Below are 52,828 nucleotides of genomic sequence, written 5' to 3'. Positions count from 1 at the left end.
TCCCCATAAGGTTAACAGCTGATCTTTCAGCAGAAACTCCAAGCCAGAAGGGACTGGCAGGACATATTTAAAGTGATGAAAGAGAAAAACCTGCAACCAAGGTTACTCTACCCAGCAAGGATCTCATTCAGATTTGATGGAGAAATTAAAACCTTTACAGACAAGCAAAAGCTGAGAGTTCAGCCCCACCAAACCAGCTTTACAACAAATGCTAAAGGAACTTCTCTAGGCAAGAAACACAAGAGAAGGAAAAGACCTACAATAACGAACCCAAAACAATTAAGAAAATGGGAATAGGAACATACATATCGATAATTACCTTAAATGTAAATGGACTAAATGCTCCCACCAAAAGACACAGATTGGCTGAATGGATACAAAAACAAGACCCATCTATATGCTGTCTACAAGAGACCCACTTCAGACCTAGAGACACATACAGACTGAAAGTAAGGGGATGGAAAAAGATATTCCATGTAAATGGAAACCAAAAGAAAGCTGGAGTAGCAATTCTCATATCAGACAAAATAGACTTTAAAATAAAGACTATTAGAAGAGACAAAGAAGGACACTACATAATGATCAAGGGATCGATCCAAGAAGAAGATATAACAATTGTAAAGATTTATGCACCCAACATAGGAGCACCTCAGTACATGAGGAAAATACTAACAGCCATAAAAAGGGAAATCGACAGTAACACATTCATAGTAGGGGACTTCAACACCCCACTTTCACCAATGGACAGATCATCCAAAATGAAAATAAATAAGGAAACACAAGCTTTAAATGATACATTAAACAAGATGGACTTAATTGATATTTATAGGACATTCCATCCAAAAACAACAGAATACACATCTTTCTCAAGTTCTCATGGAACATTCTCCAGGATAGATCATATCTTGGGTCACAAATCAAGCCTTGGTAAATTTAAGAACATTGAAATTCTATCAAGTATCTTTTCCGACCACAACGCTATGAGACTAGATATCAATTACGGGAAAAGATCTGTAAAAAATACAAACACATGGAGGCTAAACAATACACTATTTAATAACTAAGTGATCACTGAAGAAATCAAAGAGGAAATAAAAAAAATACCTAGAAACAATGACAATGGAGACACAACGACCCAAAACCTATGGGATGCAGCAAAAGCAGTTCTAAGAGGGAAGTTTATAGCAATACAATCCTACCTTAAGAAGCAGGAAACATCTCGAATAAACAACCTAACCTTGCACCTAAAGCAATTAGAGAAAGAAGAACAAAAAAACCCCAAAGCTAGCAGAAGGAAAGAAATCATAAAAATCAGATCAGAAATAAATGAAAAGGAAATGAAGGAAACGGTAGCAAAGATCAGTAAAACTAAAAGCTGGTTCTTTGAGAAAATAAACAAAATTGATAAACCATTAGCCAGACTCATCAAGAAAAAAAGGGAGAAGACTCAAATCAATAGAATTAGAAATGAAAAAGAAGTAACAACTGACACTGCAGAAATACAAAAGATCATGAGAGATTACTACAAGCAACTCTATGCCAATAAAATGGACAACCTGGAAGGAATTCTTAGAAATGCACAACCTGCCAAGACTGAATCAGGAAGAAGTAGAAAATATGAACAGACCAATCACAAGCACTGAAGTTGAAACTGTGATTAAAAATCTTCCAACAAACAAAAGCCCAGGACCAGATGGCTTCACAGGCGAATTCTATCAAACATTTAGAGAAGAGCTAACAGCTATCCTTCTCAAACTCTTCCAAAATATAGCAGAGGGAGGAACACTCCCAAACTCATTCTACGAGGCCACCATCACCCTGATACCAAAACCAGACAAGGATGTCACAAAGAAAGAAAACTACAGGCCAATATCACTGATGAACATAGATACAAAAATCCTTAACAAAATAGTAGCAAACAGAATCCAACAGCACATTAAAAGGATCATACACCATGATCAAGTGGGGTTTATTCCAGGAATGCAAGGATTCTTCAATATATGCAAATCAATCAACGTGATACACCATATTAACAAACTGAAGGAGAAAAACCATATGATCATCTCAATAGATGCAGAGAAAGCTTTTGACAAAATTCAACACCCATTTATGATAAAAACCCTGCAGAAAGTAGGCATAGAAGGAACTTTCCTCAACGTAATAAAGGCCATATATGACAAACCCACAGCCAACATTGTCCTCAATGGTGAAAAACTGAAAGCATTTCCACTAAGATCAGGAACAAGACAAGGTTGCCCACTCTTACCACTCTTATTCAACATAGTTTTGGAAGTTTTAGCCACAATAATCAGAGAAGAAAAGGAAATAAAAGGAATCCAAATCGGAAAAGAAGTAAAGCTGTCACTGTTTGCAGATGACATGACACTATACATAGAGAATCTTAAAGATGCTACCAGAAAACTACTAGAGGTAATCAATGAATTTGGTAAAGCAGCAGGATACAAAATTAATGCACAGAAATCTCTGGCATTCCTATACACTAATGATGAAAAATCTGAAAGTGAAATCAAGAAAACATTCCCATTTACCATTGCAACAAAAAGAATAAAATATCTACGAATAAACCTACCTAAGGAGACAAAAGACCTGTATGCAGAAAATTATAAGACACTGATGAAAGAAATTAAAGATGATACAAATAGATGGAGAGATATACCATGTTCTTGGATTGGAAGAATCAACATTGTGAAAATGACTCTACTACCCAAAGCAATCTACACATTCAATGCAATCCCTATCAAACTACCACTGGCATTTTTCACAAAACTAGAACAAAAAATTTCATAATTTGTATGGAAACACAAAAGACCCCGAATAGCCAAAGCAATCTTGAGAACGAAAAACGGAGCTGGAGGAATCAGGCTCCCTGACTTCAGACTATACTACAAAGCTACAGTAATCAAGACAGTATGGGACTGGCACAAAAACAGAAAGATAGATCAATGGAACAGGATAGAAAGCCCAGAAATAAACCCATGTACATATGGTCACCTTATCTTTGATAAAGGAGGCAGGAATGTACAGTGGAGAAAGGACAGCCTCTTCAATAAGTGGTGCTGGGAAAACTGGACAGGTACATATAAAAGTATGAGATTAGATCACTCCTTAACACCATACACAAAAATAAGCTCAAAATGGATTAAAGACCTAAATGTAAGGCCAGAAACTATCAAACTCTTAGAGGAAAACATAGGCAGAACACTCTATGACATAAATCACAGCAAGATCCTTTTTGACCCACCTCCTAGAGAAATGGAAATAAAAACAAAAATAAACCAATGGGACCTAATGAAACTTCAAAGCTTTTGCACATCAAAGGAAACCATAAACAAGACCAAAAGACAACCCTCAGAATGGGAGAAAATATTTGCCAACGAAGCAACTGACAAAGGATTAATCTCCAAAATTTATAAGCAGCTCATGCAGCTCAATACCAAAAAAACAAACAACCCAATCCAAAAATGGGCAGAAGACCTAAATAGACATTTCTCCAAAGAAGATATACAGATTGCCAACAAACACATGAACGAATGCTCAACATCAGTAATCATTAGAGAAATGCAAATCAAAACTACAATGAGATATCATCTCACACCAGTCAGAATGGCCATCATCAAAAAATCTACAAACAATAAATGCTGGAGAGGGTGTGGAGAAAAGGGAACCCTCTTGCACTGTTGGTGGGAATGTAAATTGATACAGCCACTGTGGAGAACAGTATGGAGGTTCCTTAAAAAACTACAAATAGAACTACTATATGACCCAGCAATCCCACTACTGGGCATATACCCTGAGAAAACCATAATTCAAAAAGAGTCATGTACCAAAATGTTCATTGCAGCTCTATTTACAACAGCACGGAGGTGGAAACAACCTAAGTGTCCATCATCGGATGAATGGATAAAGAAGATGTGGCACATATATACAATGGAATATTACTCAGCCATAAAAAGAAACGAAATTGAGCTATTTGTAATGAGGTGGATGGACCTAGAGTCTGTCATACAGAGTGAAGTAAGTCAGAAAGAGAAAGACAAATACTGTATGCTAACACATATATACGGAATTTAAGGGAAAAAAATGTCATGAAGAACCTAGGGGTAAGAGAGGAATAAAGACACAGACCTACTAGAGAATGGACTTGAGGATATGGGGAGGGGGAAGGGTAAGCTGGGACAAAGCGAGAGAGTGGCATGGACATATATACACTACCAAATGTAAATAGATGGCTAGTCGGAAGCAGCCACATAGCACAGGGAGATCAGCTCGGTGCTTTGTGACCACCTAGAGGGGTGGGATAGGGAGGGTGGGAGGGAGGGAGATGCAAGAGGGAAGGGATATGGGAACATATGTATATGTATAACTGATTCACTTTGTTATAAAGCAGAAACTAACACACCATTATAAAGCAATTATACTCCAATAAAGATGTAAAAAATAAAAAATAAAAATATTGAATCACTGTGTTTTATACCTGAAGCTAACATAATATTGTATGTCAACTATACTTCAATAAATAAAACACTTGACCTCTGGTGGTCCCTCTGGAGAGCCTTCCTCATCCCTGACCCCACCTCCTTGGGAGGGTTAGGTGCCCCAGCTATGTGCTCCCACTGCAATTGTGTTTACCTATCCTGGTGTACATCCCATCATTTTACAGTTGCCTTTTTACCTATCTTCCTGCCAGGCTGTGAGCTCCTTAAGTGTAGGCCTACACCTGGCCCTCTGGACCTTCCTGGGGAAGCACTACTAATACCGATGTCTTTCCCCAAAGGTCCTCCCTGTTTCAAAAGAGACTCTAAACCTGAATGTCCAAACAGATACTGAAAAAGGGGCCAAAGCCCCAGGGGCCAGTCAGTTCTAAAGGGTGCCTTGTTGGCCTTCCCTCCCCTTCCTGTTTGCCACTGCCTGGTTCATGCTGAGTTTGGGGTGGGGTGGGGTCCTGTGTGCTGAAGCTGGAGCCTCCTCATACAGTGCTTCAGGATATCTTAGGGTGGACTATGGCTATGATGGTGAGAGCCCAGGACTCTGGGATGGGGGACCAGAAGGCAGGAGGCAGGGCAGGGCAAAGACATGGCTCAAACTTGTGTGAGAGTGTATTAGTTAAGGCTCTTCAGAGAAACATAACCAATAGGATGTGTATACAGAAAAGTATAGATAATATATAGATAGTCTGTATACACCCACACACATAAACACACACGCGCGCACACACACACACACACACAGATTTACTATAAGGAGTTGGTTCATGTCATTATGGAGGGCGACAATACGTGGAGGGTGTTGGCAAGCTGGAGACCTGGGAGTCTGATGGTGTGCTTCCAGTCTGAATGCCAGCAGGCTCAAGGCCCAGGAAGAGTCCATGTTTCAGTTCAAGGTCTAAGACAGGAAAAAGTAAATTTTTCAATTTGAAGACAGACAGGAGGATTCTCTCTTACTTGAGGGAGTGTCAGGCTTTTTCCTCTATTCAGAGCTTCAATGGATTGGATGAGGCCTACCCACATTAGGGAGGGCAATCTGCTTTACTCAGCTGATTTAAATGTTAATCTCATCCCAAAATACACTCATAGAAACACCCAGAATGTTTGGCCAGATAGCTGGGCACCCCATGGCCCGCCCAGTCAAGTTGACACATAAAATTAACCATCACAGAGGGCAACAGTGTGAGCAGAAAACTCCTAACTCTAGCTTTTGGAAGATTCCCCCACAACAACATATACCCCTGCCCTGTTATTTAGACTTCCCAGAGAGGGTGGTTCCACCTGTTAAGAAGCATTTCTGGAAATTTATGGAGGCATTCGTCACAATGATGGGGGCGGGGGGCGGGTGGTGCCACTGATACTTAGTGGACATGGGCAGAAATGTCAGATGTTCTACAGTGGTCAGGACAGTCCACACCACAAAGGACTATGTTGCTGGACTTTCAAACATCCCACTGGATGTTCATGTCTGTGAAAGTCTTGTTCATAATTATCTGGGTCTAGCATCCAATTTCATTTTATATATAAACACAAAGGATTTTTTTTTACAGTTTTAACATACATTGAATTTCTCAGGAGTGCAAGATTGGATGAAGGTGGTAAACTTTGTTCAGAATTTTTACTGAGGGTTGTTCACCATTCTGGAAAATAATATGAATGGCAATGCCAATCACAGTAGTTGAGTGGCCCTTAAAACACGTGTGTATCTGTGTGCATTTATATCTACTGCATTCATGGTCATTCTGCATGTAGGTGCAGACATCCAGCTACTCACTAGATCTTCCAGTTGTAGCTGTGTACACACTTTTTTCAGGTACTGACATACTTATTATTTTACTTTAAAACTGCTTTTCTTTGTTTCTTGAATATAATGTAGTGAATGTATTAATTTTTCTGAAATTATGCATTTTAGAAGGGAAATTCTTTGTATAGGCAGATTGTTTTACCTCTGGTTTTCATTTGAGCATAACAAAGGGAGAGTTACAAACGATTTGTTATAAAAAGAGCACTGGGTTTAATGTGACTGAGAGCCACTATTCCAAGTGAGCCAGTGTCCTGAAGAAATGCTCATCTGTCTGTCAGTCCCAAGCCTGGTCCCAGGGGGCCTGTGTACAGTGAGGAGACTGGGTCCCCAATAACTTTTTCTTCCACTTTGGGGTAACTTCAGAAATTAACAGATCCCTAGGCAAGTGGCTGATGTGTCCTGCTCCTTAGTGTCACTGAGACTTTACTTTGTTTAACCTAGGGGTGGAAGGATCAAGAGGCTCCCTGCTTAGTTCCTCCCAGGAGCTTATAGGCTCCGCCTCCTCCATGAAGGCTGCCTGGATCAGTTCCTCCTCAAGGAACCTCTCTCTCGCCTCTCCTGATCTTCCTACGCTTGCTCCATCTTAACTTCTTTCCATGAGTTCATTTCCTATCATCTCCTCAAATGGATTGTAAATTTCTTGAGGGGAGAGGTTGATGTGTCCTGTGTCCTAAGGTGCTCATTAAGAATGTTGAATGAATGAATGAATGAATGAATGGATATATCATGTGGAGGAAATATTGGATTGCTTTACTAATTTAATCCCAGTGTCTGTGGAAATCAAATAGAAGGGACTGTTTTGTGCTTTATAAACAGCCCCAGCTCACCAGCTAGCCCCCTAGTGGTGCCTTGGGCTTTAATCTGCAATTTAATTAGCGCTGGCACCTGATTCTAGAAGAAATGGAGAACAGCCATGAGCTTAAGCAGGAGAGAGCTGGGCTATCACCAGCGTGACATATGGCACCATGTAACACCTGCCAGCTTCCATTTAGGTTACTTTACTTCTAAATGTTAGAAGTGTTCATTATTTTGAGGTGCTAGATAATTAAGACCTTTTATTGACTGCCTGAAACCAAGAATCTGAGCTACTTTTGGATGATTAGGAGTGTGTACAAAGTAGCTGGAGGTGTAGTGGGTGTAGGGAACACAGTTCTGGATTTGGATTCAAAAGACTGGCTTGATCCCTGACTTTTCCACCAGCTAGTTGTATGGCCATGGACAAGCCAGTTCATATTCCCAGGTTAAAAGTCTATGAGTCAATGAAATGCAGTAAACAACTGTTTAAAGGAACTACACAGTGATGCATTGGCAGAGATAGATGTGCCATGAAGCAAAAGATGCTTAAGCTTTAAAGCCCCTCATTACACTGACCCTTCCCAAGGCCCTGTGCCTTTGAGTTTGAATGCTGTCATATGTACATTGTTCCTTTCTTTAGGTACTTCACATAACAGACAATTCTGATCAAAAAAAATATGAGTGAAAGTCTGGATACCTGGGATTTACTAGTTTTAATATTAAACTTGAGCCACATTGTACATTTTTTTGTAGTTAAGAATTGTCCCAGCAAGAATTTTCTCCTGTAAGGTCCATGTCATGTTCCTATTAGTTTTGCTATAGTCTTATTCCTCGTTGTCCAGGAGTTCTGGACATTCGACTTAAATACTGCAGATGCACTTCTCTTCCTTTGTTTTCCTAGAAGAGCTTTGCCTGTGGCCTCTTGGAAGGCATGGCTGGGTTAGGTAAATTATGCATTGAGTTGACAGCGTTCAGTAGAACAGATCCTTATTCCATAGCAACCTGATTTGGACACCTGCCTTAATCAAACTGAGAGAATTTGGGGGTACTCAGGAATTCTCTTAATTGTTGGGTAAGCATGAGAGACAAGCTCCATGGTTTAGCATCATACTGTTAGCCCAAGAAGGCAGAGCAGAGAAAGCAGATGGTGAAGGAGGTGAACATCTTTAGGCTGAAATTTCTTACAAGCACCCACAAGGCATCTCTCCTCAGCTTGCTTTTCAGAACCACTATAAGGGCCTTGCAGCCTGGTTTGCATACCCACCCCGATCAAAGTGGGGACTGTTTATCTGGGCTTAGGAATTCTCTTTATTAGTTTTTCTTGTTTACTGGTATTTTATTCCCTTTTGCCTGAAGGAGAGAAAGAAATGTTTTCTTTCTTTGTTTATTCTTCCTGGTCATTTTCACCAAAAATGAGGTTACATCTCCACTTCTGACTTCAATTTGTGTTGAAGACGAGCCCCAGCATTTTGTTATTGTTTTGCCTATGACCTCTGTTTTCCCAGTATAATCACTTCCTCCTCAGAATTACGACCCACTAGGATCCGTATGGCTGACAGTAAAAACTCCAGATCGGTGGACAGCTGAAATGGGTTTACAGTTAACATTTACTTTGCCTGTCTGAAACCTGCATTATCCATTTATGCTTTTTCTCATTTAAGTTTAATTTCCACATGTTTGTTAGTTGGATTTAAAATCGCATTTAGTTTTAAAACAGCTTTGAATTTGCCTTTTATCTTTTTGGCTCAGATTTACCTTTTAGTTTATATTATTTTTGTTTCATCCTCAACTAGCCATGAACTGGATTAGAAGAACTGGGTTATACCCCAGCTCTGATCAGTGTGACCTTGTCACCTAGCATGCATTACTTAATTTCATCAGACTGGGGCTTAATAAACATGATGGTCCCTCTCTTTACAGTGTTTGAGTGTCCTATGAATTGGCTTTGTTTTATTCACTCTTGTTTCTGTTAGCATTTTTAGAACAATTTTCAAATTTATATGGGAGCACATTGTCATCATATGAGCCTAATGATAATTAGGAATGGCTAGAATAAGTGCCAGCATAGTATTTATGATTTATAAATACTGATCTTGGGAAATGCTGAGAAATGTTTACATTTGAATAAGAAGAGTGTCTATCGTGTTGGGGGGTTGGAGGGCTGTTCTCTGAGAGGAGAATGTGGGAATAGCCCAATTTTATGGGCTGCCTGGTTTTACAATAGCACTAAGCTTGTCATTGTGCCGCCCAGTCTTCAAGCGGGCTGAGAGATGCTGTGAACAGTGTCAGAAGGGCCACATTTTTGTATAGGTTAAAAAAAAAAAAAAGCAAGACCTCTATGTCTCCTGGTTTTATGCATGACACAGACCCTCCTCCCTTCTGCCCTGCATGCCAGTCTCCTGCTGTCCTGTTACGGTTGGTGTCAGAAACCTTGCCTGTGGTGAAGTTCAGCCTGTGAGCTTCAGAGACTTGGAGTGTTTTCTTGTGGGGGGGAGGAATCCCTGCAGTGATTAGGAGGTGGAGAAGGGACAAAGCGTGGGGCAGCCTAGAAGGGAAAGCACTGGCATCCTTCTCTCCCTCCCGCGTCTTCTCCGCAGGCCTTGTGAATGGCAGAGCTGAAACAGAGCTGACTTAGGGAGTGGGCTGCTTTCAGACACACCGGCAGAGGAGGTGGTGCAGGGTGCGGACATGTAGGTCTGTGCTGAACTTTACAGTGTGCAAGTGCTCTCACATCATCTTGTGGGGGTAGGTCAGAGGCTCCTGAATCATTTTATAGTCATAAAAATTGGATTTCAGAGCGGTTAAGTGAATTTCCCAAGAGCACACAGTTTTTAAAGAAAGGGTAGGGCCAAACCCAAATCCAGAAATCTGGCATTGGAAGCCTCCCATACCACAAAACATCTCCCTCTCTTGGTTCATCTTTGGTGCCTCAAGTTCAACTCTTCAAAATTAATTTCTGTGGGAATGTAATGGACTTTTTTCTCCTATGAGACATCCGTATTTCAATTCTTGAGGAAACATTAAGCCTGAGCGTGAGTTAGTCAGATGGCTCCTTCCCACTTGAGTGCAGACACTATAGAAGGAGTTTCTCGTCAGGCGGGAAGGAGAGGGCTGGAAAAGCCAGGCGTGGCTGGCAACTGCAGGCCACCCAAGGGCCTGGACTCTTGGGGTGGTGGGGCTGTGAGAATGAGTACAAAGAAGGCAGCCCAGGAGGCCACTGGAAGAGGAAGCTTGGGAGGAGGGCAGAAGGTCAACTGCCTTCTTTTTACTGGGCCAGCTAAGGCCTGTCCAGGGCCCTTGTGGTTCCAGCAGTCATTTGGTACAGCAGAAAACACTGAATTCCTTGGAGCCATTGAAAGGCTTTCATTCAAGCCTCAATGGCTTTCATTGGAGGCTTGAAAGTTTGGAAGCTCTGTGTAAGAAGCAGTTTAGGAACAGTTCAGCCAGAAGTGGGTTGTGTTCCCTGCAGACCTATAATTCTAGGAACTGCACTGTTTCCTAATGGGATCACTGGTTATGGACTCATGGAACTGAAAAAGACTCCAGAGCCAGAGCAGAAGAGAAACTTAGAGGTCCTGCTGTCAGGGACTTGCCCAAGGCCACACGGTAAGTTAGTTTCACCCCAAACTGTTGCAATCAAATGTACTCACAAAGACCTCACAAGGGAGTTTGGGGAGGGAAGGTGGAAAACATGTTGTTAAACATTAGAGTATGACAAGTTCTCCTCAGAAAGTTCTCTATTCTACCAGGAATTTTAAAAGTGACAACTGAATGGGGCCTATGATATATTTTTAAGCGGTTTGGTGGTGTTACTGACATCTGAGTATTTCCAGTTTGTTTTTACAGCTTGGGTGGTGAACAGTAGCAGCAGCAACAAACTCTTACATCACACTTCTCTCTAAAAGCCAAAGCAGTTCCCTTCTGTAAATACAGTGTACAAAATGAGAGAGCCATTTGCATGTAGTAGCTCTCTGTATTAATTTTCCCCTTGTGCTTCCAAATCAGGCTAGGGGCTGCACAGTTCAGAGAAAGCCTCCATCTGTTCTCAGCAGGAGATCAGGGGAAGAACACTGCCTGGCAAACAGGCTGCCTTCCTCCAAAGAGGCCAGGGCCCTTAAAACTCATAGATGAGCTACCCCCACCCCCGCCAGCAAGGAGGCAGGAAAGTGCTCGCACCTGTGCACTCAGTCCACCTCAAGTACAGGAAGCAGCCCTGGCAGCCAGCGGCGGGAAGGCCGCACGTACAGGGGCATGGGGATGGAGTTGCGTCTCTACCTTCTCACCTCTGGCACAAGGCAGGAGCGTGCTCCCTGGCTTAGCTGCTGCTGTCAGGAATTTCAGTTATCAGGCTTCTTTTCTAAACAGCGTTTCTCTCAGTGTAGTTCATAGGATGTTGTTGAATTCTTTCTTTTCAGGGAGCTCCTCTCCGTGAGGGCCTAGGCCTCCCCTTTCTCAGGACAGGGTCCTTCCTGCCTGCACACTCTCTCATGGGCCTCCAGGGCTAGAGGATGAGTCCCTAGTGCTGTCCATCTGCTCTGTTTCCGCCTGCTCAATCCAGCAGATGTTCACTGAGGACAGACTCTGGGTCAGGCCTGGCGTGTGTGGCAATGGAACTGTCTGTTGTCTGACCTTGTGGAGCCTACAGGCCAGTGAGGGAGACAGCTATGGGGTCATGAAGGGAGAGGGCTGAGAGGGACCTCAGGAGTGGGGTTGATGATGCAGATTCCATGTCTCCCCAGACTGAGGTATCTCTTGTCTTGTTGGGGTCACAGAGAACTTCAAGAATTGCCAGTGTCCGTAAACAGAGACTCTGGGAATGTCCTTCTGTCTTCCCCACTCACTTGGCACCTGACCGTGTACTGTTTTTTACTGGACTGTTACTTAGCTGTGTCTCTGAGTTCTTGCCTCAGCCAGATGACAAGCCTCTTCAGGTGGTGCCGCCGAATCCCATCTGCTTTCCCTAGCACTTCCTCAGCCCAGGGCCCGGGGTGGAGGCAAGTGCTCCCTCCACAGGTGTTTGGCAACCACACTTGTGCTAGGGGAAGTCAGGCAGCTGGGACCTGGGGTAGGGCTCATGGCCAGTGGAGGTCTCAGGGGCTTGGCTGGCTTCCTTTGGCCCCCTTCTCCCCGGAGTGTGGCTCTTGACACAACCTGATTTGCTCCCAGACTTAAGGCCAATGGCTCATGATATAGTGGTGAGCAAGGAACCAGGCCACAGGGTGTGCCATCGCACAGAGGGGAAAGAGCATTTGACACGGGGATCTAGGTTTGGACCTCAGGCCCTCCAGTGCTTGTTAACTTGGGTCTCCATGTCTGTAAAATGGGATGATGATGTCTAGCTCCTAGCCTTGCGAAGATTGAAAGCAAATGTGTGTGAAAAAATGACGAATGTTTGATTGTTGCTTCATGGCTTATAAGGGATTTCTCAACCCTGATCTCATTTCAACCTCATAGTAGAGCAGGCATTATTATCATTTCCATTTTACAGATGGAAAACCTGAGGTTCAGAGAATGTTGACCTACTAGAGATCACACGCTATTAGGAGGTAAACTGGGCCTGGAGCCTAGCCTGATTTTGGCCAACCTCTGTTGCTACCTGTCTAAAAGGACAGCTAGTACGTGTGCAGTGTGGTACAGGGTTTTAAAGTCCTTTTGTGCCCACCAGCTGCTTATTTTTCCTAGAGGAATGTATAAATGCAACATATTGCTATATATAAAATACTTAGGGCATGATTTTCATGAAACTGCTGCAGCCAATGAAGCAATGAACCTTTGGTAATCATGTGGATACCACTGCTTAACTGGCTATCACTTATTGGTGACAATGACAGGTTATGAGGATTGTATAAAAACTGTAAGAATGTCTACAAGGTTTAATTATTATCCCTGGTGAGATATTTTGACTATGCTACAACATGTGAAAGTGTTTGTAAGAACTGTATGTGCTTCTGCATCTGACACAATCTGCTTATATCTTCAGAAAACTTTGTTATGAACAAATTCAAAACAGAAATATAGATCAATGGAACAGGATAGAAAGCCCAGAAATAAACCCATGCACCTATGTCAATTAATCTATAACAAAGGAGGCAAGACTACACAATGGAGAAAAGACAGTCTCTTCAATAAATGGTTCTGGGAAAACTGGACAGCTACATATAAAAAAATGAAATTAGAACATTCTTTAACACGATATACAAAATAAACTCAAAGTGGATTAAAGACCTAAATGTAAGACTGGATACTATAAAACTCTTAGAGGAAAACATAGGCAGAACATTCTTTGACATAAATTACAGCAATATCTTTTTCGATCCACCTCCTAGTGTAATGGAAATAAAAACAAAAATAAACAAATGGGACCTAATTAAACTCAAAAGCTTTTGCACAGCAAAGAAAACCATAAACAAAACAAAAAGACAACCCACAGGATGGGAGAAAGTATTTGCAAATGAAGTGACTGACAAGGGATTAATCTCCAAAATTTACAAACAGCTCATGTAGTTCAACATCAAAAAAACCCCCAAACAACCCAATCAAAAAATGGGCAGAAGACCAAAATAAACATTTCTCCAAAGAAGACATACACATGGTCAAGAGGCACATGAAAAGATGCTCAACATTGCTAATTATTAGAGAAATGCAAATCAAAACTACAATGAGATATCACCTCACACCAGTCAGAATGGCCATTATCAAAAATCTACAAACAATAAATGCTGGAGAGGGTATGGAGAAAAGTGACCCCCTCCTACACTGTTGGTGGGAATGTAAGCTGGTGCAGCCACTATGGAAAACTATGGATGCTTTTTTAAGAAACTAAAAATAGAGCTACCATATGATCCAGCCATCCCACTCCTGGGCATATATCTGGAGAAAATCATGATTCAAAAGGACACATGCACCCCAATGTTCATTGCAGCACTGTTTACAATAGCCAAGACATGGAAGCAACCTAAATGTCCATCAACAGATGAATGCATAAAGAAGATGTGGTACATACATACAATGGAATATTACTCAGCCACTAAAAAGAATGAAATAATGCCATTTGCAGCAACATGGATGGACCTGGAAGTTATCATACTAAGTGAAGTTAAGTCAGACAGAGAAAGACAAATATCATATGATATCACTCATATGTGGAATCTAATTAAAAATGATACAAATGAAACAGACTCACTGAACTTAGAGAATGAACTTATGGTTACCAGGAAGGAATGGTAGTGGGAGAGGGACAGATTGGGAGTTTGGGATTGACATATACACACTGCTATATTTAAAATAGATAACCAACAAGGACCTACTGTATAGCACAGGGACCTCTGCCCAATGCTCTGTAATAACCTAAATGGGAAAAGAATAAATACATGTACATGTATAACTGAATCACTCTGCTATACAACTGACACTAACACAACATTGTTAATCAACTATACTGCAATATAAAATAAAAATTTTTTAAAATAAAAAAGAGAAAACTTTGTTATGAACAAATTTAAATTACTCTTTCATGTCTGATTTCAGATATTTTAAGTGGTGCATCAGAGAATAGGAATGTTGATTATAGTGTTTATAAGGAAATGGATGAATATTCTACTCATAACTATTAAAATCTGCTAGACTTAGGCTAAACCTGATATATCAAGTTATAATAAAATAAGGTGAACATATTCCATCTTTAGCATGATTAGGGGAGAGGGTATAGGGATGAGAATCCTAGGCTGAGCTTGGAAAGAAACAGTGACTGTTTGGCCAAAGGAAAGGGAGGTTGTGCAAGACAACAATGGGGTGGACAGGTGATGGCCCAGGGCAAAGTCTGGCAAAGTGCTTGGCCCCTCGTACTTGGGCAGTGAATGCAGAGGGACCAAGATCCACGCATTGCCTTCAGCTCTGCAGGCTACTTCTCAGGGTGTTTCCTGTGGAATTTCCAGAAGAGAGCCGGGGTGGTCAGCTTAGAGGAATATGTGGTTCATGTTGGAACACTGGACATACTACATTACTGGAAAGATACACACTGGATGACCTGCACAGTGAAACTCAACTTTCCAAATGCTGGCAATGATAGGAGATTCAGTTCCAATGACCAGTTGTTTATTGAATGGATGCCAGTGCAAATCAGAACAAATGCATTCTAACCGTGACAGTCACAGGAAGGACACAAAGAATGGAGTGTCCCTGATCCCATGAAACAGCTCACTGGAATCTGTGAACTCTAGAACCTAGAATGGGAGGACTCTTATATCCCTGCCCCATGACCAGCCAAGATTAAGAGCCCTGGGAGGCCTGAGGTCACAGAGGTCTGGGTATCTGTGGGCCCACTCTCTCCCCAGAAGATCCCTCACCCACATGGGGCCATGTGCAGAGCATGGGTGGTGTGACTACTGGATGGGAGTCTGGCTCCTGACTGCAGGTGGAGTGAGCACAACTGGAATCTGGCAGGAGATCCTTGGCACTGGTCAACCCATCAAACGAGGTAAGTCCTTGGAGTCTGAGCAGGAACAGGAGACTATTCCATGCTTTGGCAGGGATTGGGAAGATGTTAGAATGTGGGGCTCAGAACAGGTCTATGGAGTTGAAAAAACATGGCTTTTTACCTCAACTTTTCAATCAACTGAGCAACACTGGGTAGGTGGCTTCATTTCTTTGAGCCTCTGTTTCTTCATCTTCATCTGTAAAATAGGGATGGGCATTATAACTTACTTGTTAGGCCGTTGAGGGCAGTAAATTAGATAATGTATGTAGAGCACGCAGCACTGTGCCTGACGCTTGGAGCCGTACTACACAGTAAAGGAGCACCCTGGCCACAGCAGCCTCATGGGGGTGGTGAAGCAGGGGCCCCAGAAAGGGTCCTCTGACTTAAAGGTAGGTCTGGATCCTAGACTTCTGGCAATTCCCAAAGCTTCCTCTTGCAGGTTTGGGGGTGATTGGAGGGGTGCACAGTCCAGTTACCTGGCTATTTCAAAGTATAAAATCTCCATTCTTACACTTTCTGCCCCAGATCCTTTCAAAGGCAGAACAGAACTGTGGGATGACTCTGGACTAAGTGTCAAGAGAATTGAAACTGATTCTGTCACTCCCTGGCTGGGTGACCTTGGACAAGTCCTGTAACCTAGGCATGGATTTCTTCATTTCAAAATTGGGGGAAAGGTCATCTGCTCTATTTGTCTGTCATAGGATCAAATCCAACCTCTTTAGCCTGGCATTCAACCTCCTTTCATTATATTCCCTGATCTCAGCTCCTGTAAATCCTCTTCATACTCACATGGACCTGCGAAGCTAAACCTTTCCTAGCCTTTCCTTCATACCCAGACAGAACCTTCTTGCCCAAATCTTGTGTGTCTAAACACCTTTGCATTCCCTACAGCACTTAGCACAGGGTCTTGCATAAAACAGATGATTATTTTATCGATTAGGATTAGGTTTGCTTACATGTGACAGGAAAATGAAAATAGTACCTTAAACAAGATAGAAGTTATTTCTCTCTCATAGAAAAGAGGTCCAACAGAAGTAGCCCAGGGCTGGGATGATGGCTCCAGGTATCAGGGACCAATGCTCCTTCTGTCTTCCTGTTCCACCATTCTTAGCACATCATCTCATGGTACACTATGGCTGCCAAGTTCCAGACATCTCATTCTCATTCTCATTCAGCCAGCATAAAGGAGAGAAGAGCGAGCACAAAAGTTGTCTTCTCTCCCTTTAGGGAGACTTCCTGGATGCTACATGTGACTTCTGCTCATATCACCTTATTGGCTAGAACTTAGTGACATGGTCATTCTAGCCGTAAGGGAGGCTGGGGAATATACTTTTTAACTGAGCATATTCCTATTTCTAATAAAATTGATAGGGAAGAGGGAGAGGATACTGACATACCCATATGGTTACCTCTGCTGCAGTTATTAAAAGAATAAAAATTACGAAAACGCACTATGAAGTTTAAAGCCTCATACAATGGATGAGATTATGATTACAAAATACTTACCTTGTTCGAAATGGTACTGGTGTCCTGATCTTTAGGTTGGAAACAGCCCAATTCTTCTTCACCTCTGGTGGGAATGTGGTGACATGTTTTTTTCATAGAATGACAATTCAGAGCTATAAGTGAAGATATATTTTGGCCCTTCTCCCTTACCACATTTTACGAATGAGGAAACTGAACTCCAGAGAGGCTAAGTAATTTGCCCATTGTCCCATGACTAATGAAGGAGCTAGGACTAATACTTGAGTTTCTGGACTCTATCAAGGGTTTTTCTGCTCCTCTGCGATGAGTGGCCCATTCAGGTTCTGGAGGCCTTGAATTCTGTGGGTCTCCCAATACTGGCTTGGGATGCTGCTAGTCCAGCTCCCCTGTAGGCAGATCTAGGTCACCATGTTGTCAGCTGCAACCCTTCTGGCGTGCAGCTCAAAAAGCCTTCCCTGTGGAGAGAGGGAAACATCAAGAAATAGAGGAGCATGCTATTTAAATAATGAGGCTTTTTTGCTCACAGCAAATAATTACCTCCTTTCCTTTGTACCTAGAATGCACAGGGTCCTGAAAAGAAGCACAAGAAATGGCTGCTGCCCTTGAAGATGTGGATGTACAGATTCATTCTTCTTTTCATTCATTCATTAAAACATTATTTATTGAGCATCTACTAAATGTAGACACTGGTTGCAGCACTGAGGATACAACAGTAAACTGTGCAGACATGCTTCTTGCTCTGAAATTGCTTATAGTCCAGTGGAGGACAGAGACCAGTAAACAGGCAACTACAATATGGAATTAAAAGTGCCCTGATGGGAGGGGACAAGGTACTCCAAGTATGTCAACTGGACTAGGCTGTTGGGGGTAAGGTCAAGGCTTAGTGGGTGAGATAACGTTGAAGTGGAGACCTGAAGACTGAGGATGTGTAGGCCAAGAAAGTGCTGTGTGAGGGGCACGGAGGGTGGAAAGGAAGAGTACTCCAGATAGAATGTCCAAAGGAGGGTGTGTGTGAGAAGCTGAGAGGGCTTTATCATGACCAGAGTGGGACAGGCCTCGGTGACCACGGTGGAAGAGAGGCGTGGGGAATGTTGAGAAATGTGACTGGAAAGGTGGGCAGGACTTTGAAAGGCCTGTTGGAGAGTTTATATTTTATCTTGAGGCTAGTGGGATAAAATGCTTGAGGCATATTTGTATTTTAGAAAGAGTCCTCTAGCCTCACGGCAGAGAATGGATTGGAGGGGCAGGTCAAGATGTGGGGAGACCACTTAGGAGGCTGTTGCAGTGCTGGTGGCCTGAACCAGAAAAAGGCCCTGAGAGGTAGACAGAAGTTGACGGATTTGAGATATTGCTGAGAGGTACAACCGACAGTCTTTGGTGACTAGTTGGAAGTAAGAAACTAGAAAGACAGAGGAAACTAACATTCATAAAGAAAAATGTTAAAATAACAAAGACAGATGTTAACAAACAAAGCCATGGAATAAGAGCTATCCAGAAAGAAAATGGCGGCATGATCTGTGTGTTTTAAGGAAGGGATAATTGTTGTGGGCTGGAAGGATATTAGAGGGCTTCCTGGAAGAGTTGAGATTGGAGCTGGGCCTTGTGTATGGGTAGGATTTTGGTGAATGGTGAGGACATTACAGACTGAATAATGATGCAAGTAGGAGTACTGAGGCAGAACGGTGTGTGATTTTTTTAGCAGATGGTTTGGTTGTGGTTTTCTTGGGAAAGCCACAAAGAGCTGGTTCTCCAGGGGGTGCAACTAAAACTTTTGCTGAAAGGTGGGACTGGGGAGATGAATCTCATTGCTCTTTCAGAGTGGTAGAGAGTTCTTCGTGTATCCCAAGGCCATTTGTGTTGGAACCTCAAGGGGTCTGTGGGCCACTAGACAGCCCAGCATGACCAAAACCCCACATATCTCAGCTTCTACCAGGAAAAAGATAAAAGGTCCTCCTTCCCCCAAAGGAATGCTTTTATGCTTGTGGGTCTTTTGCAGTGACCCAGGTCCCCATGTTTAGAGCTGCTATACCAGGGTGCTGCTTTACAATTTCTAGACCCCTGCAGAACCCTGCCTGGAAGCCTGCATTGTGAGTGAGGCCTGTGGACCCAGCAGAAAGACTTCTTGAGCCCAAGACTGTGGAAGACACAGCTGCGTAACCGGGCGTGTGGAGCACCCTCTCTGGCCCTAGGGGGCAAGTGTCCTGCCAGGCATCATGCCCTGTCTGATCACCCTGCCCCACACCTCTGGGTACTGGCTCCAGCTGATGGCCCCCTGATCCCATGTTCTCTGGCTCAAAACCTGCTGGCGTCTTCTGTCTTGGTCCACCCTCCAGTCTCTGACATTGCCTCTGATCTAAGGACTGCTGCAATCTTCCCAGGGACCCCTTTCTAGGGGCATTGGCCCCTGACAGCTACTTATAAGGTAAATAATTATAACCTCCAATTGACCAGCAGCACCACTTAAGGAGCCACAGTGCCCTGGAGCTGTGCTGGACTCTTCATGCCTTCATTTCTAATGCTCACAATCCTTTTGCGAAGCACATGTTATCCCATCTTACCGAAGAAGAAACTGAGGGAGATTAAATGGCTATCCAAGGCCAACAAGCCAACCTGTCCACTGCCCTACACATCCTGTATGTGAGCCAAGGAAGTCTAGGAGATAATTTCAGGAGCATTGTGCTAGGCACTTCGAAAATGTTACATTTTATCCTCACAAGAACTTAACAAGGTAAGTACTATTATTCTCTTTTTACAAAGAGAAAACTGAGACTCAGAGAGGTTAAGTACTTATTCCAAGGTCACATAGCCAGGAAGTGGCAGAGGTGGGATCCAGACCCAAGTGTGTCACCAAAGCCTCCTCTCTCCACCTCTCCAGGTGCCTAAACAGGTGAGGGTCAAACCTCCTGTCCTGAATCAAGACTCCTATGCCCCGGTAGGAAAGCACAGTGATTCAGGGAAATAGTTACAGTGGAGTCATGTGCCCTGTCCTTTCCCAACCCACTCATGTGAGCCTTTTGAAGTTTTTATAGAGGGAAGAACGCGGACCAGAGATGAGGGAGGGCTTTGCATGGCACCATCCTACCACTCTGTTTTCTCAGTCCCTTCTGCCCTCTTCATGCCTCATGGACATGGTTCCTGGGGTTTGGGCCCAAGGCCCCAGCTTACAGGATGCCTACCCTCTGCTTCTCCTACCCCCACCCTCCTGTTCCAAGGCCAAGACAACTCAGCTTTGATTCAGGTTGAATGAGTCATTAAGGGTAAAACAAAGAAGAGAAGGCCTATTCCCTTGCCAGGGAATGAACCCACCCACATTTTGACTTCTTTTTGTTTTGCAATGATGACACTATGCAATGACTCAGAGTTATCACACTCAAAGAGACTACTTTGTATTCTTCTTGAAAATGAAGGCAATGTGTGAATAAATGTGCTGAAAATGGCTCATGCAGGGAGGAAAAGAAGACCTCTGGGCACATCAATGCAGCATGAAGGCTGAATGAATGTGCAGGAATGTGAGCGGACAGAATTCCTTGGTGGAGAGGAGAGCCGAGTGGAAGCAGATGTGAGGGCCATGCAGCAAAGCCCTTCAAAGCTCCTCAATGGCAAAACCTGAAGAAACAACCACCAGTCCCCAAGCCTAATTGACTTAAAGCCAAGCACATTCACAGGCACTGGAGGGATGGAAGAGAAGACTTTTTCAAAAGAGCCTTCATACACAGGGTGTGGGGATGGAGAACTTTTCTGTGACTAATACCAGAAAGCCTCTCCAGCCAAGCAGCCCGGCTGGAGGGCAAATGAGGGAATGCGAAAGGGACAGAGCATCTTGGAGCTGACTCTCAACACTGTATTCTTCTCGGGAGGAATGAAATGAGAGGATCTAATCTACTACATCCTGCCCTTCTAAAGTGGGGTAACTGGCCCTGCGCCCAGTAGCTGTAGCTCACAGCTTGGCTCTGGCATTGCCCAGGGCCTCTGGTTCTTGGTGGTGGGAAAAGAGGACAGAATTGGATGCCAGAACAGTTGGCGCTTTCTCCACCTTAGTGCTGGATGGTCTGGGGCAAAATTCTCAACCTCTCTCAGACTATTTTCTCTGAGAAAACAGGAGGTGATTGCTCTCATCTACCTGAGAAGATAGCGGTTGGGAGGATGAAATGAGAAAATGCATGAAATGAGAACTACTCTATTAACTGTAAGATGCTACACAAGTGGTAGTTATTATCGTGTTTACAGACATAGGGAATTAATGTATTCTGACAGATGACATTACACTAGGAATCCAAGGCAATGAGGGCATTCCATTCCATTCCTTAGCATCTGAAAAATATGATGACATTTGAAACGAGTTTACTGGGAGTGAAAGTTTTCTATAGAGCTTCCTTTCCTTTGCAATGAATTCCAGGCTTCCCATGGTGCTTGAAAGTTTCTGTAGGAAGCTGCTGGGGAAAGCCAACCTCCATTTTGGTTGCTTTGAAACTCCATTTTTGGTTCTGTGATTATCTCCATTTCAGTCATTTGCACCATTACAAAAGGTGCAAAACTCTTGGCAGGAAAATGTTCTCTTGTTTTATAGCATTAGGTTTTGATAAATAATGTTATAATTTTTTTAGTAGAAAAAGTCTACATAGGAACTGATCATCGATATCTTAGATCTAGAAGGGAAATTAGAAGACCATGTAGCTCAACATTGAGATTTTTCAGACAAGGAACTGAGGCCTAGGCAGGGGAACTAGTATTCCCTGGGTCTCACACTTGAGTCAGTGAGACAGGACTAAGCTCCTGATGTCTTGTATTCATGTGCTCCTTCCCTGACACCAGGGTCAAAAACTCAGATGTCTTTAGGGTCCAGGCAGGTAAGAAGGAGGGTATTGGTGGGTAAGATGGTAGGAAAGGGTAGAATGTTCAGTTCAGTTTTCTTTAAGTTTATATACTGTTTGCAGAGAATCTGTAAATTTATATCTTTCACCAAATTTGGGACATCTTCAGCTATTATTTTTTCAAATTTTTTTCTCTATCAATCTCTCTCTCTTCTCTCTTAAGAACGCCAATGACATGGATGTTAGACCATCTGATATCCTCTCACAGATCCCTGAGGCTCTATTCATTATTTTTCAAACATTTTCTCTGTTCTTCAGATTGAATAATTTCTATTGGTCTATGTTTCAGCCTACTGATACTTCCTTCTGGCATTTGCATTCTGCTATTAAGCCCATCGAGTGAATTTTTATTTCAGATATTTCTCAGTACTAAAATTTCCATTTGGCTGTCCTTCCTTTTTTTTTTTTGAATAGTTTTTGTTTCTTTCCTGAGATGTTCTATCTTTCCATTCATTTCAAGAGTGTTTACCTTGACATCATGAAGGATGGTATAATAGCTGTTTTAAATTTTTTTTCTAGTAATTCCAACATTATCATACCTTTTCTTTGATAACTGGTCAGATTTTTCTGCTTCTTATCACATTGGATAATTTTAGATTGTAACCTGGACTTTAATGAGACTCTGGGTCCTCTTAAAATCAGGACAAAGTGACAAGACAAAAAAAAATAAGAACTACCCTCATACTCTTTACATAACAGGGTTATGTGAATTTTTCTGAGTTCCTCTATCTAGAGTTATAGGTTTTCTCTCAGGGGTTTTAGGTATCTGAGCTGCTAGCATGGTGGCAGTGCAGTCTGGGGGCTACCTATGGCCTTAAAGCTGAACTAAAAGATAAAAAATATGAGAAAAAAGAACAGGGTTTTGTCCACACTCTCTAGCTTGTAGGGTCCAATCTTCCAGGTCATTTGGCCAGAGAAAATGGGCTCTTTCTTGGAGTTGTTGCTGTACATGACTGCCATGCAGTTTCATAACTCTGTACAGTAGTCACGGACAGGTCAAATCCAGGAGAAAAATCCCAGGAAACTTGCTGCTACCATATTGGTCATTCATCATATTTTGATTTTTTTCCCCAATCCCCCTGCTTTATTTACTCTTCAAAGTCCTCAATTAGTTGTCTTTGTTGTTGTTGTTGTTCAGAGTGTTTAGTTGTAATCAGTGGGAGAGACAGAGTACAGCATGCCTCCTCCATTTGGTTGGAACCAGAAGTCTAGCAACACACTTGGAATCCTTCTCTTTTGGTTGGTGCTCCCCAAAGTGTTACTGGAAGCAGCCCACTGACAGAACCTGTGTTTGGGGATCCTATATACCCTGGTCTGGTGGTGCCAGCTCCCAGGAGTCTATGGCTCCAAGTTTTCTGCCTTATTTGGGTAGATACTTGATATAGATGTTCACTCAGCAAAGATGTATTGTATGCCCCTATGTGCTATATCCTGGGGATACAAAAATGGCTAAAATATGGTCCCTGCCCTCAATGAGCTCACAGTCCAGTGGAATAACAGGAATTTGGACTAGAAATTTAGGACCCAAGCTTGAGATCTTTCTCAAGGTCTCTTGTGAGCCCCCAAACCACAACACATTGTCAGAGAGCATTTCTCAGCCCAGTTCTGGGGCTTTGCCTTTCTAGAAAACATCTATATTGCCTCTCTCCTCTGAGGGCAACAAACCACAAAGCACTTCTACCAAACAGTATATAAAGTTCTACTTTTAGTTTTGTGAACTCTACAAAATGCCAAGATTACTCTGTGTAGCAGTCTTCTTGCCTACTATATATAGTCTTAGAGAGCACAATCTGGTTTGGGGTTCCAGAACTCAAAAGGGAAGTGAAGACATTGGACAGTGTCCAGAGTGGCACTTGAAATGGAAAAAGAATGGAATCTGATATTTAAAAAAATAAGAGTGGGAGAAGCTGAGGCCACCTGCCAAGGAGATAATCCTTCATAAGGGAGATAAACTATCTCCCTCACTCCACCTCTGCAGCCTTTTCTATTTGAAAGCATTTACCTTCTCTTTCTACATCAAAGTAAGGCCAGAGTGTTGAATCTGGGAAAGGAGATAAAAATGGGAGGAAGAACAGGGGTCAGCCATTTAACTAGCACAAGTAGGTGCCATAAGTCAGCAAGGGTGCTCTGTGTATCAATTGTCTTGCCATTCTCGCCACAATCCAGCAAGACTTTGTGATAAGCTTTGTGGTTCCTATGGTACATAAGGAGACTGCGACTCAAAGGGTGACATGATTTTCTCAAGGTCTTAACAGCAAAACATAGACTAGAACCCAGGTCTCCTGAGTATGGGTTCTGTTTTCTCCACTGCGTCAGCATCTAGGACTTTAGGGTCTAACTATGTTCCCTTCTCATGCCACTAGAGCCATAGCAGTCTGCTGTGTGACAAGTGTGTCATTTTGAGGAGGACTTTGGGGAAAAGAGACCCTGCCCCTGACAATGGGATCTGGACGCTCACAAGAGAGGAAGAAGTCCACTAGAAAGCCAGGTCCCATGTTCTCCAGAACTAGATCTCCTTTGATCATAATTCAAGTAAGTGTTAATCCCCCTCTCTAAAAAAATAAAATAATCAGAAACTGACCATGATACAAAGGAAGAAAAGCTAAGTTAAGGGAGGGATCATTTTCCAAGACACTTTCCTCTGACCAGGAGGGTGATCTGGGGATAGAAGACTGTCCCCCATTACTCAGAAGCAGCAGAGGAGCAGGGTTATCCCTCCTAGTTCCCCCCAGGCCTCAATGCTGGCCCTGGCTCAGAGGGGAGCTAAGAGTTTTGAGGTGGAAGGCTTCTCTCCTTCCTAACTGGTCAGTGAGGACCAGCTTCTCCTCCTGCTTCAGGAGGGTCGGGGCTACCTGCATGTCGCATTGCAGACCAGACAGGGCTTCTCCTTGCCCACCTCCCTTCTGGCTCCTTTTCTCTCACCATCTCATGCCCTCTTTATAATTTAATAACAAGGAGAAAAGAAATGAACATTGATTGAGCCGCAACTGTAGCAGGCACTGTGCTAAGCACTTCACATTCATTAGTTTCTAGCAGAGGACCCAGTACACTGTTGGTGCTCAGTAGTTAATTAGCTCTTACCCTTAGTGTCTCCATCCTTCATTTCACTAGAATCCAGGTACGAGGCACTGGGTGACTGTGTTCAGTTTCATGACTGCTGAAGAGTAGAGACAAGAACAACATCAAAATGGCAGCGGTGAAAATGAGACTAGCATTAGGTTGAATCACACGCATTTCTCGAGGAGGAAACTGAGGCAACCCAGAAACAGACAGCTTAGCAGGGAGCCAAGTAAGAAGATATGTGGAAGCCTATGGAAACTTGGGGTCCAAGCAGCATCTCTTAGCATCAATTTGCACCCAAATAGCGTCTTTAAAAGTTGGCTCACACTTGCCCCAGAGCAAGCAGCCTTTTACACCATTACAATGCTCTGTTCCAGATGTGACTAATTTTTAATCCCTGTAGTTCTCAATTAGTCATGAGCTAATTCTGTAAAAACGTCAGAGTGGGGCTTCCCTGGTGGCGCAGTGGTTGAGAGTCCACCTGCCGATGCAGGGGACACGGGTTCATGCCCCGGTCCGGGAAGATTCCACGCCGCGGAGAGGCTGGGCCCGTGAGCCATGGCTGCTGAGCCTGCGCATCTGGAGCCTGTGCTCTGCAACGGGAGAGGCCACAACATTGAGAGACCCGCGTACCGCAAAAAAAAAAAAAAAAAAAAAGCAAAAATCGTCAGAGTAAGACCACATATATTTCTCTGGAAAGAGAAAGGAAGATTGCCTGAGACCACTGGACCGCACCAAAATACAGGGTCCCAGCCAAAAGCTTTGAAGGCTTGTGATGTCAACAGATTTCCTAGAGAGGTACCATGTCCTTTTGATTTTTTTGTGTATTATATTTTGAGTGCCATCTTCTCCTCTCCTTGCCACTGCCTTGGCTGGGTCCTTATCACTTTCACCATAAACTCCCAACAGTCTCCCTGCCACCAATCCAGACAAACACAACCAACCACGGATTTTCATAAAACATTTGCTTTTGATGGATCCAAACGACTTTAGTGGCTTTCCACTGCATACAGGAAAGATCTAGACTCAAAACCTTCCGCAGCTGCCTGCTTTTCCAAACATCTCTACTTCCTGCTGTGAATTCCACCTTCAACACAACTGGTTCACTTATTGCTACACAAATATGCCTAGACTCCTCCAACCTTCCCAACTTTTTCCTGCCCCATGCCAGTGCCCCACCCCCCTTCTCAGTCCTCATCACTAATGGGAGATTACCCTTCTTTCAAATATGGGCTCAAGGCTAGTCACCTGGTCTCTAGGCAATTTCCCCGTCCTCTGCAATTGCACCTTTGTCTGGACTCCTCGTGCCACATGTAATTATCCTCTATTGTTATGTCTGTAATTTGTTTCCATGTGGGGATGTGACAGCAGCACTGTGCCATACTTTTCTCACAAAATAGGCACTTAATATTCTATTGCACAATCTACTAGAGCTTTGAAATGTCATTTAAAGATAACTTTATCATTTTAAATGTTTTATTGTTTTTAGTGGAGACTTAGGGCCCTTGAGATGGTAGAAGAAAAAGAGATGGAGGGTTTTCTTTTTAAAGCTATTTGTCCTTCCTGTGCATATTACATAACCTCTAATTATTTCCAATATTAAAGAAATAGTCCATCTGAACCCTTTAAAATGATTCAAATATTAAAATGATTCACCAGTTCAAAAGAAACTGGTGTGATCCTTGCAAAAAATTTTTTTTAAAAAAGAAGAAAGAAAAAACAAATATTGGCTCTTCTGGGGGACAAAATTAAATGGCTGTGCTTTTTTTTTTTTTTCAATATTCTAAAAGAATTGAAAATGCACCACAAAATGGTGGAGCTTGTTTTTGTGCCTTCGGTAGCAAGTAACAACATGAAAGGAAGTTCTAGGAAACGACTAAATTTCAGGGAAGAAACTTGCCATGTTTCAAGGGACAAAAGTGAAGGATTTGCCTTTGACGGAAACCCACTGTTGACACCTCCCCAGAGTGTAAATTTCATCTGCAGATTCTCTTCTCTATACCAGTCTCCTGTTGGGTGGGAGAACTCACAGACCTGTAGCCAGTACCACTCCCCTGAGCATTCCTCTTGAGAAGGAAAGACATGGATTTAATCCCTACCGTGGGGATCCTTAGGAGGAGGGCAAGTCTTCTTCGCTTGATTTTATATTTCAGCACCTCTCACTGAATGACTCCAGCTGGCCAGGACGCTCTCTTGCTTCCGAGCTTCTCAAAGGACTCCAGATCTTACATCCTCTGTTCTCAACATTTACTCCCTCCTTTGCTGACTGTACTAGTTTTCTATTGCTATGTAACAAATTACCACAAGCTTAGTGGCTTAAAACAATATAAATTTACCTCCAAGTATGGGTTAGCTGGGTCCACTGCTCAGACTGAAATCAAGGTGCTGGCTGGGGCTGCAGTCTCATCTGAGGCTTAAGGGCTCTCTTCTAACGTCACTGCTTGTCAGAGTATCTCCCTTTAAATTAACTCGAAGTCACCTGATTAGGGTCATTGATTTCATTTACAAATCCCTTTTGCTATATAAGGTAACAATCACGAGAGTGAAATTACATCATATTCATTAAGTCCTGCCCATTCTCAAGGGGTGGGGGCTTACACAGCCATGTGCACCAGAGGGCTGGAATCTTGGGGGCCACCTTAGAATTCCGCCTACCACGTCACCTTCCCTCCTGTCCTAGGTCAATGTGGCTCAGTCTTCCGTTTCACATTTTGGCAGAATAGGATCCAGATAACTGTCATTCCCGAGCCTTTCTCTTGATGTGGCCTGCCCTGGCTTTCCTCTCTGGTTCATCACCTCCCAGCTCCTCTCTCATAGCCACTTTTGCAGTGTGCCTGGTGAATCAATACAAGTGTCCCCTCTGTGTGACCGCCTTCCCTTTTTTCTTCCTCATCACCTTCACCCAAGCAGAATTGGGAGCTGTGCTCCCTAACATCCTGGATGGACCTCTGTGACCGCAGTCATTTGTCATACTGTGACCTTGGCACAACTGCCTCTCCTCTTGGCTGTGTGTCTCTTTATAGCAGGGATCTGTCATGTCCATTCTGTCACCTCAGGGCCAAAGACACATACCAGGTGCTCAGTAAAGGCTGGATCAATGAATGGAAGGTCAAGCAGCAGGCGAGCAGAGAATATGTGGGAACACAGAGGGAGTCGTCAGCTGGCCCAGAGCATGGGGGTGTCAAGGCAGCAGTGGAGGCCAGTGAGCAGCACCTGTGTTCACATGTTAAGTTTGTATTGGCTGAATTTGTTTTTGAGACAGTCCTAGCCTTATGACTGTTTTCCCTGCTAGCTGAGTTTCCCTGCTAGCCATATGACATAGGTTATGCCCTCACAATTCTATTCTTAGGGATCTTCCAAAATCACATTTTCCTATAATGCATTGGAGAGTTGATACTCATGGGTGATGTCCTACATTGAAAGGAAGAGAAGCAGCCATGGGGGGGTAGTAAACTATTTATTTTGAAGTGCAACCCTAAAGTTTACCTTGTAGAGTTTATGCTCATGCATCTTTTTAAAAATAAATTTAAAACATTGAATATTATGCTAAGAATTTTCTCTTGAAGGAAACAGAGGTATTGTCATGTCACTGGAAATTCCATGGCTTATGAAGATTCTCTTGGAAGACTTTCTAAGAGTGATAACTCCATCACGTCCAATATAATTTTTTTCCTTCGAAACAAAAAAATTAACTATCAAAGTAGTATTTGGAGGAGTAAAGGAAATAAAAGGAATCCAAATTGGAAAAGAAGAAGTAAAGCTGTCACTGTTTGCAGATGACATGATACTATACATAGAGAATCGTAAAGATGCTACCAGAAAACTACTAGAGCTAATCAATGAATTTGGTAAAGTAGCAGGATACAAAATTAATGCACAGAAATCTCTGGCATTCCTATACACTAATGATGAAAAATCTGAAAGTGAAATCAAGAAAACACTCCCATTTACCATTGCAACAAAAAGAATAAAATATCTAGGAATAAACCTACCTAAGGAGACAAACGACCTGTATGCAGAAAATTATAAGACACTGATGAAAGAAATTAAAGATGATACAAATAGATGGAGAGATATACCATGTTCTTGGATTGGAAGAATCAACATTGTGAAAAGGACTCTACTACCCAAAGCAATCTACACATTCAATGCAATCCCTATCAAACTACCACTGGCATTTTTCACAGAACTAGAACAAAAAATTTCACAATTTGTATGGAAACACAAAAGACCCCGAATAGCCAAAGCAATCTTGAGAACGAAAAACGGAGCTGGAGGAATCAGGCTCCCTGACTTCAGACTATACTACAAAGCTACAGTAATCAAGACAGTATGGGACTGGCACAAAAACAGAAAGATAGATCAATGGAACAGGATAGAAAGCCCAGAGATAAACCCACGCACATATGGTCACCTTATCTTTGACAAAGGAGGCAGGAATGTACAGTGGAGAAATGACAGCCTCTTCAATAAGTGGTGCTGGGAAAACTGGACAGGTACATGTAAAAGTGTGAGATTAGATCACTCCTTAACACCATACACAAAAATAAGCTCAAAATGGATTAAAGACCTAAAATTTAAGGCCAGAAACTATCAAACTCTTAGAGGAAAACATAGGCAGAACACTCTATGACATAAATCACAGCAAGATCCTTTTTGACCCACCTCCTAGAGAAATGGAAATAAAAACAAAAATAAACAAATGGGACCTAATGAAACTTCAAAGCTTTTGCACATCAAAGGAAACCATAAACAAGACCAAAAGACAACCCTCAGAATGGGAGAAAATATTTGCAAACGAAGCAACTGACAAAGGATTAATCTCCAAAATTTATAAGCAGCTCATGCAGCTCAATACCAAAAAAACAAACAACCCAATCCAAAAATGGGCAGAAGACCTAAATAGACATTTCTCCAAAGAAGATATACAGATTGCCAACAAACACATGAAAGATGCTCAACATCATTAATCATTAGAGAAATGCAAATCAAAACTACAATGAGGTATCACCTCACCCAGTCAGAATGGCCATCATCAAAAAGTCTACAAACAATAAATGCTGGAGAGGGTGTGGAGAAAAGGGAACCCTCTTGCACTGCTGGTGGGAATGTAAATTGATACAGCCACTGTGGAGAACAGTATGGAGGTTCCTTAAAAAACTACAAATAGAACTACCATATGACCCAGCAATCCCACTACTGGGCATATACCCTGAGAAAACCATAATTCAAAAAGAGTCATGTACCAAAATGTTCGTTGCAGCTCTATTTACAATAGCCCGGAGATGGAAACAACCTAAGTGTCCATCATCGGATGAATGGATAAAGAAGATGTGGCACATACATACAATGGAATATTACTCAGCCATAAAAAGAAACGAAATTGAGCTATTTGTAATGAGGTGGATAGAACTAGAGTCTGTCATATAGAGTGAAGTAAGTCAGAAAGAGAAAGACAAATACTGTATGCTAACACATATATACGGAATTTAAGGGAAAAAAATGTCATGAAGAACCTAGGGGCAAGACAGGAATAAAGACACAGACCTACTAGAGAATGGACTTGAGGATATGGGGAGGGGGAAGGGTAAGCCGTGACAAAGCGAGAGAGAGGCATGGACATTTATACACTACCAAACGTAAGGTAGATAGCTAGTGGGAAGCAGCTGCATAGCACAGGGAGATCAGCTCGGTGCTTTGTGACCGCCTGGAGGGGTGGGATAGGGAGGGTGTGAGGGAGGGAGACACAAGAGGGAAGAGATATGGGAACATATGTATAACTGATTCACTTTGCTATAAAGCAGAAACTAACACACCATTGTAAAGCAATTATACTCCAATAAAGATGTTAAAAAAAAAAAACATTCCTCATCATCTCACTATCCACTGAAAACCATTTTAACATGACTTGGGATGGAAAAAAATAGGGAGAGAGTTTTACTCCTGCAAAGGACTGCCTTCTCCCTTCAAGATTTCGCAGCAATCGTTATCTTAGTGGGCGGAGGAGAAGCATAAGTCATGTAAAGGTGACTTTATTTGGCAAGATTTACTGCCTGGCTGGCAGCTAAAGGGAGAAGAATGGGGAGAAAGCAAAGGTTTCCACAACACCCCTGAGATAAGGGATACACTTATTCAAACCTAGCACCAGGGAGAGGGCCAAGTGGGAAGTTCAACTCAACATTTATAGAGCCCTCAATATATCTCCCAATCCAGAAAAGCAATGAAGATGTTAATCTTTGAAATCACTAACTAAATAAAATGTCAATATTTATTTTAAACAAAGTTGCCTGTAGAGCACACTGCAGGTTTCTAACAACCTTCTCCTCCATCCTGTACTTTCCCCCCCGGCCTTATATTTCTGGACTTTTCTGCTGTAATTGATGAACTTGGAAGGGCTGGAAGCTCTGCTCCTATTACTATATCGTCAGCCTGCAACACTTTCCATTTGGAGACCCTGCTGCATCCTTCACCCTGCCCTTTCCCTCACACTTGCTCCTTTACAAGATCCATTCACACCTGTGACCCTAGGTCCAGCTTCTCCATTCTCAACCTGGGAACTTCAGGTTCCTAGGGGACATTTCTTCTTACTGACCCACCAGTACATGCGACTGCAACTCCAAGTTGAGTTTGTCATTACGTGTCCCTTCAGCTTGGCCCCTCTCTCCCCTCCCACTGCCTCCTGCCCTTTAACCAGCTCCACTTGTCAGTCTCTTAGAAGGGCCCTCTCTTCAGTCATTGGCCATTCCCTGTGCACACACAACCTGCTTGTTTTCACCTCCTCGTCTTTGCTCAGACTGTTTCCACCACCAGGGAGGCAGATACTTCAAAACTCCTTCCTTTCAGAAAATTCGTTCCAGAAACTCTGCCTACCAAAATCCATCTGTATTTCCTACTTGGCACCTCCAAGTGCTCAGGTATTTGGGGTGGGCTCTGTGTTTTACATGTCTGTGTTGTTGCTATTCTTGACTTATTGGTAATGACAATACTAAGAATGATTACTATTTATTTAAGGGCTGTTAAGAGCCAGGACATATATCTTTCTAAACGGCATAGGCATAAAGAGAAGGAAAGCTACTTAGAATACTAAGGGGGAGTCATTGGGAAGTGAAAGTTCACACCCTTACCTCCTTCAACCCTCCTCCCACTTCCCCTCTCCCACCCCTCCCTTCAGTGCAGAGACTTCTGGGAACAGCAACATTCTAAGCTGTTAACAGCTGAAGCCTTCCCAAAGGATTCTGTCCCACAGTGACAGTTGGCTGAAGACAGTGAAACAGAGAGGTCCTTTAGGAATGGCTGGGAGTGAGAAGGGGAGGGGAAAGGTAAGGACCAGCCTTAGGAAGAGGTAGACTCCAGGCCCGAGTTCCTCCCAGCCTATTGGCATAGCACATTGTGCCATGGTTAGAGCCTCACTCGTCCTTTAGCCGTTTCTGCATGCCTCAGAAAGGGTTCACTGAGTTCAGCCTGCAGGGGACCCAGAGATGAATCAGACATGGATCCTGCCCTCGAGGAGCTTACTGTCTAGTGGTAGAAAATGACAAGTACCATAGCAAAGCCCATACCAAGGGTCATGGGGCTTCAGAAGAGAGAAAGATGCAGGCTGGACATCAAGGAAGGGCTGCCAGATGAGGTCACATTTGAGCTGGACCTAGGAGGCTGAGATGGAACTTTCCACAGGCAGAGATTGGAGGTGGTGCTAGTTATGGTTACGGACACCTTCAGTCCAAGACTGTGATCTGTAGGGGGGATAGCTGGAGAAAGGTGAGAAAGAGGCCAGGAGACTCTGGGCATATTCTCTAGAAAGAGGACACCAAGGATGACGCTTTGCCTGCTTTATCATTTTACCCAATATTGCCCAGAGGAAAATAGGTTGTTGTTTATTGGGAGTAATGGTTAAAAGTTGAGAACTCAGGGTTGGAATGACAAGTGCTCTCTGAGGGTGGTTAGGCTGACCCTCAGCCCCGTTATCCTATGTGTCTGTGATTTAGAAGGGGAGCCAGTAACATACCTTTGGGCCTAAACAAGGTCCTCCATCAGCGAACACCCTGAGGTGAGCAATGATGCTTCACAGTAGAGTAGGAGATGGGACCCCAAAGAGTGAAGATGCTCAGGACTGTTCATTTGAATTTGCAAGAGTGTCAGGTTCATGTTTAGCTCATGTCTGCCAGCAGAAACAGTATGGGCACAGGTTTTGAAGAGTGTAGGCAGATAGAAGTGAGAAGAGGACTGGAACTGACCCAAGGTGGGGAGAAGATGGCAATGAGTTGCTTGATGCGAACAAAAAAAAAGTCAAGAAGGGGCAACAGGATGATAATAAAATACAAAAGGGGAAATGTATTTAAGAAGTCTATACTTTAAATATTTAATCCAGTTTTCCTTTTCCCCTTTGTTGCCATTTTAGAATTGTAGCTCTACCATTTTGTGGAGATTACAGAAGGAATCTTGTAAAAATTTTTCTTTGGCAGGGAAATTGTTACCCAAATTTTACTCTTTTAAAAATGTTTATACAACTTTCAAGAACAATTTTTGCTTAATCTTCAGCGGCATTGCACCCTTTGGACTTTTGTTTTTAAGCCCAACCATAACCAGTATTTCTCCAGGATTCTAGTCATTCCCAGTGGGCTGAATTTAGCCAGCAGTAACCCTAGCCTTGGAAAGACAAAGCAACCCAAGGATACTTCATGGAAAAGAAAATGGCAGATAAATCAGTTCTAGACAATCAAAGGATAAAGAGCAGAAGACTCAGGCCTGAGACAGCAGAATCATGTCTTGGATGGCCAGAGAAGAAACTGAAGGAAGGCACGGTGGGTTAGCCAGAGTAGGATCAGCATGCAGCCCTGTGGCCCTGATCCTGAGAACCCTCAGGAGTGGCAAGGGGACATTCATTCTCTGCTTGACCTTTTATACACCTAGCTCAGTGGGAGGAGCCTTGACCTTGGAGGTGTAGCCCCTGCACCCAGAATTAGGTGAATCCTGCCTCTGGTCAACTCAGGACCAGAAAGGCTAAACTGACCTAATTTGGAAAGGAGGCTTTGTGCCCCCTCAGGTGCATGCTCAGTGGCTGCCCTTGTAGGGTGGGAACTATAGAATAGTGCAAATAACCTCAGGGTATCAGAGAGGAGGACGCAGATGACAAGGGGCAACATGGCCAAGTCCAGTGTGAGAAATTGCCTTTGGGAATTTCCCCACATTGGTATTCTTTCAGCCTCCAAACTCAGTCCTGAGTCTTTCCAGCCTCTGTCTGCCTTGTAGTTTGCCTCCAAAGTCCAGCTTTCCTATGCCCGTTTTAAGCCCAAGCAAAGTACCTCTTCAACCCTTAATATGGCAGGTCTCTTTGGATCTGATTTCTCTTCTGACAGCCATCCCCACCTGCCCCTGGTCTGACTGCATTATCTTCCTTAGAGAGGTGGTTTCCTTTCTTAGCTTTCTGTTCACGTCTCTTTGCCTCTTTCTCCTTCCTGCTGTTTCTCTGATTGCACTTCGCTGGCCTTCAATCATATTGGTGTCCAATACAGTTTGTCCCCTACTATTGTTTTCTGTTTCTTGGGGTGGTGATTTTCTTAAAGGGAATGTCCTTCTTATTATAGTTTTTAAACAGATAAAAAAACAGTTGCACTAACAGGGAGCCCTGATCATTTGACACACTAAAAAGGCACAGAAGATGGATATAATTCAGGGGAAAGGCTATTCCTCATAGGAGGAAAAAGCAGCAGGAGCTGGTTCCCAATGTAGGGCTAGGGCTAGAGGAGGAGCTGGCGGTGTTCCTGCTCAGATTCTGCAGGCCTCTGGCACAGGATGTTCTAGAGCTGCAGGCCTGGCAGGTATGGTGGAAGTAGTCTCTTTAGGGTCTTATTCCCAAAACTCTCTGCCTTGACTATTGGCAGGGGAGCAGGGGGTCAGTTTCACTCAATGCTGTCACAAGTGACTCAAACCTCTTTCTGTTGCACCCTGGAGATGACTTTGAAAAGCACCAAAATGATTTCTAAAGACTCTTAGCCCTAAACAACAAGTTAATAGGCTGTTTGTAGCCCTTCTTGTCAGTTGTGGCTTGGGGTAAAACATAGAGCACTCAGTAACTTATGTGGAAAAATGTTGGAAGAGTCCAAACATTTGTTGGAATGATTCCAAAGAAGCCTAGAGAAGGAGTAAGTTGAGTTGAGATCATGGAGCTGCCCTTTAAGGACTTCTTAGGGGTCACTTCTCCCTCCAAATCCTCTTCGTGAATTTCTATGAAGAAGAGAGTCTAAAGAGTGTTACTCAAACTGGGCTCAGGACTCCTGGTGGCTCAGGACTCCCCGGTGGGCTGACTGACAAACTGGAGGGGCATGTTTATTTGTAGTGGTGTGGTCTGTCCTACCTCATCGGCTGCCGCTCCACTCTCCCTGTTGCTCAGATTGGCTCTGAATTCTCCTGCCTTCACACAGAGGCAGCTGCATAAATGAGAGTCCTCCCATCTCCATTTCTGCCCAGTGAAACCCTACCTCTCCTCTTGGCCCAGCTCAAATGTCACCACCTCTAGAACCTTTCATGAGTGTCCTGTTGGAAGTCAATGTTCCCTCCTCTAGACTCAGAGACCATTTGGTTGGGCTCTCCTTTAAACTCTAAAAGCTGGAGAGCATGTCAGTGAAGGTCCTGTCTCACCTGCTAGGCCATAAAATAAAAGTGAAAGGAAGATTGCTGAGCCCCAAAGTCAGGATAAGCCAGAAAGGTGGCACTTGTTTTCTCAGCCATTACATTCCTACAAAGGGGCTTCTTGTTCTCTCTCCCTCTCCATGTGGGAAAGTACCCCAAAAGGGCTCCTCATGGCCTTGTCTTTCCAAAGGCACAGCCAGGTCTGCAGATGTAGGATTTGAGCAGCTGTAGCAAGGCAACCCTGACCACATGGCCCATCCTTTCCAGGCTCCAGCTGACCTGATCAAAGGCCACTTTGGAAACAGCTCTGTCCTAAGAGCCACTAAGAGCTGTGGAGGCAGGAGTAGGGGAGGAAAGGCAAATATCAAAGTTCTTGTATGATACTGGGTAGCAACTGGCCAGACGGGGGATGAGAATGCCTGATAGAGCCTTTCACCTTTGGGATCAGCAGCAAGCCTGGCTGCATTGCAAGGAGGCCAGAATACCTATCAGCTGGGCAGCAGCTCCTGTGAATGAATCGCCTTTGTCTTGTTGGGGGTGGGGACGAACGCGTGTTTATTTGCTCAACAGAAAGCCATGTAAACCAGGGATCAAAAGGAAGCCCTGGTGATGGCAAGAAGCCCAGGTGACACGAGACAGAAGATGCCACCCACAATGGCAAGGAGTACAGGGGGGCTTAGGAGGAAGTGTCCTCTGTTTTGGCAGAAGGTTTCTCGCTTCTGAATGGAGCCTTCTGAGGCAGAGGACTCAAGGAGCCAGAAAATGCCTTTGTTGGTTCCCAGAAACCTGCCCAGAGCTGGCAGATGGGGGCGTGGCCTCAGGCACCTCACTTCCTAGCTTCCTGCTAGCCATATGAGCAACCTCATATTTGCAGTCAGCTCAGGCTTCATTTTCTAATTCAAAGAAAAGCAGTGATCCATTATTCCAGGGGTGATTCTTTGCTCCAGATCCAGCTCCTTTTTCTCACTACCCCCAGCCCTGCTGGCTCTTTCTCAGCAACAGCTAAAGTGAGACAATAAGCATTAGCAGTTGAGGCATTTTTGAGTCAGCAAACTACTAATGCTAAGGGTTCCTGAGAAAGCCAAGGATTCAGGGTTTCAGAAGCAAACGTTACACAAGATTGACAGGCGTGGAGGGAATGTTCTGGACCACTGTTCAATAAAAGAATTCCTTGAATTTCATCATAGAAATGACAGAGCTGGAAGAGTCCTTAGAAACCATCTATTCCCTTTTTGCCCTCCCTAGGCAACTGCTTCCCTTCTACAGATGAGAAAGTGAAGTGGATGGTAGTTAGAGATGAGACTTAGTGCCAGGAGCTGAGGTGGGGAAAGAAGCCAAGTCTTCCTGATTCCCATGTGAATGCTCTTTCCACAAAGATAGAATCTGTTTCTGGATTCCTTTATGTTAATTTCCATGATACACATGAAAACACATGCTTATGACACATCTCCAGCTGAGCACCTTATCATAACAGGCGCCATGAAGTGATTATATCATTACCCAAGGGCATAAATCATAGTGAGATGTCAATATAACTTGTTAAACTTGCCAGTGTAATAGTCAAAACATTAATTTATTACACTTTATTTTTCATGGCATGGGCTCAATAAAATTTCAAATTATTCTACAAACTCTAAAAAAGATAATTAAAGAAGCCAAAAATACAGAGTAACTTAAATGGCATTTGGGCATTAAATCTCAGTTTATAGTCTGTGGACAGATGACCTTATTTTATCAGGTGGGGCATAACCCAAATCAGTAAGGAAGGATCATTTGGTTCTACACTACCCCAAACAGTAGCTGCACCCCAGCTGGAGCTCCTCCCTGGCTCTTAATGAGAGTCCCCTCTGTAGCTGCTGCTTTGCTCTCTGGGGAAGGTTGGTTCTATGACAAGGGGCAGGGAGCTGGATTTGGAAAGTCCTCTCTCTGCCTCTAACTCATTCTTCCAGGTCCAGCTCAAATGTCTCCTCTGTGAAGCTTTCCTGGGTCCTCCCCCATTTCTCAGAGTGGCCCAAATCCTCCCCTATTCTAATGGCTCCATGGTGCCCCTGTCCACAATGTCCCTTACAGTCACAGTATGAGGTGCCTTTGCTAGGTCTCTGCCAGCCCTAGAGATTCCTGATCTTTCAGCCTCACAGGCTACTATAAGAATTTTTGTGCCAATCGGCAGAACTGGAATTCCCATGAGGTCTGGTTCACGAGAGACACAATTCCACTCTTGGGGGTGGGCATTGAACAGGGAAGTGGGGGAGGGAGCAGGGCAGTGGAGGCATTTGCAGGAAAGCCTTGTTGAAATCATGGAAGCAGAGGTGGACCACGAACTGACCCCTGGGTCATTGGAAGAAAAGCCCCCCTGGGAGGGGACTGAGGCTACAGCACCAGCTCTGAGTCATACAATCAGAAAGGCATTAAACATTTGAGGCAAATAGCCATTATTACAAAGGAGAAAATGGCACTCTACTCCATATACCACCCAGTAGGCCTAGCATGCTGGGCCAAGGCTCCCGTTGTAGGCCTTGAGGCTTGCCTGTTGGGAATAGAGGGGGTTGCCATAATTCTGAGCTAGGAATAGGTGGAGATGGGTGAGGGCTGGTTGGGGGTTTGGAGACTCAGCGTCTCATCTTGGCTCTGCCGCTAGTTGGTTGTACAGCCTTGGGCAAATCTGTTCTCTTAAAAAGGGCCTCATAGAATAATCCAGATTAGGTGACAAGATGAACTCTAAAGTTCCTTCCAGGTCTAAAGGGCTGGGATCTCAGGGCTGCATGAGCTTCTTTCCCACCACATATCTGTTCATTGGTGTGTCTGGAGGGAGGTGTACACAAGAGTCATCACGTGGTCCTTTTGGAAATAGTTGAGTCGAAAAGACTTGTCGTCCCACTCATCTTCAAGGCGAAACAGGAAACAATTCACAATTTGACTGCAGCACCGGCATGAGGTGGTTAATCCTCCCGGGAGACCAAACCCAAAATGTGTTTCCTTGGGTGCTCTGAAATACTTTATATAAAATAATTGTACTGTATTTTAGAGCTATAGAAACATTAGCTTGAGAACAATGGTTCCCAAGAATTTATTTTACAAACAGGAGTATGAAAAAAATAAACGATGGTGGTGGTAGAGGGGGACACACAAGAAACAGCATTTTTTTCTTTTGCTAAGTAAAGATATTAATGGAAAAACCCAAACTCTGATCTACTATCATTGTTTCATGTTCAGCAAAGAACATTTTAATACCAAAAAAAGTGAAAAAGGATATAATCCAGCATAAAGGGCAGTCCTTTACATTGAATTTGGCCCTATGAAGAAAAGGACCTCATTGTCCATATTTCAGTGAGAAGTTTAGCACGGAAGGACACTGGTCCATGGATTGGCTCTAGAGATCACCAGTTTAGAGGTGACAGTGTTCTTTGATGGTCAGTGGGTCCACACCACTGCTCATTTGTTCTTTTTAGCGACCAGACAACGCTACAAGGAAGTGACTGTGACAGTCTCCATCCCGTTACCCCGTATACTGTCTTGACCTGGGAGAGGGAGATTCATGGAAGCAAATCAAATCTATAGCCATTCTTTTCTATTTCCTTCCAATTTCAAAGGAAGAATGTACTTTTCCTCTGCTCCTCAGATTCTTTCTCTCAAGGCCACTTCTGCCATAACCACTGCCTAGAGGGTTGCTGTTAAAATGAAACGCCAGCATCCACTCCCCTCCCCAGCCCCAGTCTGACAAAGGCACCGCCCTGCCAGCTTTTAGATCTTCGTCTCGTCATCCCCCTCATCTCACACCAAGCTCCTCTTACCTTCCTGCTATCTAGCTTCTAGCCTCACCTCTCTGGAATCAACCGAAAAATCAAATCAAGGAGCAACTTCCTGAAATCGGAGCCTTTCTCTCTTTTCTTCAAACTCAACCTATCTGTGATCTTTTAAATGCTCCCATACTCCTGGAAGCATGCTTCTGTCTGCCGCCTGCCTTCGTTGGTCTGGCCACGTTTCACTGTGTCCCTCCTCTCTTTTCTCCCTCTTCTCTCCACTCCCCAAACCCCACTGCTGCCGGAGCTTTGTGACTCACTGTGCGGCCAACTTTCCCAAAGCCAGCCAGAATGGGATGAGACAGCCCTGACTCAGCTGGCACTTCACTTAATCTTTCCAGGAAATGCGAAGATGTGAGACTGTGTCAGTCATACCCGGTGACATCAGTCTTTCTGAGCTTGGACTTCGTTTATCCGTTTTTATTCCAGTCTCTCACCTAACCTTAGCTTTCTATAGCCAACCAACATCAGTGCCTTCCTGAGAGCCTCCTAGGCGTGAAGTACTCTACTGCATGTTTTTGAGGGCGGGGATGTTAAATACTACATGGTCTCTGCCTTTATGGGGTTCTCCAGTTCGTGGGGGAAAATTGGTGTTTCAGGTACCTGGAGGCAAGGCAACTGGCAGGAACTCTGTGAGAAAGGGGCAGTAAATTAGGAAAACAAACGTCAAGGAAGATCACTGGCGGAAACTGAGAGAAAAGTGGCCAGAGTAAAGCTTGTCTGGACTTCTGTGTAACACTTGGTTAACGTTTTGCTTGTCCTTCTGAATCATCCTGGCATTATCAACAAAGAATAATGCGTTGATCCTTCTTGGAGTAAAAAGAATTTAGTAGCACTTCACAAAAAATTCTATTGTAAACATTGTGTCCTACCTCAAAAAAAAATTTTTTTGAAGGAACGTTGTTAATTCACTGCAAGCCCACTCAGCCACTGAAGAATCTGGGGTATTCAGCTGGAGAGCTTTGTAATGAACAAGTAGCTCAATTATTCTACTTTCATTACACAATGTAGCTGACATTCTTTGGCATCAAGGAATTAAAGCACATTTTCTCCGGCAAATGGCAATGATTTGAAGACATACGCTACATTAAGTGGTTCTTGACTAAATGTAGCTCCATTTTAAAATAAGGATTTCGTAGAAGGGTGGGATAGGGATGATGGGAGGGAGGCTCAAGAGGGAGGGGATATGGGGACATGTGTATGCATATGGCTGACTCACTCTGGTGTACAACAGAAACTAACACAATATTGTGAAGCAATTATACTCCAATAAAGATCTATAAAAAAATAATAAAATAAATATCACTTTTCTTTTCCTAAAAAAAATTAATAAAATAAGGTTTTCCACATGATTTAACCCCTTGTAGGCTGCTCTCCCCTAGCTCATTCAAGGACAGGGGTGAGGTTAGCTCAGACTTGTTAATTTTGTGTTTGAAATAATTTGCGCAGATTTCGCAGTTGACACTATTTGAACCAGACATTGAACACCTAAGGCTTGTTCCCACAACTCGGCAGATCACCTTGGCCCCTTCCCCTATTTTATCCAGTGCTCCTCTGGAAGCCGACCTGCCTACCCAAGACCACCATGGCCTGTGGAGCACTCAGCCCCAGCAATCCCAGCCTCTCCTCAACCCTGGGCTGAAAGCCAGAGAGCCTGGCCGCTGGGGACTAGGCCTGTGAGTGCTAGAGGGCCCCGTCAGGAAAAAGTGGGTCCTCTTGAGGAGACAGCTGCTCTGCACCCACTCTCAACCCACTCAGAAGGACCCTAGCCCTTCTCCCGTCGTAAACGTATGAGCAAGCCCGCACTAGCCTACGTTCCTTTGTGCCATTTAGAAAAAAGTGTCCCATCTGGATGGACACATCCTAGTAGGCAAGGAAGCAGGGGCTGGATTTTGCTCCCACTTGGCCCCTTCACCTGTGGCCCTAAGTGAACTGGCCTTTCCCCTTGGCTTTTAACATTGTTCCTCCTAAGACAGCCCCTTCTGATTCAAAGGCTGAAAAAATGGGTAATGCCAAGGAACAGATTAAATACACAAAAGTTGGATACAATTGGCCCGTTTTGAAAATGCTCAAAGCTTTCGGTAGATTTTTGGGTCTACAAGCTCCTTTGCCAGTCTGGGCTGTTCCTGCTGCTGCATGGAGTAGAGGGCTGGATGAGGTGATCTCCAAGATTCTAGCATCATATCAGAGATTTGTTACTTTACAGCCAGTGGTAATTGCAAAATTACTCCCACCAGGGAGTTTGAGTTGAAAGGGAGGTGTTGTAAAACTGTTGCTACTAAAGTGTGGTCTGTCCAGAGCCAATAAATACTCTGGTTAGGGACGATTTCTCTCTTTGAGCATTGCAGGGATTATGACATGAATGATTAAATCTGTGCAATCCTGGTCCGAAGAAGGGTCTTCCTCCCCTACCCTACCTTTTCCAGTTCTCTCCTCTTTTACTGCCAAATTTCTTGAAAGAAGAGTCCACACTTGCTGCTCAATAGCTCCTCTGCCCACCATCTGACTGAATCTGATTGACAGGAGAGCACAAGTGTGTTCCTAATTGCTGAAGCTGCTGGCCTCTTCTAATTTTTTCAGCTAGTCAGTATAAAGTGTTCTAAGCTGATGGCTTTTCTTTCCTGTTTTTACACTGCCCTCCTTGGGCTCCAGTTAAATGATCCTTTCCTGGCTTTTCTTCTACTCTCATGGCTTCTTTTCTGCTTCCTCATTAGTTCCTAAACCAAGGATGTCCCTCAGGGTTCTAGCTTGAGCTTTCTTTCCTGATCTCTATTTCTATGTTGGAGATTTGATGTATCCCAGAGCTTCCTTCGTGACTGATGATCAGATTTGTATCTGCTGCTCCTGATCTATTTCCAGATCTCCATGCCCACAGTTCTAACTGCTGACTGGACTGCTGCCTGTTCTGCCAGCCCTTCAACCCATTCAAAGCCGTCATCTTCCCCCTCCATTTTGCTCCTCTTTCTGGCTTCTCTAGAGAAACACTCTGCACTGCAAAGGGCAAAGACTTTGGGGTCACACCCCTAGGTTGGAATTCTGGCTCTGCACTTTTATGTGTAGCCTTTGAAGCAAGGTCCGTTTTTCTCATGTTCCATGAATGCTACCAATGCTCATTCTGCAATAAGCACTTGCTAGATATTGGTCCCCTTGTCCCTTTCTTCTCAGCATGAACATTTTCCTCTAAAGTGGGTTTGCCTCATCCCCAGGTGGTTCCTGGGAAACTGAGTGGAAACCTCAAGTAAATAGAAACTCTGAGGAGTTAGAAGAGCATGGGCTCATAGGGGCTGGAGCCAGTCAGGAAAGACGCCATTCAAAAGATGTTTTTACAATTATCTAGTTGTTTAATGTAATAATGTTGTTGCCCTTCCCCTACACCTCCCCAACTCCATGTCAGTTCTTCTGAACCATCTCTCACATTGGTCCCCTCCTTTCCACCCTGAGGGGAAGTTATTTGGGTCCATGCAACCAGCCTCCCAGAGCCTTTTGGCTCTGCCCATCCAGTCCACCCTGCCCACCACCACTGCCTAAAGTACAGTTCTGATCATTTGGATTCCCTGCTTAAACACCTGCAGTGACCCCACCATATCTTGACTTTCAAGGTCTTAAATAATCTCCCTCCAACCTAGTTTTCTGCCAAACTTTGACTGGCTCAATCACAAGTCAGGCTGGGATGAAAGTGACACAGAATCTGGCATCTGGTGGGGAGGGTAGCCAGTGTTCTACCCAATGGGATCCAGTGTAGAGCTTGGGGGCAATGCTTTTGGGCCCTGGCGATGCTCAAAGTGAAGTGGGGGCTTTACCTGCATCTAGGTGCTGTGTTCTTGCCTTCATGGCAGGGGGCATGGCAAGTCTCAGGCAGCGGAGCAAACCTGTGCCCTGGCTGAGCAGGTTAGAAGTCAAGGAAGTGCAAGAGGACCAGCTGGAAATCCAGAGTCTCAGGAAATGGAGGCAAAATTCCAACCTCCATGTGTAGAGCAACATGACAGAGGAGGCGGAGGGAAGAAAGCAGTGCTGTGATCCTGGGCTTAAGGTAACAAGATTAATTCTGGACTCTGAAGGCAGAACCTTGGCTGTTCATCTTTCTGTTCCCTAGCTTTAGGTGAGAATCTTGCAAGTATTGCTTGCTTATTTGGTTTTACACATCTCACTAGCTTTACCTCCTTCCACAGACGGTGCTGGGTCCTATGAAACCTTTTACATCACCTGACCAGTTGGAATTCTCGCAGCCAAGACAGAAGACAGATGGGTGGTGTTTTGTCATAAACCTCGATCTTAGGTATTGAGCAGGATGTTCAGCCAGTGTGTGAAAAACCTTTTTTCAACTTTCCTGGAGATTTAGGAATAATAAAGAACTCTTATCGTTGTCATTTGGCAAAATGCGTTCTGTTTCCACTTTAAAGAACTGAAACTCCCTCCAGTTCAGAAACATTAAATGAATAGTCCACCAAGTGCTGAGAATTTAGCTGCCCACCACTGGGCAGTCCCCTGGCTGTTCCTTCTAGCTTCTATGTAAGCATCCAGTATTTCATTCTGGATTTGTTCTTCTTATTACTAATAGCTAACATTTACTGAGTGTTTACTATGTGCCAGGCACTGTGCAAGGAGAAACACATTGCCTCATTCCCAGCTAGGTCCTGGGAAACTGAGCAGGAATGTGAGATAAAAAGAAACTCTGAGGAGTTAGGGGAGTGTGGGCTCATGCAGGCTGGGACCAGCCAGGGGTGACAGCCTTCAAAAGTTGGGTTTGCAACTCATCCTCAGTTTCATACCCACTGTCTGCCTTCCGCTCACTCTGTGGTGGGCCTGAAGTTGGGTGTTGGGGCGGGGGCGTGGTGGAGGAATACGGGGGCTGTTCACGCTTGACCTCGCCAGCCTCTGCTGGGTCTGGTAGCAGGAGTGTTGTGGAGGACATCAGGGCACTGGAAGAACTCCTCCAGCCCCCTGAGGGTTAATGATAAATCCCTTCAAAGGGGCCAGGTTTTATTCCTTGATTCACTGGAAAAAGGCTTAAAAAGCAAATAGCTCTAGAGAAGGTGCCAAGGTTGCCTCCCATTTACAAGAAGAGATGAAAGACTCAGGAAAGCTTTCTGGCAAGGGTGTGGAGAGGATGGTGAAGGATCCTGTCTGGTTGTCTGAGGGGAGTGGGGAGGAAAGGGAACACAGTGGGCAGCTGAGAGTTCGGTAGGCAAACCTGCCATCCAAGCATGGCCAAAGGCTCGGCACCAAAGCACCCACCCAGCTAAAGTTGGAGGGTGGTTTGCAGCCTCACGTGGGAAGGAACCAAAAATGATGACAAGCAGAGCCAAGCTGATGTCCCTGTTGATGAGAGCAGGACTCTTGGAACATGAACCCTGTGGTTAAAGTGAGGTGCAGGGCCCCCTGGGAGAGCTGTTCCATGCCCAGAACTATGCCAGGATAGCCATGGCCCAGTCACCTACTCACATGGGGGCCCCCTTTCCCCAAATTCACAATTTGAGAAGGAATTCTTTTTTAAAATGTTTTTGGAAATGTGTATGAAGTGTAACAAGGCATTTGAAATGTAAGGATTTGTGTATTTAGTAAAGCAAAAAGTAAATTACTTTCACTGAAATGAATAAAACACCATAGAAAGTGGGATTGTCTCCAGACAATTTAGTATGTCTCATTGTCAGAGACCTGTACCCCTCCTTCCATGAAGAATGTAACAAACCCCAAACCCTAGTTCTAGAGCAATAAGCCTGGTTTAGAGCAACCCCTCCCTGCTTAGTTCACCTTCCATTTCTCTTGACAGTGCAAGAAGGAAGCTGGAATCCTGTGTGTGTGTGTTAGGGGGTGGGGTCACCACTGTACTGCAGATCCCTTGGTTGTGTTGAAGGTTGCCAAGAAAGGCTGGGAGATGGCAGGGCCCTCTCACTAACTGTGGCCATATGCTAAGTGGAGGGCCAGCTGGGAGGGGAGGGCAAAGGGCTCAGTAATCCCCTGTCTTGATTTAAACAAATGGTCAGTACCAGGGGTTTAGGAAATGGAGGTGGAGGTGTCCAGAGGGGCAAAGCAGAGACCAGACTGAGGGCAGAGAGGCTGCTGTCACCACTGAGAATGTCTGAGCTTAATTGGGAGTGAACTGTTGGGCCAGGGGTTCAGATCAGGGCTTCTGTTTCCAGGAAGGAAGGGATGGAGGGTGAGGGTAGGGGAGCAGGCTAGGGGGTAAGTGAACGCTATCTCTGTGGTGGGCCACAGAAGCATGCACAGGCAAGGTGGTGGAGCTGGAGTGCTTACTGGACAGCTCACCGAGAACAAGGAAACGAGGTCAGATGAACCCGTACGCAGTACTGAAGCCTTAGGTGCAACAGTCCAGGTTTCAGCAGGAGAATCCCAAGGAGTATGGGATGGTGGAGGATCTGCCTTGAGCAGCAATTGTGGAATGCTAGGGGTCAGCTCCAAGGCAGCAAGGCCCAAATTAGACAACTGGGGGCGGGCAGCACTTTGGACAGTGGGCAGAGCTGTGGCTGCTTGAATAAGAATTCCTGTCTCAAGATGTGATTGGTCTGGGAATGTGGCAGGATTGAGAGCTCAGGTAGCTCAGCTGTCAGGACCTGAGGAGCACCAGGGAAAGCGGGGGCTGGGGACATGAGGCAAAGGGTAAAGAGTTTCCAGTCTTTCAAAATTTGCTGCCGAACTACTGAGGGCTACAGGCATCAGCAGCCCAGGGATTAGAAGATGAGTAAGACATGGTTCTTACTCTTCAGAGGTTCCTGAATTTTGGGGAAAGACAGGCTGGGGAAAAAATAGAGACTCCAGTATCTTGAGATGATTTGTCAAATTCAAGGTGCTTTTAAACTGCTGTATGAAAACAGCCTTCTACTGCTTATATTTTACTCCAATAATACTCTTTAGCTTATATATATCAAATCTAGTCATCCATGGACTATTTCACTGAGGCACTGAACGTTTTAACATTCCACCTTCAATTCACACCCCACCTCCCAGATGCACATGGTCAGAATTTCCTATTAGTTACCAATAAAATCAGCTGGTGACCTGGACCTGCTTTGGGTTGGACGTCCAGAAGGTGGTGCTTTTGTTTCCTTTCATAGTTTTAGCCCTGAATCATTGAAGAGGATCAAGAGTCAGTGTAATAATTACTTTGGGGTTCTACTGAAAAATTAGAGTGGGGTGCCATTTGAGAGTAGGTGGAGACCGGCAGGGTGAGTTAGGGCGAAGGTGTCTGTGCCCAGCAGAGGAGGAGGCGCCTGGTGACCCCGTGTGGGAACAGGCACCTTCTGCAGGTCGTGGTACCAAAGTCTGAGCTGCCGCTGCTCGAGAACCTGAGGCGGCTCACAACAGCTTCAAGGAAGCAACACTGTGAAAAGCCCTAAGTTCAAGTGGGCTCAGTTTCCTGGTCACTTCAAAACAGACCTTCCCTGATTTGCATCAAGGTTTACATTGCTTTAGCAGTGGCTCTTGGAAACAATCATGCTAACCCTGTTACAGTTGTTAGCCACTTTCTCTCTTGGCTGACAAGGCTGGGTTATTTTTCCTTTCCTTAAAAGTTATACTTTCTATTCTTTTGATTGGGGTTGGTCTAGGGAACTGGGAAAGACAGGATAGGTAAGGAAGGAAGACAGATTAAATTTTCTAGCTCATTCCCAGAGGTCTATTTTTCATTTGGAGTGGGTGTCATCTGGATGAGTTATGTGTAGGAGGAACATGTGGTGGCAAAACCCCACTCTTGTCGACGCTGCCCTCTATTGATGCCACCCCATGGAGGGAAATGATGGGCAGGATGGATCGAAAGCTTTTTCTGCTGGAATCATCTTCGGCAAGACTGCAGCAGTACCTTCTGTCCCCTCTAGAGGCCTCCTAGAGGTATATTCTGAATCTGTCACTGTTTACCTCTCTCAAGATGTCATGGGCTGTACCAAAACGTTCATTGCAGCTCTATTTACAATAGCCAGGACATGGAAGCAACCTAAGTGTCCATCAAGAGATGAATGGATAAAGATGTGGCACATATCTACAATGGAATATTACTCAGCCACAAAAAGAAATGAAATTTATTTGTAGTGAGGTGGATGGACCTAGAGTCTCTCATACAGAGTGAAGTAAGTCAGAAAGAGAAAAACAAATACCGTACGCTAACACATATATATGGAACCTAAAAAAAAAAATGGTCATGAAGAACCTAGGGGCAAGACAGGAATAAAGAAACAGACCTACTAGAGAATGGACTTGAGGATATGGGGAGGGGGAAGGGTAAGCTGGGACAAAGCGAGAGAGTGGCATGGACATATATACATTACCAAACGTAAAAGAGATAGCTAATGGGAAGCAGCCGCATAGCACAGGGAGATCAGCTTGGTGCTCTGTGACCACCTAGAGGGGTGGGATAGGGAGGGTGGGAGGGAGGGACACGCAAGAGGGAAGAGATTTGGGGACATATGTATAACTGATTCACTTTGTTACAAAGCAGAAACTAACACACCATTGTAAAGCAATTATACTCCAATAAAGATCTTTAAAAAAAAAAGTACATTTGAAATAATTTCTCTGTATAGACAGGTCTAAGTCATACATGTAATCTGGAATTTTTGAATAGCCACATTAAAAATTGAAAAGAAACACGATTTTTGAATAGCCACATTAAAAATTGAAAAGAAACACAGGGGCAAAAAAGGAAAAGATTTCATGGGCATGAGGTGTCAACATATGGCTTGTATGTAAGCCAGTATATCTCTTGTTCATGGATCCCTGCCTTTTATTTCCTTCTGGGTGATTTTCATCAGCCTTCCACTGGATACCTGCTCCAAGCTTACAAGTCAACACATCTCTGCAGGATGAAAACAAGTGGGAAATCCTGAATGGGAAGGAGGTGATGGTATCGGAAGCACAGGCAGCAGGAGAACATTTGTTCTTTTTTTTTTTTTTAACATCTTAATTGGAGTATAATAAAGGGAGCAAGGTGTTTAGAGGAATTTTTGCTGAGTAAAGCTGTTATAACATGCCAAAAGGGGAGGATGACATGTGATGCCTTAAGGCCTTCATCACTGCAAGGAGAAGATGAGACCAGGAGGAGCTGCAATCAGGGAAGACAGCTATAACACAAGTCTTAAGGTCGGCTTGCTGTTGACTCAGGTCTTTGTGTCTCAGGTCTTAGCATGCCAGAAGTCCCTGTGGATTGTGACAAGACTTTTGAGTCCAGAGAGGTAAACAGCACAAGGGCAAGCTTGGTTGCAGTAACTCTGGCCAGAATGAGCAGCCTTCTCTGCGAAAACACACCCTCTGCCCCTTTACCTCACACCTCCCAAAGTTGCCCTGAAGTTCAACTTGAGGCAGTTGTGCTTTGCTGCCCTCCGCTGCCTAAACCCTATTCTTTAATAGCCGTCACTAGGCTGATGTCTGGAGATGACTTTTCCAGGGCAGGCCCTCCTCTGCTGCCCTCTGGTACTTTGGCTTCTAGGAGTAGCTTTCTGCCCAGCTCATGGCATCCAACAAGGTAAAATTGCTTGGAAAAAGCAACCCTGTTTGGTATTGGTTAAGCTTTTACTAGGTGCCTTAGGCTGCAAGCAGAGGTCCTTCCAGAGAGGACCTCAAACACTTGAAGCAGCCTCCATTCTTATCTAGCAGGTCACGCTTCTCTTCTAGGCCTTTTGGCCTCTTCTGGGAATAGTTTCCTGGAGAAATAGGAAGAGAGTTGCAGGCCATCACACTGGAAACTTTCCAGGATAGGAGTAAGATCCTCCTAGCTAAGAAGGGGGATCTGTGAACCTTTCTAGAAATAATAGTGTCTTGGGTGTTCAGTCAAGAGAGGCAAGTCCTAGGGGAACTACTGGCAGCTGGGCAGGAGGCAACAGATCTTTGGGTGCTCAGTTGGGAGTGGCATCAAAGGACACTGCTTTTGCCAATGAAAGGCACCTGCAGTGGCAACCACTTCTGCAAAGGATGCCTTGGGGCTTGATGTCTGTCAGTGTACCATCTCTCGATCTGGAGGCAGAAGCTTACTATTCTGGGTTCCCAGCTGCTCCCCCATTCCTGAGATCGGGAGATGGAGCTTACATGGGCTGGGCAGCTTCCCGGCAGTCTTAGAATCAGTCTGTGAGGGCTCTGTGGTCCAGGCATCTGTGGAAGAGTGGCCTGCTGCTCTGCAGGACCCCAAATGACACCAGACCACATTCCTTGGTGTGAGCAGTTTCATTCATGTGAAAATTTTCCTTTCAAAGCTTCCATGTGGGACACTTGCAGGCAGAGGCCTCATGGATCCAAGCCTATTTCCTTCAGCCACACAGTGCTGACAACTGAGTGGGTCCTTCACAGACCATTGCATTTCCCCACCTCTACCCAGGCAAGTGAAAGCCTGGAGCTTACCAAGGATTGGTATCCTGAGTGGTGCCTGAGTTACCTCCCAATAGGCAAGAGGTGGCCAAAAGGCAGGCAGGGGTGCCTCATGTCCCAGAAGTAGAAGCAAAGAATCCAAAGCAAATGGCCACAAGGGTGGGGAGAGCCAAATTAGAGCCAAAGGGGTAGAGAGACCAGAATGGATGGATAGGAATAAAGGCAGGTTTTCTTTTTAGATTGAGGTCCAAGATACAAACATCTGCAGAGCCTGCTCCTTTGGAAGGAACCAGGCACATGAGGTACAGGGCCAAGGACTAGTTCAAACCCTTCAGGCCCATCCCTTCTGCTTTTTCTCCTTTGACTTAGAACTTAACAAAACCATTTGATTGTGTTCTAAATGCAAAAGCCTGTACAAAGTACTTGGAATTGGGGGAAAAAAAGGATAAGGTGGTTTCTGCCTCAAGGAACATACAGTCAAGTTCATGACCTCTTTCCCCCTTAGCCTCTTCTACGTGTCTCTCATTCCTTCAACTAGCATTTCCTAAGTACCAACCTTGTACTTGGAAATTTTAATTCCTCTTGCCTTCTTCTACCCGTAATTCCTCTATCTCATATCCCTTCCCTTTCTGCTTCCATTTCTTTTTCAAAAAATAGACAATAAAGAAAAATTGGGGAGATTGGAAAGGAGGAAGAGATTTTAAGGGAAAATGTTTGCTTGGTGACATACCTGAGTTTATATTCTGTGACACTCAAATGCCTGTGTCCATTTCACTCATAGCTTGGGTTAGGGAAAGTCAGTGTTTCATTTCCTCTTGTAATGAATTTCTGCAGAGCATGAGCCCCATCCCATTTGAACAGGATGTAATTTTTTTTTAACTGCCATGTATCTCTAAATAAATTCAAACTGGTTGTGGGTCTTTCATCTACTTTGTATATGAGAGATGAGATGATGCTAATCTGACGGTGACCAGAGTGAAGTAGTGAATGAGATCCAAAGCTCTTTGTCGCCCCACCTGATGCTTCCACCCCAGCTCCTAGCCCTGGCCTCACCTTCTCCTGCACAGTGTGTTCATCACAAGACCCTTTAGGGGTCGAGCCAAAGGCATGAATTCTCCTCTAGTAGCAAGCACTTTGGAGGCTGGTAAAAAAAAAAAAAAAAATCTCTTAAATCCTAGGTACTCTTTTTACCTCTTACTTTAATTCTTAACTCCAAGTCTTTGATCCTTTATTTGCTTGCTTTCTTCTCACCTAAGATGGGCCCAAAGAGACCTGTGGAGGATGAAGGAGGTAGGGAAAGAGCTGGAGGGTGGAGCTGTGTTATGGAGTTATACAGTGAAGGGGTGTATATAGCTTTTTTTTGCTCCCACACATCACCTATCCTACCTATTAAGAAGCTTGGAATGCTGTCATTCCTTTGACTCTTAGGGAAGTTTAAGAGTTTTTCATTTAAAAATATATTCCTAAAATGCAAATGTCCCTGTGAGGGGTAATACTTGGATGGCAGTTAATTTGAAGGGAGGGTCTCAATGGGCAAAGTTGCCACAAAGGGGGCGAGAAAGAACCCCAAGGCCAAACCTTACCTGCTTAACCAACTGATTATTTTTATTGCTGTCTCCTGGTTAATGCTATGCTGAGTACAGGGGAGAAGATAAAAGGCAGATTTGTATGCAAGCCCCCTCCTCCCAGCACACACACACTTGGACCTGAAGCAGTGGTAACTGTTCACACACAAAAATATCTGGCTGAAGGCTAAGATCACTTCAGATTTCCAACTTAACATTTTCCTAAGTGTAGATTTTTCTCTTAATTTTCCTTTGGAAAAGACAAAAGTAGCTTCACAATTCCTAGGTCTTCATACTCCAAACTGCACTCAAGTTTGCCTGGGACAGGTATACGTGTATACGGAAATCTACATTCCCAGTACATCTCAGACCCCCACGAGGAGCCGAAGTTTCAGAGAGCCCTGTGAGGTTGTAACTCCCTCCCAGGGACCAGCGGCATTACTCCCTGTCCACGGGAGCGTACGCACAGATCTTTTCTCCTCCTCATGGTCCGTTTTCTATTTGTGATTAGTAATTGGCTTCTCTTGGTACGTTACGACCTATTACAAAAGCCAAACATTAAGAGGGCGAGCTGAAATGACAAAATTTGGTTATAATTTATGTTGGCCCCTGACATATATATTTTTTTTAATGATTTGGTCTCTAAGCAACTGATCTCTTAGCAACAAGAAGCACCTTTATAAAAGATGGCACACAAAGAGTGATTGCCAGAAAATCCATCCGATTCTTAAACAGCCGCGCATCATTAGCAAAACTCACCATCTTCAAGAGTCCAAAACTAGAAGTGACCAGCAGACCCAGGTAACCTTGACATTTGCACATTTTCCTGAAAAAAAAAAAAAAAAAAACTCATGCAACTATTGAAGAGAACAAAATTTTTTGAAATATGTTCATTTTTTGAGGTCTTATTAGTTGGTCTTGGCTAACTTTTAATAGAATGTATTCTATTAAATAACTGCTTCTTAATTTTTTAAAACAACTTGGACTTGAATTTTGTGATCAGAAAACAGTTCACTTAAAATATTTTATTGACATGAGGCTAGAAGGGGGAAGCAATCTATCCTTTTCAGAGTTTATTTCTGTAGGTTTTCATCTGAAGGGGAAAATCCACACTGTGGCAAAAGAAGAGAGTGAAAATGTCACCCCGAGTGGTATGCACTTCTGGGGAAATATGTGTATTTTCTTTCCTAATGTTTATTTAAACTGCTAAAAAATTTAAAGAGTAGCAAAATCATTTTACTTCCAAACTTCAGCTTTTTAGTCCAGTGTTGATTCCAGTAGCAAATGATGGTCTTCTATTGCAAATATTCATGGACTGGTTTTTCTTTTCTCCCTTTCATAGCTTTTCTATTTGTTTTCACTGACATAAGAAAAGATTCATTCCAATGCTAAAAATAGGAGAAATTCCAGCTATCTGTACCTTGTTTCCTTTTTCCAGGTACCCAGGATTTGAAGACTTAAATGTCATTCTAGAAAGCTGGAGTTAGAGATGAGGAACAATTGTTTTTCCTCTGAACCCCTTCAATTAAG

The 52,828-nt window shown here is 44.0% G+C and overlaps 1 long non-coding RNA gene across 1 annotated transcript; it reads right to left on the bottom strand.

The window, feature by feature from the left end:
* Nucleotides 1-15,187: 15,187 nt before the first annotated feature.
* On the bottom strand, nucleotides 15,188-52,125 carry LOC141277853 (uncharacterized). Its single transcript, XR_012329716.1, has 4 exons — nucleotides 52,058-52,125; nucleotides 25,018-25,093; nucleotides 16,563-17,635; nucleotides 15,188-15,776 (listed from the first exon to the last, which is right to left on the bottom strand). It is a non-coding gene; the product is annotated as an uncharacterized lncRNA (long non-coding RNA).
* Nucleotides 52,126-52,828: the final 703 nt, after the last annotated feature.

This window comes from Tursiops truncatus, chromosome 2, assembly GCF_011762595.2.
Source record: "Tursiops truncatus isolate mTurTru1 chromosome 2, mTurTru1.mat.Y, whole genome shotgun sequence".
Lineage (NCBI taxonomy): Eukaryota > Metazoa > Chordata > Mammalia > Artiodactyla > Delphinidae > Tursiops > Tursiops truncatus.
This window is presented reverse-complemented; position numbering and strand designations above follow the sequence as displayed.